At 36.7% G+C, this 51,192-nt stretch overlaps 1 protein-coding gene across 1 annotated transcript; it reads left to right on the top strand.

The window, feature by feature from the left end:
* Positions 1–422: 422 nt before the first annotated feature.
* Positions 423–32,328, top strand: LOC146005449 (uncharacterized). Its single transcript, XM_083144692.1, has 8 exons — positions 423–646; positions 3,180–3,306; positions 14,197–14,334; positions 19,404–19,534; positions 20,677–20,868; positions 25,944–25,987; positions 28,051–29,222; positions 32,038–32,328. Exons 1-8 carry the CDS (start codon positions 587–589, stop codon positions 32,073–32,075), a joined length of 1,902 nt encoding a protein of 633 aa, XP_083000818.1. The 5' UTR covers positions 423–586; the 3' UTR covers positions 32,076–32,328.
* Positions 32,329–51,192: the final 18,864 nt, after the last annotated feature.

The raw sequence follows: 51,192 nt of genomic DNA on the forward strand, positions 1-51,192 counted from the left end.
GATTAGCCAAAAGCAAAGTAAATTAAAAAAAGAATTTATCAATCTACTGACAGCTCTTTAAAATTACGAATTTGTTTTAAAATTATGCCAACCTTTGTCGTTTTTCACCAAAATTGTACTTTTGTTTTAAAGTACAGTAGTTTACTTCATTCAATACATTATAGCTGATAGATCTTCACTTTTTTCTGTCTTGCATACTCGCACATTACTCCACATATTTTAAAAGAGGAGCAAAATTGGATTCATCTTAACAGATATGCATGTATAAGCTTTAACTATAGTTGTAACAATGATTTGCTGTGTAAAATAACGTTGGTCGTCAACTAGCGCCACTACGGCTGATCCTAAAACAACCTAACTACACAGGATACACAAAAGACTAAAATGAGCCTAGGTTACATATTCTGCTTGTTGGGAAAATTTTCCTTTGCTTACTTCAGCCAAGTTTATAACGTATATTCTTACGTTGTTATATTGCATTCTATGATATTAGTACAAAAAATGCGAAATGTTATAGCTATTCCTTTATGTGGAGATTAGATCTTGATACGAAGTCATTGTAAAACTATGGATTAACTTTAGAAAAATGCAACCAGAAACATCATTATATAGACTTGTAGGGATAGCAGCTACCACTTTAACTGCTGTAAGTATGCCAGGAATTACTTTATGTAAATGACACATTTGAATGATTTTCTGTACGTTGAATGTGCAATTTTATTTTGAAATAGACTAGCGAGTGATTTTCACTATCCTTTTTGATTAGGATTTAATTGTGAAAGCGACTGCATAATAATCTCATTGTGTGTGGTATTCTATGCATAGTATACATTCCAGTTCTGAACTATTATCATTGGTGTATTTTTGTGATATGACATGCAAAATCCTGACTTCCTTACTACTTCTATTTAATCGTTGACTGTTGATGACATTACGCTTGAATCCTCCCAATATTTTGTCTTGTGAAATTAGGTTAGTTTTGCCAGAGGCATTCAATTCACAGCGTTCGTCCAATTTCATTAATTTTTACTATTAGAAAGCGTTATCTGCGAGAGATAGGGAAAGCAGGTTAGGTAACCAGGTTTAGTTACTTAAACATTTCTAAGATGTTACATTAAGCTTGATTCAATCTTGTTTCCACATGGTATAAGTTTGCAGCAACTTTGATTGATTGATTGAATTGTTTTATTTTATTTCGCTTTGTGTGCCATTTTTGGCTAATTTGCGAAGATTGGAATGAGTGATGATGTGATGAAATTGATGAATGGACATTCACAAACATCCATGCCCAGGCCAGGATTCGAACCCAGGACCCCTGACAGCAACTTTGAATCAAGGAAATTAGTTACCACGCGTCACACTTGCAGCAAGCTTGTCAAGTGTCGTATTTGGACGGAACGGCAAACGTGCTGCTTGCATGTGTTTTCCCAGGGCATCTGTTACCGTGGCCGTAGGCAGGAAAAAATTTCGGGGGGGGAGGGGGGTCATTCACAATTGTTCCTATGGACATCGCCAGAAATTTGAATAATAGAAATAATAACAATAATTATACAATAATAATTAAAATTTCATAATAATACAATTGTATTCCAGCATAATAATACTAATTATAATAGGTAATAATTATTGTTATATCCTTGAGGAGACTTACTCAATCCAGCAGATGAGTGAATATTCAGTAGAAGGTTTTTTACATTTCATACAGTGTGTACTGAAATACACAATTATTATACTTCGTTATTAAATTTTAGGCACCTTCAAGAAAAAGTTTTATAAGTTAGATGGAAATTTTAGTCATAAATTTTTTGTTGTTTGACCTTAAAACTTAATTTTTTGGAATTTTGGAAAGTGTAGAACCAGTTATTATTTTGAGAAACTTAGCCTGGTGCATGGATTGTAACCTAAATCGCGAACGTAATGCGCTACCAAACTGGAGATCCTAGGTTTGAACTCCTATCAAGGGGGATTTTCGACTTTATCAGACAGGGAATTTAAAAGTTGGAATAGGAATTTTGGGACAATCATAAGATAATTTTCAGTCATATTCCTTGTGACGCAGGAACAACACTGGAAAGAGGACAGCAGAAGTGAAAATGGAGGAATCGCGGGTGGGTTACGATTCCGAGAATAAATCCTGTTTCACTCAAGTTTCAGAATTCTAAATGTATGAAAATTCCAGCTCGATCATTTCAACATTGTCTCATTGTATTATTGTGATGCTTTGAAAAAAAATGGAAAATGAGTTACAGATTTTGGTTTCTGAACTTCCATTAATCCAACATGTCAGAAGTTTTTTTGGGGGGGGGATTGAACCCCAGAAACCCCCTCTGAATACGGCCATTATTGAATATTAGGTCCACAAGAAGCTAGCCACGATGAGTAACATTTGAATATGTTAAATTTTGCTATGTAAGATATACTTACAGAAGTAATATAGCTTTTTTCTTGTAAGATTGATTCTTAAAAGCACACAACGCCCCAGAATTATATATATAACATCTTCAGTAACTTCAAAATGGTTGCATCGAACTAGAGAACAGATTAGTAAGAGAAGTACATGCTTTATTATAGTCTCAGTTTGTGTTGCAAATCAAGACCACTTCAGGGATGCAACTGTTGTGTGGGTCAACGAAATATAGTGCAGGAGGTCTTAGAAAGAGCGTTTCGCGGGCTAACAGCAGACGTCGCTCGCACACTATTGCCGATACTCTTGTGTCGTCTGCTCCTCAACCGAACAAACAGGCCGAGGTAGCAAGAGGCAGAGGTCACTCCAGAAGGGTGCAGCGAGCTAGCTGTGGCAACCGGGTTCGCTCATTCGCGGACCTGATTGGTTCTCGCAGACACACCCCCATATTGTCGTCTGCTGTAAGCCCGCGAAGCGATCTTTCTAAGGCCTCCTGCACTATAGTAATACGGTGTGTTTTATACAGTGCAAATTAATACACTTATTTTTCACTCTTTCTGCACACGGTTAGAAGTTTTTTCCTCATTAATAAGGATGAAAAATAGATTGCAGGAATGTGTATAAATAATGGCTTTATCGCAGTTCAATCATGTAGCTTGAATTGTATCTTTTGCAAATATGTCATGTAAAGAAGCAAACTGCCGTAGGGCTACGTGAGACGAGTGTACAATGCACCAACCTGAAACGCATTTGAATTTTACCATTTTTATTCCAGATACAAGCAGTGGCATGGATGATATTATCCTTTCTAGCCATCCTGGCTTACTTATGTGTGCTTGCGCCTTCAGTTAATGGAAATGATCCAGAGTTCAATAAGGTTTTATATGGACTTTACTTCTACAGTAAGTACCATCCTTAATCGTTAGATTAATTACCACTTATTTTCATATATTGGTAGATGGGTCATATAAGTGCCATCTCTGTCCATGTTATTTATACAATTCAATTAACTATGACTCATGAATATGTTAAGGAAGTTAATACACTTTTAACTTTTCTTCACGAGCTACATTCTGTGTTGGTTAGTAAACAAGGCGCATGGAGCGATTACAAGTTGATCTGGTTTATTGTATTTCCTTATTTTATCTACTTTAAAGTTATTACTTGAGCTTAACTTTTGTAGTGATAATTTCTTTTCACGTGATTTCATTGTAGGTTGCAACTTCTATGAAGAATGGTTTTTACTCCTCTAATACAGAAATATAACAGATAAAGTCTCTAAACTCAAAGGGACAGTAGATCAATTACAACCAAATATTTTATCTTTCTAGGTTAGATAACCTTATCATTGTACGTGAAAATATCTCCGTCTGAAACTTTTGTGAAATACCGTTCTAAGAGATGCCACATTCTATTACGAATAGAAACAAAATATTATGGAAGATGATAAACATCTTATGGTTTACAGAAAATATTAAACGATGCAAGTCTTGAATATTTCCTGACGAAGAATGATGAACGGATTATCTCTGGCTATCAGCCAGATGAGCTCGGGAAAGCACATCCCATCTTCTACCCTGAAGATGAGAGTGACGTTAGCTCTCTTCTGCCCTGAAGATGAGAGTGACGTTAGCTCTCTTCTAACTTGAAGATGAGAGTAACGTTAGCTCTCTTCTACCCTGGAGATGAGAGTGACGGTAGCTCTCTTCTGCCCTGAAGATGATTGATTGATTGATTTGTTGTTTTAAGTCCACTTTATGCACAGTAAGGCTAATCGGGACTGGACCTACAGTTTAAAGTGGGATCCGAACCACTTGTGCCTCCACCGGGTATCGAACCCAGGACCCCTTGATTACAAGGCGACGACGCTACCGCTGCGCCGTCGGGGAGGCCCTACCCTGAAGATGAGAGTGACGGTAGCTCTCTTCTGCCCTGAAGATGAGAGTGACGGTAGCTCTCTTCTGCCCTGAAGATGAGAGTGACGGTAGCTCTCTTCTATCCTGAAAATGACTCTGAGGTTAGCTGTCTTCTACCATAAAGATGGGAGTGACTTTAGCTCTCTTCTGCTCTGAAGATGAGAGTGACGTTAGCTCTCTTCTAACTTGAAGATGAGAGTGACGATAGCTCTCTTCTACCCTGAAGATGAGAGTGACGTTAGCTCTCTTCTGCTCTGAAGATGAGAGTGACGTTAGCCATCTTCTAACTTGAAGATGAGAGTGACGATAGCTGTCTTCTTCCCTGGAGATGAGAGTGACGGTAGCTCTCTTCTGCCCTGAAGATGTGAGTGACGGCAGCTCTCTTCTATCCTGAAAATGACTGTGAGGTTAGCACTCTTCTACCATGAAGATGAGAGTGACGTTTGCACTCTTCTGCCCTTAAGATGAGAGTGACGGTAGCTCTCTTCTGCCCTGAAGATGAGCGTGACGGCAGCTCTCTTCTATCTTGAAAATGACTGTGAGGTCAGCTCTCTTCTACCATGAATATGAGAGTGACGTTTGCTCTCTTCTGCCCTGAAGATGAGAGTGACGGTAGCTCTCTTCTATCCTAAAAATGACTCTGAGGTTAGCTGTCTTCCACCATAAAGATGGGAGTGACTTTAGCTCTCTTCTGCCCTGAAGATGAGAGTGACGTTAGCTCTCTTCTAACTTGAAGATGAGAGTGACGATAGCTCTCTTCTACCCTGAAGATGAGAGTGACGTTAGCTCTCTTCTGCCCTGAAGATGAGAGTGACGTTAGCTCTCTTCTAACTTGAAGATGAGAGTGACGATAGCTGTCTTCTATCCTGGAGATGAGAGTGACGGTAGCTCTCTTCTGCCCTGAAGATGAGAGTGACGGCAGCTTTCTTCTATCCTGAAAATGACTGTGAGGTTAGCACTCTTCTACCCTGAAGATGAGAGTGACGTTAGCTCTCTTCTGCTCTGAAGATGAGAGTGACGTTAGCCATCTTCTAACTTGAAGATGAGAGTGACGATAGCTGTCTTCTTCCCTGGAGATGAGAGTGACGGTAGCTCTCTTCTGCCCTGAAGATGAGAGTGACGGCAGCTCTCTTCTATCCTGAAAATGACTGTGAGGTTAGCACTCTTCTACCATGAAGATGAGAGTGACGTTTGCACTCTTCTGCCCTTAAGATGAGAGTGACGGTAGCTCTCTTCTGCCCTGAAGATGAGAGTGACGGCAGCTCTCTTCTATCTTGAAAATGACTGTGAGGTCAGCTCTCTTCTACCATGAATATGAGAGTGACGTTTGCTCTCTTCTGCCCTGAAGATGAGAGTGACGGTAGCTCTCTTCTATCCTAAAAATGACTCTGAGGTTAGCTGTCTTCCACCATAAAGATGGGAGTGACTTTAGCTCTCTTCTGCCCTGAAGATGAGAGTGACGTTAGCTCTCTTCTAACTTGGAGATGAGAGTGACGATAGCTCTCTTCTACCCTGAAGATGAGAGTGACGTTAGCTCTCTTCTGCCCTGAAGATGAGAGTGACGTTAGCTCTCTTCTAACTTGAAGATGAGAGTGACGATAGCTGTCTTCTATCCTGGAGATGAGAGTGACGGTAGCTCTCTTCTGCCCTGAAGATGAGAGTGACGGCAGCTTTCTTCTATCCTGAAAATGACTGTGAGGTTAGCACTCTTCTACCATGAAGATGAGAGTGACGTTTGCTCTCTTCTGCCCTTAAGATGAGAGTGACGGTAGCTCTCTTCTGCCCTGAAGATGAGAGTGACGGTAGCTCTCTTCTAACCTGAGAATTACTGTGAGGTTAGCTCTCTTCTACCATGAAGAAGATAGTGACGTTAACTCTCTTCTACCCTGGACACAAGAGTGACGTTAGCTCTCTTCTGCCCTGAAGATGAGAGTGACGTTAACTCTCTTCTACCCTGAAGATGAGAGTGGCAGTAACTCTCTTCTGCCCTGATGATGAGAGTGAGGGTAGCTCTCTTCTATCCTGAAAATGACTGTGAGGTTAGCTCTCGTTTACCATGAAGATGAGAGTGACGGTAGCTCTCTCCTGCCTTGAAGATGAGAGTGACGGTAGCTCTCCTGTATCCTGAAAATGATTGTGAGGTCTCTCTTCTACCCTGAAGACGAGAGTGACGTTAGTTCTCTTCTATCCTGAAGACGAGAGTGACGTTAGCTCTCTTTTATCCTGAAGATGAGAGTGACGTTAGCTCTCTTCTACCCTTAAGACGGGAGTGACATTAGCTCTCTTTTACCCTGAAGATGAGAGTGACGTTAGCTCTCTTCTACCCTGAAGATGAGAGTAACGTTAGATCTCTTCTACACTGAAGATGAGAGTGACGTTAGCTCTCTTTTGCCCTGAAGATGAGAGTAACGTTAGATCTCTTCTATCCTGAAAATGTCAGCGAGGTTACCTCTCTTTTACTTTGAAGATGAGAGTGACGTTATCTCTCTTCTACCATGAAGAAGAGAGTGACGTTAGCTTTATTCTGCAGTGAGAAGAGGGTGACTGACGGTAGCTCTTTTCAACGCTGAAGATGAGAGTGACGTTAGCTCTCTTCTACCCTGAAGATGAGAGTGACGGTAGCTTCACTTCTATCCTCAAAATGACTGTGAGGTTAGCTCTCTTCTACCATGAAGAAGAGAGTGACGTTAGCTCTCTTTTGAACTGAAGATGATAGTAACGTTAGCTCTCTTCTACACTGAAGATGAGAGTAACGTTAGCTCTCTTCTATCCTGAAAATGTCAGCGAGGTTAGCTCTCTTTTACTCTCAAGGTGAGAGTGACGTTAGCTCTCTTCTAACTTGAAGATGAGAGTTACGTTAGATCTTTTATACCCTGAAGATGAGAGTGACGTTAGCTCTCTTCTACCCTGAAGACGAGGGCGACGTTAGCTCTCTTCTACCCTGAAGACGAGGGTGACATTAGCTCTTTTCTACCCTGAAGATGAGAGTGACGTTAACTCTCTTCTACCCTGAAGACGAGAGTGACGTTAACTCTCTTCTACCCTGAAGACGAGAGTGACGTTAGCTCTCTTCTAACCTGAAGACCAGTGTGACATTAGCTCTTTTCCACCCTGAAGATGAGGGTGACTTTAGCTCTCGAGAGCTCGGAAACCTTTCCAGAACTCATGTGGTCGAGAGAATCTATTCATCATTTAAAACTATGGTTTTGAATTGTTTAAGAGATCAATATTCGAATGTACGTACTTTACCTGCGAAATGTATTTTTTTTTTGTTATCTATTACGCGTTCCTATGTTTATGACGAAGTCGGAGCAAACGAATCTCTTATCAAGAAATATTGATCCTCGGCGGCGGAACGCGTTGAGTAGTCGACTCAGATCTTGCCACCAAGGTTCCAGGTTCGAGTCCTGTCTTGTTATGGGTTCGAGTGTCCCTTAATCATTTTCATGTAATCATTATTTATCCTAGTTCATATTGGTTTGGGTAACTCGTGTGCACTTGTGCTGGGGAGCGCGCCGCCTCCTAGCTTGCATCGTTTCTTCTTACAACGTTAAAGCAGCCATGCGAATCTCAATTCTTGAGTAGGGCCGCATAACCTTAAACTCCGTACCAGCTAACTGTAGACCAGGCGAACGAGAACAAGTCTCTGCGTAAGTAGTGACGCGAGCGGCTCCACCAATGAACAGTGAGAGAAACGGAATTGTGTAATGGGCGACGGGAGTTACCCGATTTCCTACAGAGAGATCTGTAAGCGTTACAAACTTTTGAAAAGGATAATTCTGAACGCACATGGCAAACGTACCGTATTTTTGACAAGCCGTGCATTTTGCGTACGGACTAAGGGGTGGACAGTACGTCCGTACATGCCATGTAATTTCCGTACATGTAAGGTCAGGACCGTACGGTTGGCAACGCTGCGTTTTCACCACTCGATTTTTCTCCTCCTCCGCTGCCGATATGCCCGGCCCTGCTCTACAGTTAGCTGGGACAGAGTATAATGTCAAAACTTTCAGGGCCGCAAAAGTATAACCTCAGCTCCTTGAAGTCCAAAACTAAGGGGGTTGTACCCTGACAGGGAGGATTCCAGTGATTACTATTTGAGCAACCATTCTTACATGTTTTATTTATTGCCGGCCCCTGTGGTGGAGTGGTTAGCACATCGCGCTACATCCTGGCCTGGGCATGGATGTTTGTGAGTGTTCATTCGTCAATTTCATCACTCATGTCCATCTTCGCAAATTAGCCAAAAGTGGCACAAAAATAAATCAAATAGAAAAAAAGAAATACATGTTTTATTGGAATAAAAGTCAAACTGAAATATTTTTTCGTAGGTAGTGATACTAATTTGCATATTTGTTTTGTTTCAAGTATAAATTGGTTACAATTGTGCGAACAGTTTGGCAAGAAACAGTTTATGGATAATTCTAGTTTCGTTTCCCAGAGATTAAACATTTTTTTTAACTATCTTCTCAATGTCCGCATTTTGTTTATGTGAGCAAGAAATTAGTAATCCAGACAGTAAATGTTTGCTGTTTGCTGATCGTTAAGCTGTTTTATTAATCTTCATAATGGAGGACAACTGTTCACCAAGGTTAGTGCTGCGAAAATCATTAAAATTCCAGCAACAAAATGGATTATTCCAGCATACTACTCTGCGATATATGAGAAAAATCCAGGAACAACACCTCGTGATATTTCTCTTTCAGTACCAGTTGCGGCGATTAGGGGCCCCGCACTATGCTAAACCTTCAATACAAAGGGAAACGTACTCTTGCATCAAAAGCAAAGGAAGCAGAGCAGAAATTAGGAAATGTTGATCTTCGCTCTGTTTGAAATCTTGAAACCTGTTTTCAAATCATCAAGTAGTACCACTTGATGATTTGTGGTAGTACTTATCACTGTGATAGTACTTACTTTGGGCGAGTATTGGGTTAAATCAGGTTCACAGATTGACCGCTATTATTCCTAATAGTGGGAAATGACTGAAATTATAACATATTAAAAATTATATATGTTGCTTAGACAACGAAAGACTCTACATTTGCAAAATGCACTCCACTTCCTTGAAAATATATGTTAAGCAGTTATTCTGTCATATTAGGATCATAACCGCATTCACAAAAGAATGCAGCTAACTGAGCTACCCCACAGATGTCCGCACTTTCATCTATCGTGAGCCAAAATGCAGCCAAAACCAGCAATTTTCGCTTTCAAGTGTTCATTGATATCGCCTGCTAAGTCATCAATACTCATCTAAATTGTATTTGATTTTGTTTTAATTTTTGTTATTTACCGTCATTTTTCTGCCACTTTTGGCTAATGGCGACGCTGAGGATGAGTGATGATATTGATGAAGGGACACACAGAGGATAACCATGCCCAGGTCGGATTTCGAACCCGTGTCGTAGCGAGCTGTGCTAACCACTCCGCAACGGAGGTTGGCAACTTCATTTCTTGACAAAGAAATATTTCTGAATGAATTCACTTTATCAGCGCACGAAATTTCTAAGCTTTTCGCTATTCACTTCACAACAAGAGTAGGCAATCTCCTATTTCACTTGAAAAAGTCTACATTCCTCTTCCATAGTCGTTTTCTTATTCCCACAAGGCTTGGCAGCGACACGATTGTCTCAAACTTTTCCTGAAACTGACTTTTCTCCAAGGCAAACCCTTCAGAGCACTGACAGAGAGGGCACTGACTCATTTGAGACAGAAAGTATGCATACTCCCTTCCCCCAGTACTAACCAGTCAATCAACTTGCTTACTCGAAATCTCACCTCCCCCTTATTGGAATGGAAGCATGTATCTGTCTACAGTCACGGACACTGCCGGCTTGTAATGAATACATTGACTTTCAATGGAATCGTTACAAGCCGGCAGTGTCCGTGACTGTACGTAAAATAGGACAATCTGGTGAAGTTCGGGTGAGTCGAGGCTTCTTTCATGCGAAAAAAAAACAAGGAAAAGCGGGATAACTACAAATGTATAGATAGTATTGTACGTAGGACGAAACCGGGCCATATTAAGGGTTGCTGCGGGTCGCGATTTTGACATGGCGTTGCGTGCACAACTAAGGCGAGTTGCCCAGCAGACATGCTCTAGATGAAAGGCAGCGGCGGCGCCAGGATGAATCATCTAGGGGTACTGAATGGAATGCGGAAGAAAATTAAGGGGTGCGCGAGCGGTGTCGGGAAAAATGCGCCCGGGAAAAGTGCGCTCTCGCAATGAAAGTGGGAAAAATGCGCCCTCCCAAGAGTAACCACAATGAAAAGTGGAAAAAATGCGCCCAGCACACACGACCTTCACCAATATGATAATATGTTGATTATAACAACCTTTACCCAGCTTCCCCTCACACTTAACACAGGCTTGGGACTGTCAGGAAAGAGAAAAGAGCTACAAAAAAAGAGGATTCTCTGCTCGTCTCCTTCATCTACCTATGCCAGAGATGGGTTGGTAATGACTACTGATTCATTGGAAAGCTTACCAGGTGTGCGATTGAAGCAAACAAATGAACAGAGTTAGATAACCGGGAATTCCAACCCTTCAATGTGCATCGTGCCACCACTCGTAACTCCAGGGTATGGAGATCCGAATTGGCAACACACCGCTCCTTGCTCCGGCTGGTCAGTTGGGAGCACCAGTTCTCACCCAGGGATCGGGATTAAGACGATCCACCCCTCCTCCAGGAAGGAAACCACCGAATTGCGACACGTGATAGTAAATACAATTCAAAATACTTTATAATTAAAATGTCCAAAATCTTTAATCACAAATCGCGCCCGTACATACTGATTCGCACAAGTTAAAAGTTATAATTTGTTGGATCATGCACGCTCGCAGGCAGTCATAAGCAATTTATTTAACACGAGAGTCCACGCACCGCCTTCACAGTTAATAGCAAGACCTCAACTGCTACCTCAAGCGCGAGGAGCAGCATAACAGATTGTTCTAACTTACAATAGAAACTCATAACATAAAATAACACAAGAAAAACGGATAATTTATATAACACATCAATGTTAATTAGCGATAGTAAGCTAAAGTTCAGGTTGGCAACAATTAAAAATGCCAACGTGGAAGTTTTTACATCGCCAAGAACACGAAGCGTGGTTCCCCCACTCCTAACATAAACAGCCGATAGGAAAACGATATTTTATTGAAAACGAGGGAGAAATACTTTGCTATAATATTACAATGTTAAACTATATAGAAATAACTAAACTGATTGTATCAAATAAATCATATTTGCCCTTGCACATAAAAAAGTGATTAAATAGAGATTTAGTTTATAACGAAGACAAATTACTTAAATCTTGTACAATGTTGAACAAAAATCGATATTAAGAAGAAATGTATTTAACTTGTGCTTAAACAACAAAATATGCGTGAAAGATAGAAATAATCCTAGCCATTTTGGATTTGAAAAACAATGAAAACGTTGCATATATTATTTGGGATAATTATTAGTCTATAAATTCTGAATAAATATTGCAAAATACGCGAATAATATAAGATAAAACGTAAATATATACATGAATTATGAAAACAATTAAGTATAAATAATTTAATCCAAGTTCTTAACTTGAAAGTATACGAATAAGATAAATGCCAATATACAACTGAAATCTGCCTAACATGGCGGTCGTTAGAAATGGATTAGTTGGTGAAGGTCATGTGTGCTGGGCGCATTTTTCCCACTTTCTAATGTAGTTACTCTTGGCAGGGCGCATTTTTCCCACTTTTATTGCGAGAGCTCATTTTTCCCGGGCGCATTTTTCCCTGATTCGCGCGAGCACCCCTCGCGCCCCCCTAACGCCGCCCCTGATGAAAGGTTGTAGAATCAGAATCCTAGAAGACAAATCGAGAACCGGACACTAATTTTTAAGATAAAGTAAAACATCTTACCTTGATGTAAGAACCATACACAGAAAAAACTGGTTTGTTTGGAATTACCAAAAACGTTTGGTTGAGCTGTATGGTTATGCTTTTTGTTTCCGATAACCAAATGTTGCTTGTAATTACTAAATAATTTTGTTCAAGAATACCAAAAAATTTGGTCAGACAAATTATGGTACTCGTAAACAAAATGATACATATGAATGGCTTATTGCAGAAAGGGACCTGAGTCACTTTTGCACAATTCTGAGAAAAACAATGAAAAATCGTATAATATTAATAGTGTAAGAAAGAAATGTGCCGTTGTTGGCTCAAATATTCAACATAATGAATAGTTAATTTTGCAACACTCAATGCACCCCCCTGCAGTATGCTGCTAGACACAGTGGAGATGAAAAAATTAACTCCGATACCTCAAAAATGTGACTCAGGTCCCTTTCTGCAATAAGCCATTCATATGTAAGTAAAGAGAAACAAAACGTTTGGTTAAATTTACTATATGTGCGTGAGCGTGCTTTCGAATTTGAATTAACAATTGTCCAGTTTCGTCGAGTGTAGTATGAACATCTTTTGTCGAAAATTGAAACTCATGTAGATAGATAATTACTCGAAGCGAGTCTTTATGTTGCTGTGTAACCTAATATTCTGAAAAAAAAGCTCAGAATATACTTACTTTATACTGAGTTTCCTACATCGGCCGCTAGATGGTTCTGTCAAAATGTGTACAAGAAACACAAGTTTTTATACAACAAATAATGGTATGTTTGGTGGTAATCATAGTGAAAAATTGTGCTTTAACACTCTTCGAAAGATATGTGAACATCAAAGCTACAAATTAAAGAAAAAATATATTGCAGTGAATAAAAGTGAATCTCCCATGAGCAACCTTTTGATTCTGGACTATATAAGTAGAAGGTAAGTGTGCTGGAGAAAAAAACAAAAACAGACACCCTCCAAAATCAGTTAGTTCACGTGAACTTTCTATTCTGAATGTGTATTTTGAGATCAGTTAGTTTCTACAAACTATCCACCCTAGCTAAATTAGCCACATTACAACATAAGTAATTATGAAAAAATTATTTAACGAATCGTTTGGCAATTTTGACTAAATTATTTGGTTTTCTTAAACAAACGGGCTACATTTTGTTAGATTTACCAAAATAATATTTGGTTTTAGTAACCAAAAAATTGTTTACGACAAAGAAATAGAACTTGACCAAATCTTTTGGTAATGGTGAACAATTGTTTGGTTGATGCCTATTTAAACAAACGATTTGTTCACCACTACCATTTTTTTGGTTAATCCAAACAAACATTTTTCTCTGTGTAGGAGTTGATTTTGCGGATTATATATAGTTTATTAATGTCCAGCTGATACCGAATAATCGGAAAGTATCGGCTGGATTTTATTTACCGATACAGGCCGATACTTTCCCAGCACTTTACCAATTATTTGCGGGGTCCGCACACACTTTCGTGAAATCTAATAATCCTGCAAGTTATGCAAAATTCCGTTCATTTTGTACCTATATTATGTGAAAAAAAACCTTGTCTTTTGTGATTACAAAAGGTATTTTATATTCTAATGTATTTTAAAGCCGGCCCCCGTGGCGCATTTGTTAGCACATTGCGCTACGACGCCAGGGGTCCCGTGTTCGAATCCTGGCCTGGGCATGGATGTTTGTGAGTGTCCATTCAATTCCGTCATATCATCACTCATCCCCATCTTCCAAAATTAGCCAAAAGTGGCACAAGAAGCGAAGTAAAATCAACGAAGCAATCAATCAATCAATCAACCACCCAATCAATGTATTTTTAAAAATATTTTAAAACAAAACTTTGGTAAATTGATTCTTATGATTGAGTGGAATACTAGCACAATAATATTAACCATCGAAATATATTTATGTCTGTTATAATCACATAATAACATTTACCGTTGTTCATTTATCTTTCATTGCCTGTTCTTATTTCAGATCCGAATTGTGATGATTCTGAACTGAAAGTGTACTCAGAAGTTACCATAATGAGTCCCGTGGATACCAACCTGTTGATGAGCACGTACCTGGCCATGAGTTCTCTATGGCTTCTTGCTTCCTGCATGTGCATTCTTGGTAAGACTTCTTGTTCAGTTATTGATGTAATTGTTGTAATTCATAACACCCACACGCAATAGCAGAAGGTGTTTCATTTATTGGAATATGTCTGACGTGTATCTGTGAAGACTGTACACAGGGCAAAATGCTAAAGAACACACACACAGACAGACTGACTGACTAAAGGCCCAATCACTGAACTGGCTACCTGCCCGGATTTAATGGCTGCCTGGCTGGCTGCTTGACTCGTCTGGAGGATAAGGACATGTTCTAATTGCTACTGGCTTTCCTCGACTGGATTCTGTGGAACAGCCAATCAGAGCAAAGTTTGCCCATGTGAAGATAATCTGAGTTTGCAAAGGAGATTTTTTTGTCTGGCTGTTTTTATTTCTCAGTTTCTCGATAAAAAGGTAAATAGATGACATGCAGTGCATTCGTGTTCAGTTCATTAATATTTAGTTATTTATGAAAAGCGATGAGATGTGTACATGACCAATATGATTAGCTGAAAATGAAAATCCTTATTATTACAAATTTATTAAATGTTTGACCGGTTTTTTTTGTATGTGAATGAATCCTGCAAATCTCATGTATGAATATACATACCCGAGTTCATCAAAAAGCTTGTTCGGTACATATTTATTACCATATTTTTTGGAGCAAATTTCTAGTCCATGCTTTTCTTTTTTAGTTTTAAATAAAAACACAAAGCAGTAATTCTCCTACAACATTCTTCAAATTGCTCGTCCATCTTTACAGATTGTCTGCTCTGCGCAATGTCTTATGGGAACAAAAGTCTATCGACAAGTACGATAACAGTATCGTGTGAGGCGAAAACTAGCAAATGGGTAGCCAGTCCAGCGCCAACTAGGGCATTCCTACTGGTAATCCAGTTCCGTGTGATTCTGGCTTAACTTACTTACTTACTTACTTCAGGGTGGCGACAGACCTGGAAAACCGGGAAAAGTCAGGGAATTTGAGGTGTCAAAAAAGTCAGGGAAATGACAGAACTGTCAACAGATGCAGATGATGGGAGCGGGTGCCGCTGTCCGATAGTTGTCGTAGTAAGACATTTTGTTGGACAAACTGAAGGAACATGGAAACAAATAGGCTCCATTGATACATACGATTTTTGTCGAATATCGCCACCCGACAAAGTATCTCACTACAACATCCAACAAAAATCGCATGCATAAACATGGTAGAAGAGAGATAACGTCACTCTTATCTTCAGTGTAAAAGAGAGCTAACCTCGCTGACATTTTCAGGATAGAAGAGAGCTAACGTAACTCTCATCTTCAGTGTAGAAGAGAGCTAACGTTACTATCATCTTCAGGGCAAAAGAGAGCTAACATCACTCTCATCTTCAGTGTAGAAGAGAGCTAACGTTACTCTCATCTTCAGGGTAGAAGAGAGCTAACGTCACTCTCATCTTCAGGGTAGAAGAGAGCTAACGTCACTCTCATCTTCAGGGTAGAAGAGAGCTAATGTCACTCCCGTCTTGAGGGTAGAAGAGAGCTAACGTCACTCTCATCTTCAGGATAAAAGAGAGCTAACGTCACTCTCGTCTTCAGGATAGAAGAGAGCTAACGTCATTCTCGTCTTCAGGGTAGACATTGCACTATTCTTAGATATCAAGAAGAATCCAACAAAACGCGATATAAAGGGTCTTTCATTAAGAGTGATACTTTTTAAAATTTGAAAGAAAAATAAACAACTCAACGTATCAAAGTAAATTGTGCTTTATTTTGAAGCTTAGACATTGCAGTTATGTTCTGAACAAAATACCGTTCAAATGTCCACCACGGCTTTGAACACACCGACGCACACGATGGCTCCACTGATCCTGATTTCAGTGGAAAAATCATCTTCTCAGACGAGGCGCATTGTTGTCTTAGTGGATTCGTCAATACACAAAATTGTTGTTATTGGATCGAGAAGAACCCACAAGTGGTCCATGAGGTGCCATTGCATTTAGAAAAACTCACTGTGTGGTGCGGTTTATGGCGTGGCGGCGTCATTGGACCTTATTTCTCTCGAGATGATGAGAAAACCGCTACCGTCAATGGCAACCGCTACAGATCCATGTTACGCGAATTTCTGTGGCCAGAACTTGACACCATAGATATTGAAAACATGTGGTTCCAGTAGGATGGCGCTAAGTGCCACACAGCTAAATGCTACGCTCGATTTGCTGAGGGAGAAGTTTGGCAACCGGATCATCTCAAGACATGGATGTGTGAATTGGCCGCCACGGTCGTGTGATTTAACACCCATGGATTTTTTTCTTTGGGGCTACATCAAAGCCCAGGTCTATGCTGACAAGCCATGAACTTTGGAACATTGGAGGCGAACATTCGTCAGGCTATCGCAGACATAACGCCACTGATGTTGGCCAGAGTGATTAACAATTGGAGCTTCGTGTGATTCAGTGTGTTCAAAGCCGTGGTGGACATTTGAACGATATTTTGTTCAGAACATAACTGCAATGTCTAAGCTTCAAAATAAAGCACAATTTACTTTGATACGTTGAGTGGTCTATTTTTTTTAAAAAACTTAAGAAGTATCACTCTTAATGAAAGACCCTTTATATTGAATACTATCACGAAAAAGTGATAAATGTGCATTGTGGAGCGTTATAAAAATTGGCAAGTGCATGCTCCCAACCTTAAATTTACTGCAACACTAGTATTGCAATGAAATTAACGCCACTCTCTGTCCTGTCTGTTTAAACTCGTGAGAGATGGTCATTAATCTCTCACTGAGTGAAGTTAATGTCCAATATTATGAAATAAAATACTAATAATAAATACGTAAATATTTTCATATCATATTTACTTGAATCATTCAATCATAAAAGCAAATCACTTTCTTCTAGAATTGACTTTTCTCGCCCTAACGACTGAGCTCCATTACTTCTCAATCGACAAATGCCGATGGTGCGCACTTAGCTTGGTAATTCAAAACACATCTCGCGCGACAAATACTGAAGATGTGACTCCCGTGTGACGGTAGATACGCACTCGATCTCCTGTTAGAACCCTGCCACTTTGCTCTGTGATGCAAATGGTTTTGATAGAAAATGTGAATTTTTAATTTTAAGGTAAGGGTTAACCAAATCAGGTACCTATACAATGCAATTCTATAAATTATTTCAAATTGGTGTATTTTTTATTTTCTTATTTTACTATTCGGTGTTATTTTCCCCAAAATTTCTAATACCTAGATACCCTTTTCGTCAGCAATAATGGTATAACTGCATGTTGTCAGTTTCACAGTACTTCACTTGGATATGCTGTACTACAGCAGAAATCCCATTGATTATGTAAGGAAATGTGACATTTTATTTTGTACAATTCAATTGTTTAACTTATATGCAAGAGTTAAGTTGTTTGCTTTACAGAGAAGAGAGAAGTAGCGTTATGCATAAAAAAAATGTGTCCGCACACATGGTTCTTGCAAGCAGAGGGTTCCAAACCTCAGTGGAAATATCAACATATAATACCGAGAATGGATAAGGAGACTGATAAATTACAAATTGCATTTCTTAATCAATCACTCTTCAGTCTAATCCCATTTAGTCGTAACTTTAAAAATAATCAAGTATTTTATTTTAAACTTACTGCGTATGATAAAATTCCATAATCCTTCCCTAGCTTGTGAATTGTAATAATTTTCCAAATTCACTATTTACCGTTTGAATTCAAATCATAAAGAATAGAGAAATTAAGTCAATTTTATAGGTACTTAACAAATCTATGTATGAGTTTATTATTTCCATTTGCAAAAAAACATCGATTTAGTTTAGTTTGTAATTGTCAGAGGAAAATGTAAATTTTGTCCTGGAGAACCTGGAAAAGTCAGGGAATTTCATTTGTGCTTGTTTGTAGCCACCCTGTTACTTACTTACTTACTTACTAGTATGAAAACCAGAGGAACGTAACTCCAGTTCTTCGGTTTTGTTTTTCGATCTCCTCTGAAGAACTCTATTTGGAGTCAGATCGACATATCCCCACTTATAATTCTTAACAGTAAGGTGGAGTCATGTATCACCAATTTACTGACATATTCTTAAGAGTACATTATTTCCTTTCCCCTGTAAATTTGATAAATTGGAATTACGTCACTCTGGTTCTCACACGACTTGTCCACGGTACGCACTGTCTCCACAAATATGCGCCAGAAATATAGAAGAAACTCCCTTAATACAATCACAAGATAGAGTAACTCTGAACAGATATCAACGCTATTCGCCGTGTGCTTCTCTTCTTTTTTTGGTGGTATCAAATTTCCAGCCGACAGTCAATATTAGGTACCTCAAGCAAGTCTGTGGCAATGTGTCACAAAAGGTGTGTACCTCGATTTGTAGCGGAATTTTAAAATAAATGTGGCGACTTGCGTGCTTATTTTTGGACTGCAGAAGTAGATTTCCCAGTAGTATCAAATTAAAGTAATAATAATAATCCATGACGCGACAGCCTTTGAAGGGCCTTGGCCTATCTCCCGACAGCCAGTCTCCCTCCACAATCCTACCTACAGGTGTGGAATTCTCACCGTCGAACCCCCAGCCGTTATGGGAGATTTTCGAGAGCCCAGGTTCGAACCCATGCCGTCCCGCAGCCGTCTCCAAAGCAAGGTGCCTTAGACCGCACGGCCACGGAGAAGGACATCAAATTATAGTAGCTTTTAAATGTTTTTATTATCCCGTACATGTTTCGGTAGGCACGTCCGACCCCTCTCGCTTCGACGCCTTGATACGTATGTTGCTACTTGGGAACTTTCTTCATACTAACAGTACTATGAAAGTTTGTGCTGTTACAGTCTTGTCAGTAATTAAGGACATAGTATCTGAATACAAAGCATTATTTTTATTTCATTGTTGTGTATTGGATCACTTACTTAATGTTTTGTTCATAAAGAGTTACAATTTCATGTGAATTGCATCGTTATCTAACTTATTTTTAACGAAAGTATATCTATGACACTATGAAATGGCACTCAAAAGTGCCATTTTGGAGAGAGTAGCTTAACTATTCACGTGAGAATTAAATCTCATAGATTCGATTAATTGTATCTTTCGTTTCCAGAATTCTACACGTTCAACTTGCGTGAAATGTTCTGGATAAAAGTTCTGTTCTGGATCCTGGTCACTGCTGGCATATGCCTGATGGACTTCGTTGCTGGAATCTTGTATGGCATCGACTTCGGCAGAATCAGGGTAAGTCTAGTTTACATTTTAACGGGCACGTCTTCATGACCGGTGACGTCAGGCCAATCAGAGTACGTTCCTACTTCAGTGACGTAGGACGTGAATTTCAGCAAAGTCTGATCGCATATTTCTCAGGAAAGAAAACAAATCCCGCCGTGATATTTTGCACATATCATTACTATCCGTAAAATGCATGGATTTAGAACGTATTATATGTCCTAGTTGAAATGCGCATTCTAGCTCGATTGTCCAAAGAAAGAATCCTAACAGCATTGTTTCCTTGTTGTACTTTTGTAAAACTTTCGATAAGTATTTTATTTTGGTTTCTGAATTTGTATTAATCCAATATGCCAGAAGTGTCGGGAGAGTTGAACCCTAATCCCGCTTTAAAGACGACCATGGCAGAAATTCCTCCATTGTTGTGAGGATAACCTAGAAAAATGAATTTCTGCCACACCCAAAAAAAGGTCATGAGCAGGGATAGAAAAATACAAGGCTCCCGGTCGTCATGGGGCCTGAAAATTTTCACCTGGCAACTGATTTTTTTAATTAAGTTATTAATTTTTTTTTAATTTTTCGAGTTATTACAGAAATTCTCATTACATTTTTTTGTAAATAATAAGTACAGTATGTGTTTTTGAATGTTTGATGTTTTCTGTATCACATGTGTCATTGAATGAGAATAATTATCATGCCATTATAATTTTTTTCACTGTTGCTAGCTGAATTTTAAAATCTGCAGCAATATGGTAGAGACGGCCATATGTTTTAAATTATAATGTATTGTGTAGTTATTCATGATGTTACCTGTTGAGCCTTCTTTAGGAAAGCCACTCCCTAAAAAATTAATTACTTTTTATCTATTCTAGCATTAATAAATAAATTAAATATTTTAATATCACATTTCGTAGCTTATGTTTGTTAGATTCATGGCTTTCTTAGCACGTATTTAAAAAAGGCTAGCTCCTGAGAAAAAGGGGCTGGTGCCTAAATTATTTTTAGTTTTGTCTACTCCTGGTCATGAGGAACCTCAACTCGCAGGATTGTTGTGTGAGGTAGTTGTGTACATGCCAGAAGTTTAGCGGCATTTAGTTGTACCACAAATATATTTTCCCAGAAGTTATAATTCACAACTTTTTTTTTTATTCCAGAGAGAATCACTCAAACCCAAAGATGAAGACAGGGAGGGTACCGAAAGCTTACATGAAGTTGCTGCAGCTTTTATGATGAGCATGTCGATGAGGGGCTTCTTGTTGTGGCTTGTGAATGTATTGCTACTGGTGCATATGTTTCTGCAGACTAGGAAACAACAGAGCATGGGAGCGGCTGTCGGTCCTTCACAAGTAAGTTTCTAGATCTTGCAAGTTGGTTTCGTTAAGATAATGTGCACCGATGTGCAGGTTACGTGTCACTTACATCTGAAATGATGTATCTAGCGCCGCCATGCGGTTGGTTTGAAAAAGTCGCTTGGGAAAACGTACGGTTCTGGTGGAACGCAACTCCTAAAGCGAGTCCATACTTTCCATTAATATTTGTTTTAATGCTATCTGGATTACTTAATGGTACGAGTGCCTGATTTAGTGAATGATTAAATTGCTGTTGAAAGTTTTTCCCCCTGCGGTACCTCCCATTTCGTCAACCACAGCTAAGGATCGTTCGTCGGCTTTAATTGACCCACCATTATGCACCCACCTTGAACTCATACGACTATATTCACACGGGGCTGTTATTACAGCCAATAACTTCATGGAAAAGATACTGTTTCATGGCTGTTACGTTCAAAGTAATAAATGAATGAATTCCAACCAACAGTGAGTCTTTGAAACAATTCTTCTGTAAAAGTAGCTCCGTGCGAAAGGACCCTTATGGTTCTTATTGCAAAGGGTAGGTAAACGTGGCGCTTTTGTTTTCAAACCGTAATTTACCTCGGCAATCAGCAAGTACAAATGCTAGTACTAAAAATACCCATTTATTTACTACATATAATACGTAGTCAGCTGTAGCTGACACTATCATTTGAGATTCGTGGTGTCTGATAAAACCTTTAGGTGAAGAGACTGTGAACGGAATGATGAATACCTGAAATTCACGAAATAATAATAGAAAATATGTCTTACTTAGGATTCGAACTCTGATACCTTTGTTTCGTGACGCGTTATTATAACCACTACACTTGGAACACAACCATACCAATGAATGTAAGAGAGTGGAATAAACCCAATGAATATATAGATATTCATTTTTGATTGTAGAATAGAGCACATAGATATTCTTTGGTCAGGAAAATGTATTACAAGTGCCGTAGTCCACAAGCAGCGACGAAGATAGAAACTAAAGTTCAAATCACCAACCCTGAGACCTTCTGTAAACAAACCCACGTGCATGCAGAAAGCATTGCAAACTCATAGAAGTAAAATAATCCACACGAAAATCCAGCGTTGTTACAGGATTCATTACGTAAGGTAAAACAATGGCCAATTTGTAGTATGGGATACGCTGCCGCAAATGACGTCTCACTTTAAACCCAATGCTCTTTCTTTTGTACTTATTGCTTCACCTTTATGACTAACTCTTTACACCAGTAATCATTTCCCATAAATTTGGCTTCTTTCTTGCATGCGAATTGAATATATTTTACTTGCATTTTTTTTAGACAAAATGATATAACATGGCAATGTATATTTCTAAGGTTTGATATAGATAGGAGTGTATTTGAAATTGCTTTGTAGATTTTATGTAAATTGTATCTTATGTAAATAAACAATAAGACTCCGTGGTTTTATACATTTAATATACCCAGAAAGTTTTTAGTTTTAATACTAAGATTGAGATCAGGTCACATACGTTTAAATCACCATTTATATAAAATTAATGTAGTTAATTCACCTATGTGCAAATGCAATCTAGATCAGGAAGATGCTCATCATGTTATATTTCAATGTCCACTTTATACCACTCAAAGGGAGATGTTATTCAAGAATCTAATAAAGAAAGGAATACCTCTTCCAACTTCTTTATCCTGTTTAATATCGTCACCAGATGTAACAATTGTATTTATCATTTGTAGATTTTTTCATGATATTAATATAGACATATGAAAATTGTAAATATTCAAAATGTGTAACTTGATATAGTCACCAGATATAACAATTGTATTTATTATCAATTTTAAATTTGTATGATAATGATGTAGATAAATTATGTATAAGAAAACTGTATATATTCAAAATTTGTAATTTGTGTAACAGTGTCATGCATGACATATTTTTAGGACACTTGGTGTAGAGCTGGTATAACAGCTAAAACCAATAAAGTATGAATGAATATGAATGAATCTTATGTAAATAAAATATATAATGGGCATAAACAGCCATATGCAATGCTGTAAGTCCAATAAATATATTGATGATGATCAAAACAAGACAAAGAAAGTTCGTAAATTTATTGCGGTTGGAAACTTTGACAAGCATCCTAATAACGATTTTTGTTCCACCAAATATAGTGCACTTCGTAAAATAACTTTGTGACATGGCAAGGCAAGATAAGTGTGAACATATTGTAGGAATATGCATTGTAACTTTCAATGAGCTTAGAGATTTGTGTCCATAACAATATTTTATAACATTGGTTATTTTCTAAAAATAATCATGTGAACATCAAGGAAATTAGTGCCACTTTCAACATGGCGAGTTCTATGCGTGCGGGAAGTTCTCAGTGTTCAGTGATACATCGAATCAGTGAGACGGCTTGTTTACAGAAGGTCTCAGGGTTCGTGATTTACACTATAGATAAAGTTACAAATCCATACTGTCTCTGCTGATTTATAGCCACCGATGTTTCTGGTTGAGTGGTTATTGTAATGGTAGCCGGACAATTGCGATGATGGACAATTGCAATGACATTTTAAATCTTTTATCAAATTGAAGGATGACTTAACACTCCGTACAATACCTCTTACAAGAGAATTATGTGAAATATTGATATTCTCGGCTGGGAATTTGGTTCAATCAAGTTTTTGAACATGGGCTATAGCCTGTGAAAGTTCGGCCCCCCTATCCCTCGTTTTTATCCGGCCCTCTGGATTTCTTCCTACTTTAATCCCTCAATCTCTCCTTTCACCACACCCTGGGTGCCAAGCGAGCAGATTATATTTGCGCAGGAATTACAAAAAGGGGGGGGGGGTTCACACAATAATTTATATTTTTATGTCCCTGGTTCGTTTACACATGTACAGAAAGTGAATATACAACTTGTTAAATGGACAGTACCGTAGTTCTTTAAATCATAACATTCTAGTAGGATATATTGGTTTATTATACGTAGTTTTATATATATACATATTTTACATAGCGTTTCCATGTGTGTCTTGCATAGACCAAATTAACAAATCTCTAAATCAATATAATTGCTCACCTATGGCATAACCATCGGCACTTCCTTTACCGCAGAGTTAGCATAACTATCTCTGCGGGCCTACCCTCAGCTTAAATGATATTCCGTTCATTACAAATGCGTTTCCTTACGCCTTCACTCCTTCTTTTGGGCATCAATTATTCAATACGGAAATATCCACATAATCAAAGCTTTTTCTAAAAGGGAACTTGGGACAGCAACAGGGGCTGGCTTAACCAGATGCTACATTATTATATCCAGTTTAGCCACCATAAGTGGACTAAACTTGAGGAGACGTTCCTCTTTCGTCGATCAATGGGGAAACACTGTTTTTCTGCTAAAGCCCACTGGCCTTTTTTATAGTCGGGGTAAACGTCCGTGAACGTGGACCCCGTAGCGTTGGAAAATTCCATTGCCAACGGTCTTTTGAAAGACAACTAGCTCCCCCAACCGGGGAGATAAAAAAAACAGGGGAATCTAATATCCAGCAAAGCACAATCTAATAAGCATATACACTTACATGCAATAATAACATTAAAGTACACTCATGGAAACATATTACTTAACCCTACATCTTGTAGCTGGCCAGCAATGAATAAACATATTACCAAAACCAGTAATGGTTAATCCGACCGTTACAAGCCAACAGACACCTTTTGAAGTCACCCGTTTCATCATATGTGCTAATAAACTTCCCAACTCTCTCGTCGATTTTAATGTACGCTTCTTCCCTTTCTGACCTTCTAGATTAAGTTCCATCCGCATGTACTTGATGTTGGAGTCTTCTGCTTGGCTCTTGAGGCAGGCCAGAACATCATGAATTTTTGGATGCGGTCTTCCAAGCCACCTATTTATTTTGTTGTTCCAGCCTTCTACAGCATTATTAGTTGATTGGATTGATTTGGTGTTTTAAGTCCACTTCATGCATAGTAAGGCTAATCGGGACTGGACCTACAGTTTAAAGTGGGATCCGAACCACCATGTGCCTCCATGCATTATTAGTTCTGTGGCGCCTTTTGGTTAGATTAGGTTAGGTCCTGATCGTCGCAAATGTCCTACCATTAATTTGTAAAATTACCTTCACAGTCAAAATCATCGCAATTGTCCGTGATTTTGGCTTCATCGCAATTTTCCACCATTGCAATTGTCCTAGATTCATTGTAATGTTCTGCGAAGACAGAATCTTGAGTAACTACTTCTATCCCAGAGAGCGAATCTTGAGTACTTCGAATCCCAGAGAACGAATGGACCCATCTTTATGACTTTCTTAAATATTATACCGGGTGTCCCAGAAGTCTTTCCCTGATTACAAACTTTATTCATATCCGCTATATGCAATGTAGAGATGTGAAAGTGGTGCCAAAATGTTGGAAAACTAACCAAGTTTATTTGTTGCAGGTTTCAGTAATGTGGCTGTAGTGTAGCAGCGTCAGTGCCAAGGAATCCGGAATTGATGCTCTTGACATAGGGTGGAATCTTTCCATACAATGTTTCTTGGACTTGACAGGATTTGGGAATGAAGATAAATTCCATTTTTTAAATACCCACTTATTGATGGCAGATATTCTAGACGAAAGAATTCTGTACATTTGAAAGTTCCTCTGCACTGTTATTGGTGACCGGGTCTCGTGATACCAGAGGACATGCTGAGCATTTTCCTGATTTGTGAACATTTCCGGTTTTCTGGGCACTGAAACTGCTACACTACAGCCACGTTACTCAAACCTACAACAACAACAAAAAAAACTTGGTTAGTTTTCCAACAATTTGGCACCACTTTCACATCTCTACCTTGCATATAGCGGGTATGAATAAATTTTGTAATCAGGGAAATACTTCTGGGACACCCGGTATTAACTATTCCTTGTCACTTTTGCATTTAATCTAGAGAAGTAAGAAATTAATGTGCAGGTTAACAAGATGTGTGCACAAATAGATTTACATTCTCTCATTTTGTATGTACACTTCTGACATGTAATATCTATGATATGCTTTTATTATTATTGTTATTATTATTATTTTGCAGCCAGTTCCTGTTAAAGCGTCTAAAAAACCAGCAGTTAAGAAAAGGTATGTACGATTCTTACATTACTGTATTATCAACATAACAATTAATGTCGTTTCTTTATTGTACAATTAAAACAGTTCTTCATTTGAAACTCTGCTAATCTATACACTTTTTTCTAGATAGATTTTTTATGCCTTTTACAACTTACCTTTTTATGTCTACATTGAATTTCAGGAAAGCATGTTTTTATCTTATTAGTGTAAGTGACTTAGAATCAAGCGGGATTATATACATACATATATAGAGGAAACAAACATTTGGTCGCACAATATGGTGTTCCCTTTATGTCAAATGTTACATTTGAGACAAAATAGCTTTGGAACTGGTCGCTTCCGTTCTTGTATGTGAACAGTGTACCAAACTATTTCTTGCTTTGTGAATGCAATAATTTGCATGAGGAAAGCAGAATGTGATGTTACGACAGGTAACCTTTTTTCTGTCTCCTGCATTTATCGAAAAGTAACAAGTTACGAACACAATTCAGAGGAGTATCTCATCTGCAGACCTCATGCTTCATTTACGGATTTGTTTGGGAAATGTTCCCAATTTTCGTAATTTCTGACATTGTTTTTCCTTCTTCAAAATTTGCTTCAACTAACAATTCTTCAAGAAGTTGGTCGCATAGTTATCGATATATCGAAGAAGACCCTCTTCCACTTATCAGGCAGTCAGTGACACCATTTTTAAAATATTCTTTTCTTATGAAACTTTTTTTTGCCATGCTTGAATGCACGATTATATAAAAAATTGAAGTGAACATTGAAACTTGTCGTTCAATACACAATAAAAACGACAATTGAATGAGACTGGACAAAGTTGTCATCAAAAACCTGTGATTTTGATTTGATTTATTTTATTCTACTTCGCGTTTTGTGCCTCTTGGCTAATTTGCGAAGATGGGGATGAGTGATGAAATGATGAAATTGATAAATGGACATTCACAAACAACCATGCCCGAGCGGAATTCGATCCCGGGACCCCTAGCGTTGCAGCGCGATGAGCTAACCACTCGGCCACAGAGTCCGGCACCACTCAGCCACAGGGTCCGGCTGAAAACTTGAAACTGGACTCGTACACGATGATAGTAAACTTGACAGCGATTTCACTTTTCACCGAAAGATGGCAGGGTGCACGGAAAGAAAATTGAATAAGATAGATTTAACAAAGATATTTATATATCTGACACCCGAAAGAAGTGTATTTCTTCGTTCTTAAAACTATAAACTTAGAGAAGTGTCTCTTATAGAGACATTCCTCAGCAAAAACTGGTAATTAAATGCAAACAAAGCAAAGTATGTTAAGCTAAATTACAATTTAAGCATGGATGGTAAACATAAATGTTTTATTTCACGCGAGGTTGTCGAATTGAATTTACGATCAAATGTGTATTGATGTATAAATAAATATGCAATGATTTAGGAAACATGCTACATCTTTGTTCCCTCCATTACGTTTATCCCTTGTTGCTGTAATCTCGATTAAGTAATATGGGCACTCTTCGTCACAGAACAAAAAATTAGTGTCGGACCCTGTGGCCGAGTGGTTAGCACATCGCGCTGCGACGCCAAGGGTCCCGGGTTCGAATCCCGCTCGGGCTTGGTTGTTTGTGAATGTAAATTCATCAATTTCATCATTTCATCACTCATCCCCATCTTCGCAAATTAGCCAAGAGGCACAAAACGCGAAGTAAAATAAACTAAATCAATCAACAAAAATTAGTAACATTCTGTGCCTTGATGCTTCGTTCGATAATCGATTTCTATACCACGTGATCTTATTTGTCGAAAGTCTTTCTTGAGTGGCTCTATTTAGAACCGTTCTTATTAAGAATCACTTATAATGTACTCTGACGTCACTTTCACTAAACGGGCTGTTCAACTCATTGTTCGAGATTAGTGTGAACATGTACTGAAGGTTTCGTTGCATTGGTTAATTTCAGTTTTTACTTTCGTCAGATGTTGGTTACACTAATATCTAAAAATTCCGTAATTTATGATGTTTAGAGAGCTTGAAGCTTATTGTTACGGATTTTATCATAATGTGACATTTTATGATTTAATTTCAGGGAGAGAACATCTACCACATCTGCTTTACAGGACAACAATGTATCGCAGACTGATGAAGCAGTTGAAGAAAACGAAGTCTTGTCCATCAAAAAATCTTCGAGCTCGTTATTGGGCAATAAAGCAACACAGACTGACGAAAGCCTTTGGAGACGTGGAACCTTGTCCGCTACCAAATCTGTGCGTTCCTCCGTGGCCAGTCCACCGTGTCAGGGAGGCGAAGCAAACGCCCAACGGCCATGCGATGGCCAGGGAATATGCACGTTTTCATATGCCCCATCGTACCACAGAGAGAACATAAAGAATGAACTGAATCAACGGCGTAGATATTCCTCGACGCCATTTTCCAGAGAAGATAGAATAGAGTTTCTACAGCCGTTAAAGCGTATTGCTCGCGGGTTTTCTAGTAGACGCGAGCAGGATATAAAAGTGACTAGAGTTGGTATGGTGGAAGCCCCGGTTGACGTGCCCATTCAAACAGAACCGCCACTGCCTCACTACATCTATGAGGATTCCGTCACTCAAACAACTTTCACAGAAGTTCCAAGGCCTTCTTTGGACGGACAACAGTCAGGGGAGTTCAGTTCAAGAGAGATGCCGGTGCTTGTCGAAGTGTTGGAATCGTCGCAAGCCCAGGAAGCAGTCGTCGTGGAGCCGGAGACTTCAAAAGTCACATGCACGGAGAGGCCAATGTATTACCTTAAAGATAAGTCCGAGGTCAGACGCTCGAGTAAGCCAAGAGAGGCATCAATCTGCGAATCGCCGGCGTCGTCAACATCAACCATCAACAAGCAACTCACAGAAGTCTACGAGTGCTCTTCGGGAATTCGGCAAGCAGGCACAGACGCACACAACAAGCAGTCGGACGTCGCAATACCGATGTACTTCATCAGGTCTTCTCAAGACGCAGAGAGGAGAACGTCGAACGGTTTTGGAGTGAGATCCGCCACCCAGAGCGATTCGGAAGTCCTTGGGCCCAGAAGAGCGGAGATCTCGCTTCCACGCATCAGCAGCGCCGATAGGTACGTCGCCGTGAGAGTGTCTGAGGAGAACACGGAGTCTAGAGACACGGAGAACTCCTCGGAGGACACTTTTGTGCTGATGCATGCGCCACGAGCAGCTAGGGATGCTGAAACTCAGGTTGCCGGACGTTGCAAGTGTGGGAAACCGCAGTGTGAGTATGGTTATATATTCCTAAATTTTGACGTTACCCTAAGGCCGTGTCCGAAAGGTGCAAGACCGCACTTGGTCTCGCCTTGGACTGGAAGCGAAAATCTTTCGAGTTGCATTTCGACTGCAGCGCCTGATATTATCAGTAGATAAAACTAAGAACGCTTTGTTTTTCCCGCGTTATAAACACTTGTTTTTCACCACAGAAATCACATCATCATCAACCTTTGCCGTTTCCTGCCTCTGGCTGGGTCGGCATAGATGTCAAGCCTCTCCATTTTTTCCTGGTCTTACATCACTCCTCTCTTTCCACGGTATTCCAATTATAACACCATTAACCTTGTTTTCATGATATGAAAAACTCAATATGCTGACCAAGGCAGAATTTATTTTATTTTAAAACATAAACTAAACGTTACGTTTCAACCTTCTAGCAAGGTCTTCTTCAGACTCTGTACCAAATAATAATATTAAAAAAATCCTCAACTCTGATCTTGTCCAATCTTGTCCTAACACTCTTCGCTATCTGCTCTTTCCACCGACATCTTGGTCTCCCCCTTGGCCTTATTCCCACTCCTTGTGCATTCTAAGCTCTTACTGGTAGTCTTTCTGCATCCATCCTTTTCATATGTCCGAACCATCTCATCTGTGCCTGATCTATTTTGTCCTGAAGCTTCACCACACCCACTGTCTGTCGGATCTCCTCATTCCTTATTCTATCTCTTCTAGTCTTTCCCAATATACTCCTTAAAAAAATCATCTCCACTGCTTGCATCTTTCTTTTGTCTCTCTCTGTCATTGTCCAAGTCTCTGCTCCCTATGTAATTATTGGCACATAGTATGTGTTATATATTACCTTCTTGCATTCCATAGGTACATCCCTGTTCCATGTTAATCTTCGAACACACTGATATAGTCCACCACCCATTTGTCCTCTTCTGTTTACCTCCTCATCTATTCTTCCACTTCTCTCAATTATGCTTCCTAGATATTTGAAGCTTTTCACTACCCTCAGCTCTTCCGTGTCTTCACATAGCATTTCAAAAAGTTCTTATATACTTACATTTCCACACATTAGAAGAACTACAATCAACATCTGGCTGACTTTCGACTTGCATGATTTCAAAGAAGTGAACAAGTTCCTGAGTCTAGTAACCAAGACTGCAATGATCCATGCTGCACGCTCGATTGCTCGCTTCCCTTCGGGCAAGACAATACTTAAAGTCTGCTCGTTGTATCTTTCGGACACAGCCAAGTATAACATGAGATCGAACAAAGTAAATTTTGAAGAGTGTACATAATATGACACAAATTTACAATTTAAGTACCCTGTCTTCACATACACAACTCTCATTCATTTGAATCGCCCTTGACCAGTAAATCCAAGTTTTTTTAAAGAAGCTTTCAGACCGAGGCGACAAGCGACATGGGTTCCATGAGTCTTAGAAGCCCTTCCAAGAGCAAAACTTTCACCTCGCATCCGCATTAAACAGACCAAGGCGATAAGATGCACACCATTGAGAAAACGGCCCAGTCCGAGCGACACGTGCAGTTTGTCGTGTGTTTTCGGTTGGAAAGGTGGCATTTATTACTGAGTGTTCGCTTGTAGCTTCTGTCTGAAAGCAGCTCCATAAAATTTTAACTATAAAAATAGTTTAGTGTAATTTCTATGCCCACCAATCAAACTTCAGGTATTCCGTACCAGCACAATATGATTAAGAATGTTACAATTCCTCCCTCCTTCCCCAGTTGGGAGAATTTCCATAAAGCAACCTCCCCCCCCATCTCAAGACTATATCATATAACAATCGAGACCGAAAAGTAGTCTAATTTAATTCATTTCATTATATTCAGCGTGTCTCACATAAGGAGTGAGAACGATTGACTGGAACCGAAGGCGACAGAGAAGTCGAATAATAGCTTTTCCTAGCTGAGTCAAAACCACGTGACATTCCCTTTCACTGATACAGACAAAGTCAGTCGTTTCCTTTTTATTCTAGTACAGGTCTGGGCACCTCGCTCTACTTGAGCAATAGCGCTCTCGTATGCTCGCGAAGCTCGGAGCACTGACAAAGCCGCCACAAATGCACACGATTTGCCCAATTGCTCTAGTAGATTAGACTGGAGTGCTTGGAGAGAACGTGGAATTTTAATTTACGAGCCCCGTGTTCGATTCGCGCGGAGGGTGACCTCGGGTGAGCCCAGGGGATCCTCAGCCTCTTACCAATGGAAAGTGGGTTTAGACGGAGAGAACGTGGTGCTGATCACATCACCTCCACTGCGAACTATGTCAAGAATGTGTGGAGCCTTACCTTCATACCCCCCTTCCCTACGTGCATTTATGATACTGTCAAATCCACATGGAATATCTTTTGTAACATGATTCAACTTTTCATTCATAATCGTAATAAAAAAACAAACTTCAATACTATACGCAGGCGCCGATTTTATAGAGGGGCAAGACACGTTCTCCTCCCCTCCCCAAATTGTTGAAGAAGCTTATATATTATAGGTACATAAATAAATATTGTTGTCAATCTTGTACCCCCAATATTTATATGATACATACCATTAATTTCCAAGAAAGCAGCTAATGCTTCTGAAACAAATATTAGCGAACATGCATTATACCACAGATAAGGATATAATGCATTACGATACTCTGCCCCAGGAAACTGAAGGGAAAAACCGCGCATAACTGACAGAGAATGGGAGAAAGTGAGCGGGTGGACCAAAACAGTGAGCGCTGCTGCAAACGGCTGCAGTAGTAACGTTGCCCCCTCCATGCAATTTCAGTAACTTCTTTTTATAATTTTCAGGCGGTTGTAAGATATGTAAATTACCATCGCCTAGCTAAGGAACTGCATGTTGAGAGCACTAGAGAAGATACCGTACGTGACGGAATGCATTCCTTGTCCTTCAAAGAAGGAGAAAAAACGTAGCTGCATACAGTGAAAAGTGTATGCACATGTTGAGATGTTCGAATATGTGAAATGTTATATTACTTGTGTTCTATAGTCAATTATAGTTAATACGCACGCACGAAGATACCATACGGACGTACGGAATGCCTTGGTATCGAATTTGTCTGCAAGTGTATCATTTATGTTTTGAAATAAATATTAAATGAGTAGTGATTGTTTGAGTTTGTGTTTAAGATCACTTTATGCACATATTGGCTTATTGGGACCGGACCTAAAGTTTAAAGTAGGATTCGAACCACTACATACGTATATACACGTATATACGTATAAGCCTCCACCGGGTATCGAACCCGAGATCATTTGATTACAAGGCGATGACGTCACTAACACGTCATCGGAGAGGCCAGAATATGCAAACTGAAATATTCTTTAAAGTTGACTTTATGATATTTTAAATAATGTTTTAAGTATACGAACTTTCTGAAAGAATGATTCATCGGTTATTGTGAAATCTTTTCACTGTGGCACAAGGCGACAACAAGATATTTCGTGAAGATAGAAGCTTATCTATTCATAATAGAGATAACTACTTTCGTTATCTGAAATTGTCTGACATTTCGTGAATCCAGCGTTATTGTAGAACGGATTATCCATAATGCCATACCAAAACATTTAGAACTTCCAGTTTTAAATTTTGCATTTCCTTATACATTATTTTGATAAACAATTCACCATATTGACCTGTTGTGCTTTTGATTTTATTTGCATCGATATTAATTCTTATTCTATAATCTTGCAGTCATGCACATACAAATCCTATACAATTTTTCAAATAAAAGTTGCAGGATGTTTTTGGGGAAAAACAGACTTACAATATGCCTTTATTTTAACATATATTGTATGATAGATTACAATTAGATATGGACGAAAATAACATAAAAATGCCATCATGGCTTCTTTGGAATTATGTTATCTTCTCTAAATATGTGACGTAATTGTGACTCATTCTCGCAAATGACATGCCGAATTTATTTCAGATCATTAATGGTTGTAAGATAGTTGACGTACACCTTAACTTACACCGGATTGTAACGGGTGACCGTTTCAGAAGACATCCAAATGTCAATCTCTTGCACGTACTACATCCTGGACTGCATTTTGTATATTAACGAGGTTCTGGCGTTAATTCACAGCCAGTATAATCAATCCTCTATGGAGCTGGTGTTGTCCCTACATGTTTGTGATTGTCCATTTAATCTACCAAATTGAAGGGTGACTTAAGACCCCGTACAATACCTCTTACAAAAGAATTACGTGAAATATTGATATTCTCGGCTGGGAATTTGGTTCAATCAAGTTTTTGAACATGGGCTATAAGTAGATGGTGTCCGCGCCAAGGCCGGTCGCTGCGTGGGTGGTCTTTAATTTGCACGTACTTATAACTAATTTGCACGTACTTAGAACTAATTCGCACGTACTTAGAATTCATTTGCAAGTACTTAGAGTACTTTACATTTATGTATTTGCATTTTTATAACTTTTTATGAATATATAATTATTTATTTTATGAAAAATATGTATATAGAAGGTAATTAGAGGTACTAAACGCTATGCATATGGTTTTTATATTCATTACTGCAAAGTATGTAATGTATAAATCGATAATATTAATGTTTATAGTATTGAAAATAAGAGTTTACGGTTTATGAACCGCTATGAACGGTGGTAATGGCTGTAGGTACAGGTTCAATTACGATTGGGGATGGTTCCGGTATTTGAACCCGCGATATGCAATATTATTAATTAGTACTATGTAATAATGTATGTTATTATGGTATGAAACACGGTGGTCTCAGACGCTAGACAGAAGACGGTGAACTCCGCGCTCCGCGCTGAGGGTAGAGAAGAAAGGAATTTGGGGAGTGTGCGTTCAAGGTCAAATGACGTCACAACGTCAGAACAAACAAAGAACCCGATTGACCAATCAGAGAACGCGTCGGTAGGTTTTCAGAACCGGTTTTTCCAAGGTCAACTAGTACGCAAGAACAGGAGAAAGGTATGCAACGCTGTAGGGCATGGGAAGGGTTTGATCCAGACAACAAAGGATGTTTGAAAATGCGCAGCAATGGTCAAATCTCTGAAGCTATGCGTCGCTTGTAGAACCTGTTTCCGCCGCCAATTAATATTCCGCTCAGGGTTGCCCCAAGGCATAGGACGCTTTAGCGCGGGTGTTAGGCTAGAATGCTTGCATGTTAGAACAGGTTTTTGTCAAAGAAGGCCAAGATTACCGAGAACACTAGAACAAAGGGTTTTGGGATACCCAATTAGATTGGAGCGAGAAATTTACTTTGAACAAGGAGAACGAAGCGTAAGGGTTTTAATCTGTACTAGGAAGAAGGGAGAGCTATCAGGGACGGGGCCTACAGTTTTCACTATTTGCTTTTATCACGAGGTAACGAACCTAGGACCGTTTGATTATTGATTTAGGTAGTAAATTTATGTTACTGTGTGCTATTTAACATATTATTGAGTTTATTTTTTACCAAACTTTGACTTTGTCAAACATTTTCCCAGCTTATTTTTATTATTACTCAAATAACACTATTTATACTATTCAGGCAACATTTTTTATTAAATTTTGGACTTACAAAGACATTTTTTCAACTTTTAATTTATTATTTTACAACTTTATGTTAATTTTTTTTACCAAAATAACACTATTTGTACTATTCAGGCAACATTTTGTTATTAAATTTTGGACTCACAAAGACATTTTTTTCAACTTCTATCTGTTTATTTCACAAGTTCAGGCTTATTATTACTCAAATAACACTATTTATACTATTCAGGCAACATTTTTTATTAACTTTTGGACTCACAAAGATATTTTTTCAACTTTTTAAGTTATTATTTTACAACTTTATGTTAATTTTTTACCAAAATAACACTATTTGTACTATTCAGGCAACATTTTTTTATTAATTTTGGATTCACAAAGACATTTTTTCAACTTTTAACTTATTATTTTACAACTTTATGTTAATTTTTTTACCAAAATAACACTATTTGTACTATTCAGGCAACATTTTGTTATTAAATTTTGGACTCACAAAGACATTTTTCAACTTTTAATTTATTATTTTACAACTTTATGTTAATTTTTTACCAAAATAACACTATTTGTACTATTCAGGCAACATTTTTTATTAAATTTTGGAATCACAAAGACATTTTTTCAACTTTTAACTTATTATTTTACAACTTTATGTTGTTTTTTTAGCAAAATAACACTATTTATACTATTCAGGAAATACTTTTAGTTATATTTTCGACACACAAACTGTGTGTTCTCAACTTTTATTTGTTTATTTCCCAAGTTTAGCCTAATATTTACTCGAATAACACGATTTGAACGTGTTTGGACACACACACACACACACACACACACACACACACATCCACACACACACATCCACACACCCCCACATATCCACATACACACAGACACACACACACACACACACACACACACACACACACAGAGAGAGAGAGAGAGAGAGAGAGAGAGAGAGAGAGAGAGAGAGAGAAAGAGAGAGAGAGATTTTTTCCAAGTTTACAGGATTATTCTCTAGTTTACTCAAATAACTCAATTTAGATGTGTTTTGAATTAAATTTTGTACACATGAAGTGTGTTTCGTCAAGTTTTACCCTTTTGTTTTACAAGTTTAGGCTTAATATTACTCAAATAACACAATTTAATCCAGTTAGGAAGGATTTGTTATTATATTTTGGATGCACAAAGAGATGTTTTCAACTTTTTACTGATTTTTTGCAGGGTATGTATTAATTTTTATTTATTTTGTTTTGTATCATATATACATTTACAAATTTTTAACTTTGAGTTTAGTATTTATTTAAATCTTTTCAAAAACACTAAAGAGAAAGTACTTTTAGCTAAAATGTAAGCCACAGAATATATTATTATTATTATTATTATTATGGTTTACTGATTTCCACTATGCTATTTTTGGTTTTGTATTTCTATATGTATTTATTTAGGTCAGGTTACGCCTGCTACGGAGGAAAGTTTGTATATTTTAGAGTTTTGCTGAGTATTTTGTTACTCTTATACTAGGTAAAGTTTCCTAAATATATCAGGTAGGACTCCATCCATATATTTTTGTTTTTGCTGTTTGGAGATGATGCGATCAGCATCACTCTCCATCTGCTTTTTATTTTATGTACCCAATATTATTTTGAGGCTTAGTGAATTCTAGAGCCTATTTATGCAGGAGAGAGGGCTTGAAAATTTTGATCTCAGATAACCCAACTATTATTTTAAAGGATATTTTATATTTATTATATCAAAGCTTGCTTAATTTTTTATGTCTATAACGCTGTTATTGTATTTCTAGCTAAGGCTTACTGGATAAAGTACACGAAATGTTTAACATTTCGACTATTTGCCTTTATATGAGGCCAAATTTTTAGTGTAACGAAAATTATTGTGTGTCTATAAAGACTGAAATCCCTTTACCGATGGGTCCATAACTGGACGCTTACCAACATTGTTTTTTAAAAAAATATATATAACCATTTATCAATATATTGACAATTCACAGGACAAGACGAAGTTCACAGACGACTGACTATATGAACCATAGGTCCATTTGCTAAACTTTTTTTCTATGCTAGAAGAATAATTTAGCCTTATAGCCTTTTTCAAGGTATTTTTGAAGTATTACTGGTTTTTTGGGTGCATCAACGTTTGGGTTATTTCTATTTTGTTTATTATACGAGGCCACAATCACTATCTGAACACTGAAATTCTCTGATTGAAACTAAAACCTTAGGCTGTAACTAGGGACTTAGTATGTATATCGACAATTTATAGGACAACACGAACCTTACAAAGGATTGTAGGTGATGTAGGCCCATACGCCTGAGCTTTGTTAACCTGCAAGAAGCATTTACAGCTAATGCTACGAGGAAATGAGGTTGATTTTTTACTGTTTCACAAGAATGCTATTTTTTATACACCCAATATTTGCTTTTCAAGTAACTACATGTACCAGAAGTACTTACAGGCCAACTCTAACTAGACTTCGATTTATATAAATGTAGCAAGAACTATATTTCTGAGGAAGTACGCAAAAGCAGATTACCCGATTGAAGTATCTGAAAATCAGATTTTTCTATGTAAGTATATTTTAATGACTGAATTATTTAACAGATCAAACAGGAAGACTGCAAAATTCATTAAATGTAGTTCTATCGTATAGGTGGTTTCAGAGATATAAAAAGAACAAATATAAGATTTCGCTTTTTTTGCTTCTGAGGCTAATCGCGACGCTAAGGGTAAATGGCGAGGAAATGTAACGGAGGAGAAACAGTCCCAAAAGTTATGGGCTGCATGTAAATTAATACCACAGAGATATTACAGTAGGTGTAGGTTCTACCACCAGAACTTTTCTATTATAATAATACTGGTTATGTTGTACTGTTAGCTAAAGATGCTGATATTTGAGGAACTTAAAAGCTTACTTACGACTTACTGTTGCACAAGATCCGATGACAAAATTTAAAAATTGTAATCGCTCAGACAGGGACTCGAACCCTGGACAGATAGGTTAAAAGCCTAACGCTATACCAACTAAGCTATCTGGGCACAAGGTATTCTTTTCTTGAAAAGTTAGTTATGTTAAGAAATATATTGAAACATTTGAGAACACTTTTGGTCTGGTTCACGAGAAGGAGACAACATTTCCAAATTTTTACAGACTGGGTGTATTTTTCCACTATAGAGGCCTTCACTATATGTAATTCGAAATGCTAAAGTTCAGCTAGCTTCCAGAATTGAGGTAAAGATTGTGTTTGGCGAGTTTAACAAGTTATATTTATATCCAGTTACGGACAAATAAAGCTAAAACTCTCAGATTTACTGTACTAGCCAAGTTTTAGTAACATTTTCCTTCACTATAGTACAAATACCAAAGAAACAGGTATATTTTATTAATAATTTGACAAAATGTACTAGTATTTAATTCACAAAGTTAGGTAAAAAACAGTATTTTTAAAAAATATTGTTGCTGCCTTCAAATTTTATGTTATTTAGCTACTAACAACTGGTTTACACTGTTTGACATCTTTTTAAATAGCAAAAGAAGAAATTATTTGTTTAGTATTTTTACTATTTTATATTTATTTAAGAAAACAATTCTACAGTTTAACTTAATTTTTAACAAATTGTTACTAATTTATATATCAAAGTTATGTTATTTAGAGTGTATGAAGGCGTATAAAGTTAATAATTGTACTTATCAGTGCAACTAACAATTATATTGTACACACACACACAAAAGGTAATGTTTACAGTTAAATTATTTGAATCAGAGAATAATATTTTACAGTAATTGATTCATTCAGCACTAGTCAGTACTTTTATGCATCAGAAAGTTTTCTTAATTTTCTATTACGCATGCTATTTTGGGCTATTCTTAAAATGTATTTCTAGGGCAAACTGGTTTAATTTTCTGCTTATAATGCAAAGTTGACAGTTTTCGCACAATGCATTGTACATTTGTTATATTCTCTACTTACAATCCAAATATTATGCTTATTTAATGTATAACTAACTAACTCTCTAGCCTTCTTAAATCCGAATGTTCATGGCTGCAGCAACACATGCCTTTCATCTGTCCCTGTCCTGAGCAAGATCTATATACTCCTTTCCTTCCCTATCAATTTCCTTTAGGTCCATCTCTACATTATCCCTCCATCTTTGTTTTGGTCTTCCTACAGGTCTCTTACCATCAGGTTTCCCAACAAGATTCCTGTATACTCTTCTTTCCTCTCCCATTCGTACCACATGATCTACACACCTAAGTCTTCTTGATTTAATCATTCTAATAATATCTGGACATGAATACAAATTATGTACTTCTAAATTATGTAACCTTCTCCACGCATCTGTCTCCTTATTTGTTTTAGGCCCAAATATTTTCCTAAGGATCTTATTTTCAAATACTCTCAATTTATGTTCCTTTTTCAATGTAAGGGACCAGGTTTATTTACTGTATTTAACTTTTATTTTTTGAAATTAACAAAAATTAAAAGCTTATACTGTAGTTATTATATCTTTTTCTATCAGCTTATTTTGAAATTAATATTATTAGGTATAGTCTTTGATTTATAACTATATTGCTTTTTTATCAATTTATCTAAGAGTACACGCAGACAAACACATGTGTACACACTTTTATGTACATAGATATGCCTTTTTTCAATATTTTAGTATGAAGATTGCACTTTAGCTATTCAAGCAAGGGTAGGAAAGGTAGGATTTCTGATAATTTGTTGCAGGATTTTGTTGTCCAAGTATAGAAGAGATCTGAGCTGGGAGACTGTTTCGAGCCTTTTCACGAGACTTGCATGTGAACTGTATGCAAATTGAGCACTATTGACTGTGCATGCTTCTAAGTTTTGATGTTATTTTACATCAACTCTGTAAGACTGTAGAGAATTTTTAATTTTCAAGTAGTTTTTTTTTATTGATTGTATTTGTATATGTTTTGGGGAGTTAGCAGTTTTATGGTATGAGGCAGTTTGTTGTAGAATATTTTTATCTGATTGTTTTGAGATATTGAGTGTCTGCTGTTCTTCTTGTAATTATTTTTCCTTCTTGTGTAGTGTATTTGACTATATTTTGCCCAAGTTAGTAGTATTTAGAATAATTGGTATTGAATTCTAGATGTAGGGAGTAATAATCCTTTGCAAGATGTCTTATACTTTAGTCTGAACATTATTCTTAGTGTTCACTTTTGAAGCCTTAGTATTCTGGTAGTATTATTAATGTAGAGGTAAATTAGGCTGTAATGTAGGCATTTTTCTGATAAATTATACTCACTTAGTTGTTTCAGCAGGTAGAAGTTGCATGATGCTTTACTGCTGATGATGTTAATTTGGTCTTTTTATGTACTACGTATGATGTAGCTTACTTGATTAATTGGAATTTTCTACTGAAAAAAGGATTGCTTGTCTATCTTATTCCTATGTTGTTGAGTTTGTCCATAAGCAAGCCATGTTTTTTACTCTATCCTATGCCTTGGAAGAATCTAGATATATTGTGTTTGCAGTTCCATCTTTCTCTAAGGTTTCAGCTATGTAGTTTTTTAAACTGTGCTATGGGTGTGACTACTGATTTCTCTTTCTGGATGTCATGTTGGTTTCTGTGTATTCCTCTTGCTGCTTGAATTTGACTTAGGATGTTTGCTTTTTTTCTTAGATCTTTATTTGTTTGTTTGTTCAGTATTTTTTATTTTTTTGAATATTCAATTCACATAAAACAATTCAAAGTACATTGTTAAAGTCAAAATGTTAAAATTAAAGTTTTCAAAGTTAAAGTTTTAAAAATACAATTTTCTAAAATTAAAAGTTATAATAGTACATTTTTGTTAGTAGAAGTTTTTATACTAGAGTAAATTTTTTTGTTGTTAAAGTAAAATATGTTAGTTAATGTAAAATTAAAGTAATTAAAATTCAAAAAAATAAAAAATACTGAACAAACAAACAAATAAAGATCTAAGAAAAAAAGCAAACATCCTAAGTCAAATTCAAGCAGCAAGAGGAATACACAGAAACCAACATGACATCCAGAAAGAGAAATCAGTAGTCACACCCATAGCACAGTTTAAAAAACTACATAGCTGAAACCTTAGAGAAAGATGGAACTGCAAACACAATATATCTAGATTCTTCCAAGGCATAGGATAGAGTAAAAAACATGGCTTGCTTATGGACAAACTCAACAACATAGGAATAAGATAGACAAGCAATCCTTTTTTCAGTAGAAAATTCCAATTAATCAAGTAAGCTACATCATACGTAGTACATAAAAAGACCAAATTAACATCATCAGCAGTAAAGCATCATGCAACTTCTACCTGCTGAAACAACTAAGTGAGTATAATTTATCAGAAAAATGCCTACATTACAGCCTAATTTACCTCTACATTAATAATACTACCAGAATACTAAGGCTTCAAAAGTGAACACTAAGAATAATGTTCAGACTAAAGTATAAGACATCTTGCAAAGGATTATTACTCCCTACATCTAGAATTCAATACCAATTATTCTAAATACTACTAACTTGGGCAAAATATAGTCAAATACACTACACAAGAAGGAAAAATAATTACAAGAAGAACAGCAGACACTCAATATCTCAAAACAATCAGATAAAAATATTCTACAACAAACTGCCTCATACCATAAAACTGCTAACTCCCCAAAACATATACAAATACAATCAATAAAAAAAAACTACTTGAAAATTAAAAATTCTCTACAGTCTTACAGAGTTGATGTAAAATAACATCAAAACTTAGAAGCATGCACAGTCAATAGTGCTCAATTTGCATACAGTTCACATGCAAGTCTCGTGAAAAGGCTCGAAACAGTCTCCCAGCTCAGATCTCTTCTATACTTGGACAACAAAATCCTGCAACAAATTATCAGAAATCCTACCTTTCCTACCCTTGCTTGAATAGCTAAAGTGCAATCTTCATACTAAAATATTGAAAAAAGGCATATCTATGTACATAAAAGTGTGTACACATGTGTTTGTCTGCGTGTACTCTTAGATAAATTGATAAAAAAGCAATATAGTTATAAATCAAAGACTATACCTAATAATATTAATTTCAAAATAAGCTGATAGAAAAAGATATAATAACTACAGTATAAGCTTTTAATTTTTGTTAATTTCAAAAAATAAAAGTTAAATACAGTAAATAAACCTGGTCCCTTACATTGAAAAAGGAACATAAATTGAGAGTATTTGAAAATAAGATCCTTAGGAAAATATTTGGGCCTAAAACAAATAAGGAGACAGATGCGTGGAGAAGGTTACATAATTTAGAAGTACATAATTTGTATTCATGTCCAGATATTATTAGAATGATTAAATCAAGAAGACTTAGGTGTGTAGATCATGTGGTACGAATGGGAGAGGAAAGAAGAGTATACAGGAATCTTGTTGGGAAACCTGATGGTAAGAGACCTGTAGGAAGACCAAAACAAAGATGGAGGGATAATGTAGAGATGGACCTAAAGGAAATTGATAGGGAAGGAAAGGAGTATATAGATCTTGCTCAGGACAGGGACAGATGAAAGGCATGTGTTGCTGCAGCCATGAACATTCGGATTTAAGAAGGCTAGAGAGTTAGTTAGTTATACATTAAATAAGCATAATATTTGGATTGTAAGTAGAGAATATAACAAATGTACAATGCATTGTGCGAAAACTGTCAACTTTGCATTATAAGCAGAAAATTAAACCAGTTTGCCCTAGAAATACATTTTAAGAATAGCCCAAAATAGCATGCGTAATAGAAAATTAAGAAAACTTTCTGATGCATAAAAGTACTGACTAGTGCTGAATGAATCAATTACTGTAAAATATTATTCTCTGATTCAAATAATTTAACTGTAAACATTACCTTTTGTGTGTGTGTGTACAATATAATTGTTAGTTGCACTGATAAGTACAATTATTAACTTTATACGCCTTCATACACTCTAAATAACATAACTTTGATATATAAATTAGTAACAATTTGTTAAAAATTAAGTTAAACTGTAGAATTGTTTTCTTAAATAAATATAAAATAGTAAAAATACTAAACAAATAATTTCTTCTTTTGCTATTTAAAAAGATGTCAAACAGTGTAAACCAGTTGTTAGTAGCTAAATAACATAAAATTTGAAGGCAGCAACAATATTTTTTAAGAATACTGTTTTTTACCTAACTTTGTGAATTAAATACTAGTACATTTTGTCAAATTATTAATAAAATATACCTGTTTCTTTGGTATTTGTACTATAGTGAAGGAAAATGTTACTAAAACTTGGCTAGTACAGTAAATCTGAGAGTTTTAGCTTTATTTGTCCGTAACTGGATATAAATATAACTTGTTAAACTCGCCAAACACAATCTTTACCTCAATTCTGGAAGCTAGCTGAACTTTAGCATTTCGAATTACATATAGTGAAGGCCTCTATAGTGGAAAAATACACCCAGTCTGTAAAAATTTGGAAATGTTGTCTCCTTCTCGTGAACCAGACCAAAAGTGTTCTCAAATGTTTCAATATATTTCTTAACATAACTAACTTTTCAAGAAAAGAATACCTTGTGCCCAGATAGCTTAGTTGGTATAGCGTTAGGCTTTTAACCTATCTGTCCAGGGTTCGAGTCCCTGTCTGAGCGATTACAATTTTTAAATTTTGTCATCGGATCTTGTGCAACAGTAAGTCGTAAGTAAGCTTTTAAGTTCCTCAAATATCAGCATCTTTAGCTAACAGTACAACATAACCAGTATTATTATAATAGAAAAGTTCTGGTGGTAGAACCTACACCTACTGTAATATCTCTGTGGTATTAATTTACATGCAGCCCATAACTTTTGGGACTGTTTCTCCTCCGTTACATTTCCTCGCCATTTACCCTTAGCGTCGCGATTAGCCTCAGAAGCAAAAAAAGCGAAATCTTATATTTGTTCTTTTTATATCTCTGAAACCACCTATACGATAGAACTACATTTAATGAATTTTGCAGTCTTCCTGTTTTTGATCTGTTAAATAATTCAGTCATTAAAATATACTTACATAGAAAAATCTGATTTCAGATACTTCAATCGGGTAATCTGCTTTTGCGTACTTCCTCAGAAATATAGTTCTTGCTACATTTATATAAATCGAAGTCTAGTTAGAGTTGGCCTGTAAGTACTTCTGGTACATGTAGTTACTTGAAAAGCAAATATTGGGTGTATAAAAAATAGCATTCTTGTGAAACAGTAAAAAATCAACCTCATTTCCTCGTAGCATTAGCTGTAAATGCTTCTTGCAGGTTAACAAAGCTCAGGCGTATGGGCCTACATCACCTACAATCCTTTGTAAGGTTCGTGTTGTCCTATAAATTGTCGATATACATACTAAGTCCCTAGTTACAGCCTAAGGTTTTAGTTTCAATCAGAGAATTTCAGTGTTCAGAATAGTGATTGTGGCCTCGTATAATAAACAAAATAGAAATAACCCAAACGTTGATGCACCCAAAAAACCAGTAATACTTCAAAAATACCTTGAAAAAGGCTATAAGGCTAAATTATTCTTCTAGCATAGAAAAAAAGTTTAGCAAATGGACCTATGGTTCATATAGTCAGTCGTCTGTGAACTTCGTCTTGTCCTGTGAATTGTCAATATATTGATAAATGGTTATATATATTTTTTTAAAAAACAATGTTGGTAAGCGTCCAGTTATGGACCCATCGGTAAAGGGATTTCAGTCTTTATAGACACACAATAATTTTCGTTACACTAAAAATTTGGCCTCATATAAAGGCAAATAGTCGAAATGTTAAACATTTCGTGTACTTTATCCAGTAAGCCTTAGCTAGAAATACAATAACAGCGTTATAGACATAAAAAATTAAGCAAGCTTTGATATAATAAATATAAAATATCCTTTAAAATAATAGTTGGGTTATCTGAGATCAAAATTTTCAAGCCCTCTCTCCTGCATAAATAGGCTCTAGAATTCACTAAGCCTCAAAATAATATTGGGTACATAAAATAAAAAGCAGATGGAGAGTGATGCTGATCGCATCATCTCCAAACAGCAAAAACAAAAATATATGGATGGAGTCCTACCTGATATATTTAGGAAACTTTACCTAGTATAAAAGTAACAAAATACTCAGCAAAACTCTAAAATATACAAACTTTCCTCCGTAGCAGGCGTAACCTGACCTAAATAAATACATATAGAAATACAAAACCAAAAATAGCATAGTGGAAATCAGTAAACCATAATAATAATAATAATAATAATATATTCTGTGGCTTACATTTTAGCTAAAAGTACTTTCTCTTTAGTGTTTTTGAAAAGATTTAAATAAATACTAAACTCTAAGTTAAAAATTTGTAAATGTATATATAATACAAAACAAAATAAATAAAAATTAATACATACCCTGCAAAAAATCAGTAAAAAGTTGAAAACATCTCTTTGTGCATCCAAAATATAATAACAAATCCTTCCTAACTGGATTAAATTGTGTTATTTGAGTAATATTAAGCCTAAACTTGTAAAACAAAAGGGTAAAACTTGACGAAACACACTTCATGTGTACAAAATTTAATTCAAAACACATCTAAATTGAGTTATTTGAGTAAACTAGAGAATAATCCTGTAAACTTGGAAAAAATCTCTCTCTCTTTCTCTCTCTCTCTCTCTCTCTCTGTGTGTGTGTGTGTGTGTGTGTGTATGTGGATATGTGTGTGTGTGTGTGGATGTGTGTGTGTGGATGTGTGTGTGTGTGTGTGTGTGTGTGTCCAAACACGTTCAAATCGTGTTATTCGAGTAAATATTAGGCTAAACTTGGGAAATAAACAAATAAAAGTTGAGAACACACAGTTTGTGTGTCGAAAATATAACTAAAAGTATTTCCTGAATAGTATAAATAGTGTTATTTTGCTAAAAAAAACAACATAAAGTTGTAAAATAATAAGTTAAAAGTTGAAAAAATGTCTTTGTGATTCCAAAATTTAATAAAAAATGTTGCCTGAATAGTACAAATAGTGTTATTTTGGTAAAAAATTAACATAAAGTTGTAAAATAATAAGTTAAAAGTTGAAAAAAATGTCTTTGTGAGTCCAAAATTTAATAACAAAATGTTGCCTGAATAGTACAAATAGTGTTATTTTGGTAAAAAAATTAACATAAAGTTGTAAAATAATAAGTTAAAAGTTGAAAAAATGTCTGTGAATTCAAAATTAATAAAAAAATGTTGCCTGAATAGTACAAATAGTGTTATTTTGGTAAAAAATTAACATAAAGTTGTAAAATAATAACTTAAAAAGTTGAAAAATATCTTTGTGAGTCCAAAAGTTAATAAAAAATGTTGCCTGAATAGTACAAATAGTGTTATTTTGGTAAAAAAATTAACATAAAGTTGTAAAATAATAAGTTAAAAGTTGAAAAAAATGTCTTTGTGAATCCAAAATTAATAAAAAATGTTGCCTGAATAGTACAAATAGTGTTATTTTGGTAAAAAATTAACATAAAGTTGTAAAATAATAAGTTAAAAGTTGAAAAAAATGTCTTTGTGAGTCCAAAATTTAATAACAAAATGTTGCCTGAATAGTACAAATAGTGTTATTTGAGTAATAATAAAAATAAGCTGGGAAAATGTTTGACATAAAGTCAAAGTTTGGTAAAAATAAACATAAAGTTGTAAAATAATAAGTTAAAAGTTGAAAAAAATGTCTTTGTGAATCCAAAATTAATAAAAAATGTTGCCTGAATAGTACAAATAGTGTTATTTTGGTAAAAAATTAACATAAAGTTGTAAAATAATAAGTTAAAAGTTGAAAAAAATGTCTTTGTGAGTCCAAAATTTAATAACAAAATGTTACCTGAATAGTACAAATAGTGTTATTTGAGTAATAATAAAAATAAGCTGGGAAAATGTTTGACATAAAGTCAAAGTTTGGTAAAAATAAACATAAAGTTGTAAAATAATAACTTAAAAAGTTGAAAAAATATCTTTGTGAGTCCAAAAGTTAATAAAAAATGTTGCCTGAATAGTATAAATAGTGTTATTTTGATAAAAAATTAACATAAAAATGTAAAATAATAAGTTAAAAGTTGAAAAAATGTCTTTGTGAGTCCAAAATTTAATAAAAAATGTTGCCTGAATAGTACAAATAGTGTTATTTTGGTAAAAAAATTAACATAAAGTTGTAAAATAATAAATTAAAAGTTGAAAAAAATGTCTTTGTAAGTCCAAAATTTAATAAAAAATGTTGCCTGAATAGTATAAATAGTGTTATTTGAGTAATAATAAAAATAAGCTGGGAAAATGTTTGACATAAAGTCAAAGTTTGGTAAAAAATAAACTCAATAATATGTTAAATAGCACACAGTAACATAAATTTACTACCTAAATCAATAATCAAAGGGTCCTAGGTTCGTTACCTCGTGATAAAAGCAAATAGTGAAAACTGTAGGCCCCGTCCCTGATAGCTCTCCCTTCTTCCTAGTACAGATTAAAACCCTTACGCTTCGTTCTCCTTGTTCAAAGTAAATTTCTCGCTCCAATCTAATTGGGTATCCCAAAACCCTTTGTTCTAGTGTTCTCGGTAATCTTGGCCTTCTTTGACAAAAACCTGTTCTAACATGCAAGCATTCTAGCCTAACACCCGCGCTAAAGCGTCCTATGCCTTGGGGTAAACCTGAGCGGAATATTAATTGGCGGCGGAAACCGGTTCTACAAGAGACGCGCAGTTTCAAAAAATTTAACCCTTGCTGCGCATTCTCAGACATCCTTTGTTGTCTGGTTGAATCCCTCCCCTGCCCTACGGCATTGCATACCTTTCTCCTGTTCTTGCGTACTGGTTAACCTTGGAAAAACCGGTTCTGATTGGTCAATCGGGTTCTGACGTTGTGACGTCATTTGACCTTGAGCGCACACTCCCCAAATTCCTTTCTCCTCTACCCTCAGCGCGGAGCGCGGAGTTCACCGTCTTCTGTCTAGCGTCTGAGACCACCGTCTTTAATACAATAATAACATACATTATTACATAGTACTAATTAATAATATTACATATCGCGGGTTCGAATACCGGGACCGTCCGCAATCGTACCATTAACACCTGTACCTACACCCATTACTACCGTTCATAGCTGTTCATAAACCATAAACTCTTATTTTCAATATTATAAACATTAATATTATCGATTCATACATTACATACTTTGCAGTAATGAATATAAAAACATATGCATAGCGTTTAGTACCTCTAATTACCTTCTATATACATATTTTTCATAAAATAAATAATTATATATTCATAAAAAGTTATAAACATGCAAATATATAAATGTAAAGTATTCTAAGTACTTGCAAATGAATTCTAAGTACATGCAAATTAATTAAAACCCGTGCAAATTAGTTATAAGTACGTGCAAATAAATTGCGAATATTAAATAGCGACAGACGTTATCTAATTCTTCTACTACTCTGCTGCCTCTCCTGTGAAAAAATCTTGCGTTCGTCCTTGTCAAATTGCGTCATTACCAGGCAAATATTTTTTTTCTTATTTTTGGGTTGCTTTCCTGTAACTTTTACCTAATTGGAAGGCGAGGATGAGTAATGAATAGATGAAATAGATGGACACCCGCAAAGGGACACAATGTCCAGGCGGGACTCGAGCCTTAAACCTTCGCTGAGTAGCGAGATCGTTACTGAACCAATTAACGTTCCCATCTATTTCTATTTTGAGGGCCTCCCGATGGCGTAGTGGTGGCGTCATCGCCTTATAATCGAGGGATCCCGGGTTCGGTACCCGGTGGAGGCACGTAGTGGTTCGGATCCCACTTTAAACTGTAGGTCCAGTCCCAATTAGCCTCAATGTACATAAACTGGACTTAAAACGCCAATTCAATCAATCTGTTTTATTATTTCACGTCGCTTTTTGACATATAGAGCAAACTAGGACAATAAAATGAAAATGAAAGATGAAATAGATAAGACACACAATGATACACACCCATGCCTCAACCAAGGTTCGCTTCTGAGTTCATAGAGCGTTACGCTAGCGATTCCTCCAGGTAAGGGATATACGATAGACGATTTGACGTACACCGAGGGGGTTCATACCTGCAGTTGGGAACACTCAAATGGAAAGTAATTGCTTCCAGTTTCCGAAAGCGACATGGCTTTCATTGTTCGGTATAAGCCAACTTCGAGGCACAGATTTCTCCCAGATGTCAGAAAAATCTGCAGGTCCAGTAGTAGCGATCAGGTATTCGTTTACAGAAGTGCTTGTGCTGTTTGTCTTGAATATTAAAGCGAGTAATTTTAGGTCTTATTACGTGTATTCGGTGTCTGTACCATGAATAAGCGTGCCAAAGGTAAACATTCTTGTGCTGTTGCAGAGTGTACCAATTGGGGCTTTAAGGAATCTGGCACCACATCTATTTCTATTTTGAGGGCCTCCCCGATGGCGTAGTGGTGGCGTCATCGCCTTATAATCGAGGGATTCCAGTTCGGTACCCGGTGAAAGCACGTAGTGGTTCGGATATGGGAAAAGTTATTCAATTTGAGATTGTGTTTGCATCCTTCCATGGGTCAATTGTTTCCAAGCAACATAAAGTTATGGACACTCTCAAGACCGTACTTCAGTCAAAATTTCCTGAAGTTAACGAAAAGATTACTTCCCTGTATGTCAGAACAAGAACTTTTATTAGAATTCGACATTTGAATAAACTAATGAAACTCAAGTCCATGGAAGCAAGTGCAGCGAGAAAAAGACGACAGTGGGTAGCACTGTCTCCACTTCGTCTCCAGGAAGGGTAAGTTGTAATAAATTTTTATTCTTACTGATATTTATTTCCGCCTCGGCCTCCACCGTATAGTGATTAACAAATCACATTGCTAAACCAAGACAGAGGCCAGGCCTATTGTTCATGTATTTGTTATTTGACGTCGCTTTTTTTACCACTTTTGGTTAATCGCGGCGATGAGTGATGATCACATGAAACTGATGAAAGAACATCAATGCCCACGACGTGACTCGAAGTCGGGAACTTCAGTGACGGGATTCAAAGTCGAACACGCGGTTGACCAGATTCGCCATCGATCTGGCACGAGTTTCCTTGAATTTATTAAGGGATTACGCTTTCCCACGACATTGCATTTTATCCATTTATTATTTATTTATTAATTTCTAAAAATCATATTTTGATGTTACGGTTTTTTAAACACAAATCAGTTTAGGTAGAATATTTCTGCAATTTTACCATAGTGTAAACTTTAATGTAAGCGAAAGCATGTTTGCATCACTAGTTAAAGATTTTCACATCTACAAAAAAAAAAAAATATCCAAAACCCATTTCCACCTCACTCAAGGATTATGTTAATTCAATTCAAATTATACGCGGGTTCAGTGCCATGAATCTAACCTTTACTGAACAGAATGAGATTGGTTTATAGAATGTATCGACGAAAATCAATTTCGCTGATATCCCGTTGTCGCTGTTCTATTTTCATTAGATACGAGCTCCAATTACCATTTTAATCCTTCGTTTTAAAAGTTATTCAAACACAAAAATAGTTATTGGGGGTCATTTTAAAGTTGTTTTTTTTTTTTACTTCATTACTGTCTTCATTTGATTTTTTTTTATTTTCTAAGAATTTCGGCGGGCTGCAGCCCCTTAAGCCCCCCCTGCGTACACCAGTGCTTGCCACACTCATCTAGCCCATCAAATTTATCATTTCATCATTCATTTTTATTGTTGCGGTTACCCTAAATACGTAGAAAAGCGACGTCATATAACAACAGCGACATCCTATGTATACTAGATATATAAATTATAATGAACAAATTATTAATAACAAACATCTGTGAAAATTTGAAGGTATGAAGGATAATAAGTATTGGTGTGGTAGCAAAATATTTAATACGTAAAATTGTATTTATTTACCCATACGCAACTTCAGATTTCAATGTAGGGGCGATATAAGAGGATAGTCGTTATTACTTTTTGTTTGATTTGTATAACGCCATTTATTGTAATTGCGTGCTGTAAACTTCTTCATATTATTGCCTAGGTCTTATTCCTTGCGTTTTGCTTATTATTCTGCTGCAAATGGTTAATAGAACCAAGATATGGACAATTAAAAATGAAAATATTTCCCGTAAGCTTCCATTGCTAAGCGAGCCACGCCCCTTGACAGATCCCCTTGGTCACGTCAGAGCTCGTTGCGGCTTCTGGCCAATGGGAGAGCTCCGTGCCTCGGAATGCTCTTCCTAAAATACTTCTATATTCCTTGAGTTGCTTGGCGGGCGGAGGAGTCGTGGCACACATACGACTCTTTGAACGTGTCGTTCAATTCTGGTGAACGAGTCGTTCACCGCTCACAAGAGAGAGTCGTTACTTTTGAACGACTCGTTCACGAACGACCCATCACTACAAAGAGTATAAGC

This window comes from Lepisma saccharinum, chromosome 23 (assembly GCF_977018435.1).
Source record: "Lepisma saccharinum chromosome 23, izLepSacc3.1, whole genome shotgun sequence".
NCBI classification, from domain to species: Eukaryota; Metazoa; Arthropoda; class Insecta; order Zygentoma; family Lepismatidae; genus Lepisma; species Lepisma saccharinum.

What these genes read in the sequence shown, in the direction of transcription:
- LOC146005449 (XM_083144692.1), top strand. Translation starts at nt 587, where the DNA reads ATGCAACCAGAAACATCATTATATAGACTTGTAGGGATAGCAGCTACC. An exon ending in ATATGGACTTTACTTCTACA is followed by an intron (nt 3,307 to 14,196) that starts GTAAGTACCATC and finishes TTCTTATTTCAG; the next exon opens with ATCCGAATTGTGATGATTCT. An exon ending in TTCCTGCATGTGCATTCTTG is followed by an intron (nt 14,335 to 19,403) that starts GTAAGACTTCTT and finishes TTTCGTTTCCAG; the next exon opens with AATTCTACACGTTCAACTTG.